Below are 72,089 nucleotides of genomic sequence, written 5' to 3' on the forward strand. Positions count from 1 at the left end.
AAAAAATAGAAAATGTTGAAAATGATTTTACCTGAGTCATCCCATTGCTCTCCTGGTGGAAGAGCCATGTCTGGGTCACCACGATAATCCATCCTAGCGTAAGGAAAATCCTGAATAGCAAAAACTTGGTTCTCCAACCAATGAAAATACTCAGGAGGAAATAGAACAACCTTTGAACCATCCTCACGATGACGGGCCATAACTGCAACCCAATGCATCAGCTTGGGCTCTCGGGGATGTCCAGCTTCAACGGAAAGATGCTGTGAGACCAACATTGGGACCCTCTCTAGACCAAAACTCACAACTAAGAAACCATATCCAAAGTTTTTCAGTTGTCCGTTCTTAGCTCTAGTCAGTTGGCCTTTTACATTAGCCAACACAGCTTCACACCAGTTGAAGACGGTGCCTCAAAAACAGTCTACTGCCATCCGCATTTGGGATGCAGTGGCCATATATAGTGCTGCACTTCTGCAGAGTCTGGTGACAGTAAATGCAATCACTTTGAGTTCGGGACGGGAGATGGTTTTGATATCAATACCTTTGTCCTTGGTTTGGTCGTTACAAAACTCTAGCTAGAGGCTATCGACAGACTGGCCACCTAGCGTAGTCCCGAATAGAGTCAATTGTTCACCTCTCTTGGGAAAACCAGCCAAAAATTAAATTTCCTTTGGCTCCATTTCGAGCTGGTGTCCACCAATAATGAAACACTGGTCTTGCACATTCCACCTGTCCACCAGCCACTGCAAAAAGTCCACCTGGGCCCTCATGCCAGGTATGGCCCAGAGTTTAAATAACCCACATGCCTTTAAGGCATCAATTGAAGGTTGATGATTGATTGTGGCAAGGTCCACATCATCGTGCTCCCGTTCCCACTAGCTAAGCATGATGTATACCCTATATTGAAAGAAAAGGTGGATTAGAACATTTAAAACGAAGTTTTTGGGAAAAATTTGGAAAATTTGGAATTTTAGAACATATGTCGCGGGGACCGCACCCTCTAAGTTAGAGATAGTGCATAGGTCCGCACTCTACCTAAACAGCGGGTGCAAGCCCCTGGCTTTTTTATGCATACAAAAAGGTAGGGGTCCGCAGGTTTCACATGTTGTGCCTCTAGACCCCCACGGGTGATCTTTAAAACAAAAATTATTCCTAAAAAATCAAAATAAAACCCTAAAAACCAATTTCAAACAGTTGAAATGCAAGAGTAAGATGATGTGGATTACCTGGAGGTGACAGTGCTCAATTCCAAGGAACGGATTTTCCGCAATCTTCACGGGAAGTTACTTACCCAAAAGCTCTCTTTCTCACTCTGAAGTCAAACTGTAAAAATGCATTTACAAAAGCCCTTTTTATAAGCTTTTTTGAATAAATGAATTTTTAATTTGTTTATTTTTCACTTCAAAGAGGTAACTTTTGAAACATTTTTATTTATTTTAAATAGGTATGAGTAATGTTTGAGTTTTTGTGCAGAATATCAGATTTTTCAGGCAAAATTGATTATTTTCTACACAAAACATTAGAGTAATCTTTTAAGCTCTTTTATGACTCTTAAAATATGAAAAGATTGCCGAGTTTTTCTTTTTTAGCTCGTTAAAATGGAATTAAAAATATGGTCCATTTACAGCTCTTTTCTGACTGTATAAACATGAAAAGATTGTCAAACTTTTGTTAGTTCAAATTCGATATTGGTTATAAAACGACGTGTCTTTGATCGCTTTTTTACTTTTTCGGATTAGTGACACTAACTATGAAAAGTACTCCTTGATCGTAATGGTCAAGCGATTCTCTCAAGTATTATTTTATAGTTTTTCGGGCTTGGGAGACACAAATTTACAAAAAAGCACAACCATGGAGTTTTCTTAAGTTTTTCTTCCAACTCCCTAAAATTGAAAAATGTCGAGTTTCTCCTATACTGGACTCATTAAAATTTAATAGTAAAGGACCTGTTCAATTACAAACAGGAACGGACCACTCCTTCTTAGGGTTCGAATTTAAACTAAGTTGGACTCATCCAAAGGATGAGCTTATAATCAAGAAAATGTTATCCTCCTCAAGCTTGTCAAAAATAAAGAGGTACTTGCCCGAAATGGTGGAGGAAAAGAGATAAAAATGAACCCGTTTGTCATACTTTATGTCTCAAAAAAACATTTAACCACTCTTGAACACAACACTTTTTGTTCACCTGGTTTGGGAAATCCTTTGCCTAATAGTTAATTAAACCATATTGAAAGTCTTCAGCCAGTTTCTGGGTATTAGCTTTGGGTCAATTGTTACCAAACCATCTGCTATGTCGTTATGTGTTCAAGAGGTCAGTGCAAACAAACCATTCATCTGCAAAATATCTGTCATCCATCTTGACCATCCCTGAGTCAGTCCTTGCAACTATATTTCTTCAAACTTGATCTATGATTTCCTGTTGTGGGCTTGCCTACAACGGATTGCCTTCTATCGACTTCAGCTTGTTATCTAGAAATATGATCTAGAAATCGTCAGTACCTTGGGATCTGCATGCCTCAATGGTAGGTTTCTCGCCTTCGATGATAGGTTACATCATTGACCTTCGATCAAAGGATTCTGTGACATGTTTGACATCAACACATCTATTCACATTTCATGGATTGTACTAAGTATTTTGAGAGCCATTGACATTAGTTTCTCTCACACTTGTTAACAGTTTACATCATTGACTGGTAATCAAGTGGTTTCTACCATGTTCGAATTCGACACATTCATTCACATGGATATAATCGTACTATTTCGGGAAGTGATGAGCCCCAAATTTGGTAACATTTTGGGCTCATTTGGCCTAACTACCCTTGATCAATCCTTCATTTTTCATAACTTATGCATCATTTTTTAGTATGTTTATGTCATTTGTATGAATAAGGGCAGTCACTATTCCTAGGTGGCTAACACGTGCTCATTTCAGCTTTTTTGACATGTGTTGGAGAAAAACCGAGCAGATAAGCACTAGGAGACAGCCAAGATGGGGTTGAGGATTCGTAGGAGGGTTTTCCATGGCATTAAATGGCCTTCCTCTCGATCTTCACCCCCAACTCCGAGCTCCAACAGCCACCACAACCGGATCTAGAAGGCAGCCAAACGGATTTTGAGGAAGCAGCTGTTCACTCCCAGTTTGGTCAGCCAAGTCCCATAGATTTAGGAGGCCAGCTTGGGGCCTCGTGATGTATAAATGATAAGGCTTTAGCCTTTGAAAATGACTTTTGGAAAACTGTTGCACATTCTGCACTACGAGCTGCCAGCTCTGTTTTTGCTCTTTTGTAGCCATCATTGGCAGACCCTTTGACTTATGATTATTATTTTTTAATGGGAAGCAGTCAGATTTGATCTCAATTCTGAGTTTTTAAAGGAGCCATAGCTCTCGGGGTTGGGCCCAACCTGAGAGCCTAAGGCCTCCTTCTTTTGTATTGATATCTTTTCTTTCAGCATTATGGTTTTCTTTACATGCATTTGAAACGCAGTTTGTTGAGTTAGATTTCGTGGTATGGTTAAGTAGGTCATTGTTAGAAGATAGAGTTTCTCCGGATGTTTAGAATAGAGTAAAGAGATTAGAATTGATAAAAGTTCCAGAAAAGGGTTGCCTACACTCTCATTTTCACCTCTTTCTAGGGGCTGGAATTGTAGACAGTGCTACCCACCAAAAAACATTAGTTTGCGTACTCATGCAATATTTGGTGCAATATTTTCATTTCTATAAGTTATCCATGTGCTCACACCTCTTGGAATGTTTCTTTGCTTCAGTACCATACATGATTCTCTTTAGAAATAACGTTGATGTTCATTGGTTTCATTAAACAGTTAGGATAGGTTAGTAATATTTTGGTTATGTGCAGGACGTGGATGATTTGGTTCAGTTTACACTGTGCAGTGCTACTCCCTCACTCTCTCTTCCTTATAAGCCTCGTCCAGACCAACTGCTCATCTCCAAATTAGACCCCCCGTCTCACAACTACTCTACTGCCCACGTCATCCTACCTTTTTGGCCTTCCATTCCCTCTGCCCTCTTTCAGACAAACTAGCTTTACACACCCCCTCATCATCTCATCTCTCTGTCACTAAGTCATTACAAATCCCTCTCCTACCTCCCTATCCATCCATGCAGCCTCTTCCACTCACCCATCATCCAAAACCCAATCGTAGAACATCCTGTAGGAATTGTTGAACATCCTGTAGAAATTCTGAAACATCCTGTAGAACCCCTGCAGACTTCCTGTAGAAGCTCATAAACGCGGTCTCTTGGCAGCCAAACTTTGTGAAACTCACTGGAAGGATGTTAGGAACTCCTTAGACCCTCTCTGAACCTTCCCTACCTCTTCCAAGCATTTCTCCCCCATGATCCGCCTCTGCACAGTAAGAAGCCAGTTAAAAGCACATGCATGATAATTATAAATAACTTATTCAAAAATAAAAAAAGATGTTTTCTTCAAGTAGAAGTAGTCTAGACACATGCATCTTACCTTCGTAGAAGTAATGGCATCTCTTTTAGTAGTTTGCATTCGCATCTCTGCATCAGTAGGACTAGCTGGTAGAATTAGGGTTTGTTAGGGTTTGCGTTTCTTGTTGGCTTTTAGTTCCTTTCTGCAAGTAGATTAGCTTCCTTTGAGTTAGCTTTCGTCCATCAGTTAAAAGGATTCTTCTAAGAGCTCATAGAAGTTGGCTCGAGCCCCTAGCAGGCTTGTGCCAGTTGACCAAATGACAGTTGCGGAAAGAGCTAGTACTTGTGCATACAGCACCGTCGCTTCCAAGTTTGTTACGAACTACCGTGTTGATAAAATTAAAGAAGGAAGCTACAGGAGTTGTAGCATTATTGCTACAATACTGGAGCCCACCATCTCTTTTTGGCGCCGTTGCCGGGGAAGCGTCATAGTATTAGTGATTGTTGCTTTTCTTCTATTTTCCTACTCCCGCCTTTTGCTAAGTAGTTTATTTCATTTCCATTCGGCAAAAGTAGCATAGGCATTTCCTGCTTTCATAGATTAACATTTCAATTCCGTAATTTCATTTTTGCAAGCGTAGATTAGCAATTCAATTCTGCAAGCGTAACCTAGCATTTCATTCCTGCAATTTCATTTGAGAAAAATAGATTAGTTCCTTCATGCTTTCATTTCAATTCCGCATTTCCATTTCAGCAAGATAGTTAGTTGCAGTTCAATTTGTTTCAGTTTTGCAGGTACCAGAAAAAAACAAAAGCAATTAAAAGTCTTTCCATTTCATGCCTTGTAGAAATCGAGATAAAACAAGCAAATTCTTACCCAACACCCCCACCACATCACTGAGTCACCCTTCTCTCTTCTTTGGTGACAGTGATCCAGAAGAACCTATAGGCGAACCTTCTGAGATATACGAAGATCCTATAGCAGAAGAAGAGTTAGAGAACACTCGATCTAAAGCTATGGCTGACAATAGGGGAGAAGATGAGAGAATTGAAGGTGCCTTCCCCATCCGAGAGACCAATGGAGACATGAAAATGAAGAACATAAGCCCCTCCGCTTTACCTCACATCCATGGACTAACTACTGAAGACCCTGATACCTTCCTGTTTGAGTTTTCCATCCTTTGTCGAACCTATGACTATACCGAAGATGAGCAAAAACTGAAACTCTTCCCCTCTACCCTTAAGGATGCAGCATTACGATGGTTCTTGGGTTTACCTGGGAACAGTATCACCACTTGGGCCCAGATGCAGCAAGCTTTCAATACCAAATACCGAGACTACTGTAGGTCCAAGGAAGCCAAGGGAGAAATCTTTTGGATGACCATGGGGAATGATGAATCCTTAGAATATTACGAGGAAAGGTTCCAACTTAGCTATAAACGGGCCAGGTGCACACTTGACCCTGAATCTCTCAAGTTGGTCCTGCTCCGAGGAGTCCCTGAAGACCTCTTAGATACCCTTCACATGCTAGCTAGAGGAGATATTTACCAACTACCTTATGAGAATATAAAGACTGTGTTTAGAAACCACTCTAGGGTAGCCCGGAAAAGAGGTAGAGGAAACCTCCTCTCAGCTGGTATTCCTTTCTCCAAACATGAGTTTGCAAATCAATTAGAGGACCTCAAGAGTGAGGTAAGGCAGACCATCGCCATGCAACTTGATACGTTCCGAATCCAGCAGAAGAAAGAGGAAGATGAGAGGGCTTTGGCTATCTTCTGCACTAGGTGTACAAGGAAACACCCTAAGAACGAGTGCCCATTACATTCAGTTGAGGTATGTTTTGTTTGTGAGGAGGACCACCCCACAAACCAATGTCCAACCTTACCTAGGTTTAAAGCCATGTATCAAGGGACAGAAGCACCCACTGAACCCCTCTATTTCCTCAACCAAAGGAGGCCACATGGACCTAGAACTTACCAACAGGGGATGCAAGGGACACCTTAAGCTTATTATAGCCCCAACCAATCTGCTCCTATGCCTTCCTGGGGTCCCCCTACTCATCATTCGCGGTCTGTGCCTCCTCCATGGTCTTACCCGCCTCAGTACCATACTCAGCCCACTACTCATTTGTTTCACTCACATGCCCAGCCACAGCCTCAGTGGAATGCACCTCAACCGGGGTGGAGGCCCCAGTACAATACTCCTCCTACCATTTTGCCTCCACCACCAGCTCAACCACAACCATTACCTCCTGCTCCTCCAAGGCAGCCCCAAATGCCTGCTCAACCGAACCCGAACCCCAATAACCGACATGCCCAGCAGGTATATACTGGGGAAACATCATGCCCTACCTATGCTGTGGAGATCCAGGAGATCAACTTGCGATCTGGAAAGACTCTTCCGGATCGCCAACCTCCTCCCCCAGAGGACGAGGAAGATAAACAGGAAAGTGAACCAAAAGCCATTCCACCCTTTCCTGAGAGACTAACGGCCACCACACAACCCAACCCAGAGGAGGATGAGCTTCTGGGAGAACTCAAACAGTTGTGTGTGAGAATACCACTTCTCCAAGCCATCAAAGATGTACCGATATACAACAAACTCGTTAAGGAAAAGTGTTTCAGACACCCAAGCAGGCGAAAAAGAGACGCTTCAACCATCAATGTCATAGGACAACTGTCTGATCTTATGTTGGGGCAAGTCATCTGCCCAAAGTATTTGGATCCTGGGAGTCCTGTAGTTGATGTCCACATCAAATGGCACCATCATACCACACACATTGATTGATCTGGGGGATGCCATTAATGTGATGACCAGGGATACCATGCTCAAACTCAACCTTCAGGGTTCCTTGAGAAAGACCTCGACAGTGTTGCAACTAGCAGATCGCTCCACTGTGACTCCCGAAGGGATTGTAGAGGATGTCTTGGTCTCTGTTGACTCTTAGGAGTACCCTGCAGACTTCTTGGTTCTGCAACCAAAGGAAAAGCTTACTGGATACCCCCTTATTTTGGGAAGGCCTTGGTTAGCCACTGCAGATGCTTACATAAGTTGCCGTGCAGGAAACATGACCATCAAAAATGGTCCTATGTCCAAGCAGCTAGTCCTGTACCCTCCTGCCCAACCCTTATTAGAGCATGACTTACCACTTTGGTTGGAGGAAGGAGAAGAGGATGAGGTGTACTTAGCACCTTTGTGCACCCTAGACACCACTAGGGGAGGCCCCCTAACCGAGGATGATTTGATTGAGACCTTGATCCAGAATCCACCTCCCAGTGCATTGTCCTTAGAGGAATTGGTGGAGGATGCCCAAGCCAGCACCTTAGTGGACCTTTGTGTGACCAACCCTGTCGCTCCCAGAGTCAAAAATGTGGAGTTCGGCCTTGAGAGAATGTTAAATATCAACTCCTCCCTATCCCCTTCCGAGGAAAAGGGGCTGTGTAGTCTGTTGGCCAGTCATCTAGATGCTTTTGCTTGGAGCTATAAGAAGATGAAAGGAGTCCATCCTTCGGTCTATACCCATCACATCTACATCAAAGAAGATTGTAAACCGGTTAGGCAACCCCAAAGGAGAATGAATCCAGCCCTCAAGGACATCGTCAAGGAAGAATTGCAAAAACTGTTGGATGCCGGATTCATTTACCCCATCTCAGATAGCGAATGGGTGTCCCCTCTGGTGTTGGTTCCCAAGAAAAACGGGAAGTGGAGAATCTGTGTGGACTACCGAGAACTGAACAAAGACACCAAGAAAGACCATTTTCCTCTACCCTTCATAGATCAAGTGTTGGATGGACTGGCAGGAAAGAAGTTTTTCTTTCCTAGATGGGTTTAGCGGGTATAACCAGATCCAAATCAGCCCGGAAGACCAAGATAAGACCACCTTCACTTGTCCTTGGGGTACCTTTGCTTACCGAGTTCTTCCCTTTGGACTATGCAATGCTCCTGCCACCTTCCAGAGAGCCGTCTTGAGCATCTTTTATGAGCTGGTCCATGATTCGGTGGAAATGTATATGGATGAATTCACTCCTTATGGGTCCAACTTCCAGGAATCATTGTCCAATCTGGGAAAAGTCCTAACCAAGTGCATTGAGATGAACCTGTCCCTTAGTCCGGAAAAGTGTGAATTCTTGATGACTGAAGGGACCGTGCTAGGCCATACCATTTCTCGCCAAGGGTTACAGGTGGATCCTAACAAAATTGGTCTCATCAAGAAAGTTCCACCTCCTCAGAAGGTAAGAGATGTTCGAAGTTTCTTAGGTTTAGCAGGGTATTATAGGAGATTCATTAAAGACTTCAGCAAGCTAGCCTCGCCATTGTTTAGCCTCTTGGCAAAAGATGTTGAGTTTAAATGGACTGACGATTGTCAGAAGGCTCTGAATGAATTGAAGGATAAGTTGGTGTCTACCCCAATCTTGAGAGGTCCAAATTGGGCCCTACCTTTCCACGTCCACACTGATGCTTCGAATAAAGCCATAGGGGCAGCCTTAGGACAAGTCGAACAAAAAACTTCCATACACCATATACTTTGTCCGCAAAAACTTATCCAAGGCGGAACTGAATTACACTGTAACTGAGAAAGAATTTCTGGCCGTGGTCCATGCACTGAACAAGTTCCGACATTATATCACTGGCTATCAAACATTTGTACATACTGATCATGCTGCAATTAGATATTTAATGAATAAACCAGATGTGAATGCTCGTATTATTAGATGGTTACTTTTGTTGCAGCAGTCTGATTTGACTATCGTTGACAAACCGGGTAAAGAAAATGTTGTTGCTGACTTTTTGTCTAGATTGGATTTACCTGCAGGTGAGGATGGAACAGTGGATGACCAGATGCCAGATGAACATCTGTTTGCTATTTCAATACTCTCTCCATGGTTTGGTGATATAGCAAACTACCTTGTCTCAGCACAGTTCCCTCCGCACCTATCCTCAAGAGAGAAGAGCAGGATCGTAAGGAAGAGTGCCTCATTCACTTGGATCGGGGGCAACCTGTTCAAGCTCGGCCCCGATCAGATCTTAAGGCGTTGTGTAAGGGAGGAGAAGGTCTTTGATATCCTCCTAACTTGTCATGATGGGCCTTGTGGAGGACATTTTGCAGCCAAAAGAACTACCTTCAAAATCCTACAGGCATACTACTATTGTCCCACGCTTCATCAAGATGCCAGAAGGTATATCAGCCAATGTGACCGATACCAAAGGATGGGGAAACCGACTCCAAGGGAAGAAATGCCTCTCCAACCTCAAGTGACTCTTGAGCCATTTGAGAAGTGGGTTATGGATTTTGTGGGTCCAATCAATCCTCCTTCGAGGCAAAGGTCTTACATCATTGTGTGCACAGACTACCTAACAAAGTGGGCAGAAACCAAGGCAATCGAAGCAGCGATAGAAGAAAAGGTGGCCGAGTTCTTAAGAGAAAACATCTTCTACAAATTTGGCTACCCAAGAGAGCTAGTCACCGATCAAGGAAGCCAATTCACCTCCAACTTAATTGAAGACCTACTCGCTCATCACAAAATCAAGCATAGGACTTCCACCCCCTATCATCCTCAAGAAAATGGGCAGGTGGAAGTCACCAATAGAGCATTGGAAGGGATCTTGACTAAGGTGGTGAGCAGCAGTAGAAAAGATTGGGCAAATCGCCTGGTTGAGGCCACGTGGGCTTACAACACCACTTGGAAGACCACAACCGGCGTCACACCTTATGAGCTGGTCTATGGGAAGAGAGCTTTGCTGTCAATTGAGTTCGAGTACAACACCTTGAGGATGGAAGCTCAGCTGGACCTGGATCCCAGCCATGCCCAACAATAAAGGTTATTGCAGCTGAATGGATTGGACGAGCACCGAATGCAAGCCCTTCTCCACTCAGAAGTGGTTCAACTTCAGAGGAAGGTGTGGCATGACCAACACCTCAATGACAAGCAATTTCAGTTGGGAGATTGGGCGTTGTTGTATGATTCCAGGCATAAGGATTTCAAGGGGAAGCTGAGAAGCAGATGGCTGGGACCATATGCAGTGGAAAAATGTAATGACAATGGGTTTGTTCTTATTCAGACCATTGATGAGGAGGTCATCCCCATGCTTGTCAATGGGCATCGACTAAAGATCTACAGAAAACCTCTTTCAAGGCAAGAATTCATCAAAACTGTGGAAAAATCAGTGCTGGTCATAGAGAAGGGTTCTGCCTCTATTTTGGGCATACCCTGAACATCTCAAAAAGAAGAAAAAAGAAAAAGAAAAAAACATAAAAAAAAAATAAAAAATTAAAGATCCTTGGGTGAAAACCTTTCTAAGGCTCCCAAGGCAGATGGTAGGGGTGAAAACCTCATTGAGGCGTCCCTGCTGTCTTTCTGAAAATGTTTGAAAAAAGTCCCTTGGGTGGAAACCTCTCTGAGGTGCTCAAGGTAGATGGTAAGGGTGAAAACCTCACGAAGGCGCCCCTGCTGTCTTTCAAAAAAAAAAAAAATAGAGAAAAAACAAACAAAGAAACAGGGGAAAACAAGTTCAAGATTTGATAGTTCATGCAGGTTGCAGGTATTCCATGCAGGAAAAGAGGTCCCTCAACTGAAGGAAAATGGTCCCTACTATGCTACCAGAGGACCTCACCAGCACTCCCTCCAGAAGCACTCATCTCTTCCAAGGTCTGGGCATGATTTGGTCACAGTTTAGCCTTCTACAGGAAGCTACAGGACTTTCTACAGAAAGTTCTGTATTTTCCTGTAGAATTTTTGGACGGCCCAGGACCGACTGTGTGGGAAGATCTGAAGCCTGAGGTCTGACACCGAGTCATGCAAGCTAATTTTTTTCTCCATCACCCACTGCTGTCACCTCCTTCTACCACCCCTGTTGCCATGCAATGGAAATACCTGCACAGTCAAATCAGAACGTTGAATTCTTAGAGGAAGCAATTCACAAATGGAATAAAGGATGCAGAGGCCCCATGCGCTACTTATCAAAGCCATCCGAGGACCCTGCGACCATGACCGTGATGCCACCGTCTCCACCATTTTGGCATGCACCCGAGGAGGAGAAACTGCTACAGGACATCCTACAGGAATCGCGTAGCAGTTCATCCAGCTAGAGCATACACCATCAAGGCACCTGCAACACATAGAGCGGGCACATGCACCATTCGCAGCCAGGTAATAAGTTTCGTAACCAGCAACAGTCTGCAAGGAGGAACCCCCGTGCCTGTGCGTGAAGCAGCAGCAAGCGGATCCATCACCCTTGTCTTGAAACCTAAAAATAACGTCGCGGCCGCACAGGTAAGTGCCTCACTCTTTTTTCGTCAAATTACATGAACAATACTCTAAAATGTTTGCGAGTATGGAAATGAATGGGTTGAGCCAGTCGGGTAGCCATTCAACTGGCCACCAGGACCAGTCTGATGGTCTCGTCAGATTCAGAAAGTGTTGGTCGTGTCAAGTAAAATAGGAAATGGACACGTGGGAAGCATCTAGTCGGGGAGAAGCAGCGATCTAACAGAAATGGCAGTGGTAGATATGCAAGGAATGATGCGGCGGTCAGGCAGACTTGTAGTGAAATGAATAGGTGACGTCGTCCAATGGTCTGGCAGGGACAGCTCACCCCCGCGCCACGAGTTCCGCAGGGATTCAAATCCACCGGCTAGATCGTCACTCCACTCATTTATCATCAACCATTTTGCAGTCGAGTAAGCACCTGAAATTCTCTGAAGCCTGTTACTCCGAGTCCTCGGCTTGTTCAAACATCTGGTGGTTGCACAAAAGGCCCAAAACCACTGACGCACTCTCCAGAACCCATGCGCGACTTCTACAGGAAACTCGCCGCTACGGAGGAAATCAATCTATTCACGTCAAAGGTGGAGAATTGGGAAAGGTAAACCCGAACCTGTTCCTCCCATGCAATTGGTTTGAAGGGTGGCGAAGTCGACGTCCTAAAAAAAGTAAAACTACAGTCTGCACATAAATTTGCAAACGTCATCTTCCTTTTGCATCATTATTGTCATCGTAGTGTATGTAAGGGGTTTTCTACAGGATGTGGTTCGTAATTGAGCCCCTGTCAAGGCTCACTTGTAGATAGCCGAGAATTCACGAACTATGTGCTTGACAGAGGCGTAATTCTACGCTCTGTCTCAAGAAATCCGAAAGGCCCATCTTTTGATACGCACCAGCCACCTCTAGCTAACACAGCAAGCTTTCACCATGCTGAGTGGATTCATTAGGAAGGAACCGACATAGTCAAAGAAGCTACGGGAAAACCCTGAGGTGGTAGAACTGTTTTCTCGTGCACGATGGATGTCGTTCTGCGACAAGCTTCAAGGTTATGATGATGAGGTGGCAGAGGAATTCCTGCGAGCTTTGAAGCCAAAATCAAAAACACTGGCCGTTGTCAATTTCCAATGTTTGAATCTCAGACTCACCCCACAGTTCATCAGCAGAGTCACTGATCTCCCAATGGGGGTACCGTGGGATAAGGAGGAGAGGAAACTAGGCCAGAAGGCTAAAAAGGAGTTCTTTCTTCCGGAGGATCAATTCTCAGAGGATAAGAAAGGGGTTCGCAGAGCTATCCTACAGCCGCTCTGGAGTGAGGTCAGCCTCCAAATTATGAAATATATCACGTGCGAAGGACGATTCAGCATCGTATATGGGTACCATTTTCGGCTGCTCACAAAACTGAGGCACCAAATGGACCTACCTCCAGAAAACAAGCTAAGTATTCCTTACTTCCTCCTGCATTCCATGACTGAATGTGCCACCAAATTACGAGAGGGCACGCCAAACCAAGTAGCCCATCATGGGCTCATTAAGCTCCTCGTGGAGGATGCACTCCACACATACACCGTCCCTCTCTTGTGGGAAGCCTTTCGAAATTTGACTAAGGATGGCGATATCAAAATGTTGACCGAGGAGCTCACCTCCTCCAGCAGCGAGGAGAAGGAACCAATACACACAGAGAAGGAAGGGAAAGGCCAGGAAACCATGGTCAAAGCACTGAAGAAAGAACAAAAGGGGAAACAAGAGAAACACCAGGTTGCCGAAAAAGAGGATGACAAATCCACATTGACACCCAGGGAGAAAAGGTTACACAGTAGGGTGGAAAGGACTAAACAAGTCCACGTCAGTGAAGGCACCTCGAAAGTAGCCTCAGGAAAGTCAAAAGGCAAAGCACCCTCAGCCAAACAGGCTAAAACAGTGCCACCTGTTTCTACAGGAAAACCAAAAACGGCTTCTACAGGAAGCCAGAAATCAGCCGCTACAGGGCCTTCTACAGGAAGTCCTAAGAAAGGAAAACCAAAGGAGAAGACAGCTGAAATCCTTGCAAGGGAGGCAGCAGCCATATTGGCCACCCTTAGTACCCCTCCGAAGGCGAAGGAAAAACGAAAGAGGGAGATCCCTCTGTATTTCAAAGCGAGGAGAAGTGTGAGAATCAAAACAGGCAGGCCCCAACCTCCATCCAGCAGCCCAATTACTATAGAAGACACCCCTACCTCGCCAAGGGAGAGGTCCCCCTCAAAAATATCAGTCACTTATGAGTGGGCGAGCCCGAAGACAAGTGCTTGGCAGGAGAGAATAGACAGGTTGGCTTCAAAAACCTCGCTACAGGATGCTGAGGCCATTCTACAGGAAACATTGGCCCGGCTCAAGGAGACAGAGAGAATGGAGGGAGAGGCAGCCACATCACCACTTAGGGAAGACAGAGTAGAGCCACTGAGGGAAGAAGAGGAAGAGCATATTCCGGAACCGAGTCCCCAGCCAAGCTTGAGCTCGTATTATAACTTTCTGGAAGCTGGAAAAATTATTCCACAGAAATTCACAGTGCCGCTTTTCTTTGCGTTGGAGGAAGAGAGAGTGAGAACCCACACATGGATGAAGATAGCTAAATCAAAAGGAGTGGCAGATATAGGCCCCTTGGAGGAACAACTCAAGGAGGCACGAAGAGAGTTAGCTATGGCAAAACACGTGGCAAACTACCAGCGGGTATTCCTACAGGAAGAGAATGAGAAACTTAAACTGCAGCTACAGGAACTAAAGAAAGAAAAGGGCACATCATCAGGGGACACTACAGCAGAACCTCAAGGCAGAGAAGGACTGCAAGTTGGTCTTGGGGAGCTAACCTCGCATCTACAGGAAAGGGAACTGCAAGCACAAATCGAGATACAAGCTCTCAAACAGCAGTTGCAGCAAAAAGAGGCACAACTAGCCTGCATGGCCAGTTGGGCCATGGATGCTCTATAATGTAGACAACCCGCCAAATCTTATGGCTTATACCTACAGGACCAGTGGCTGCAATTTCAAATTAATGCATTGGCGCAGAGGGGCATCTCCCAAATCCAAGACCCCCAGCAGTTCACAGAGTTATGCAATAGCAGTTCATCAGAGGACAAGGCCAAACTATCGGAGTTCTAACTCCATAATTTGGCACTTCCTAATGTGACTTCATGGGATCCCAACACAGTTGTAGGAGATATGCAGTTGATGGCATTTGCCTCATGGTTGAACCATGAAGAAAAGGGAGCAGCATAGGTCAAAGAGGTCATGAACCGAGTTACATGAGCCACTGCTGATTAGAGCAGAGCCAGGGGATCCCACTGCATTGATATCGGCCCACCAACACTTAGCCACCAACCCTCAAACTTTATTGAAATACATGGATCAGCAGGCTCAGGCTATAGCACATTTCGAGGATATGGAGCGACTATTAGGGGACAACTGTGTTCATGCTTGCACCCGCCGATGGAACAAATTGTCCCACAGCCTCAAAATCAGAGAATATCACACTCCAACTCGAATGAGGGAAGCTCTAGCACGGGTTCCCCTCTACAAGAAGTCCATACAGAACCTCCAAGCCAGATGGATTGGCCTCAAGCTAAGCCCACCTTTGCTTTTAGGATTGATGGAAGGCAGCACAGAAAAAGAAGAGCATAAGCAGTGGGAAGAGGTGGAAAGGAAGGCTGGGTTCCATGCCAGTGAGGAGGATACTACTTCAAAAGCCTGGGATGTGAGAGTGGCGGTGAAAGCAATGAAGGACGAGGAGTTGGATTAGTTGCTCAGGGATGAGCAATCATTTTAGCTGGGGGGTGATGATGAGCCCCATATTTGGTAACATTTTGGGCTCATTTGGCCTAACTACCATTGCTCAACCCTTCATTTTTCATAACTTATGCATCATTTTTTAGTATGTTTATGTCATTTGTACGAATAAGGGCAGTCACTATTCCTAGGTGGCTAACACATGCTCATTTCAGGTTTTTTGACACATGTTGGAGCAAAACTGAGTAGATAAGGGCTAGGAGACAGCCAAGATGGGGTTGAGGATTCGTAGGAGGGTTGTCCACGACATTAAATGGCCTTCCTCAGGATCTTCACCCCCAACTCCAAGCTCCAGCAGCCACCACAACCGGATCTAGAAGGCAACCAAACGGATTTTGAGGAAGTAGCTGTTCACTCCCAGTTTGGTCAGCCAAGTCCCATAGATTTAGGAGGCCAGCTTGAGGCCTTGTGATGTATAAATGATAAGGCTTTAGCCTTCGGAAAGGACTTTTGGAAAACTGTTGCACATTCTGCACTACGAGCTGCCAACTCTGTTTTTTCTCTTTTGTAGCCATCATTGGCAGACCCTTTGACTTATGATTATTATTTTTTAATGGGAAGCAGTCAGATTTGATCTCAGTTCTGAGTTTTTAAAGGAGCCATAGCTCTCGGGGTTGGGCCCAACCTGAGTGCCTAAGGCCTCCTTCCTTTGTATTGATATCTTTTCTTTCAGCATTATGGTTTTCTTTACATGCATTTGAAACGCAGTTTGTTGAGTTAGATTTTGTGGTATGGTTAAGTAGGTCATTGTTAGAAGATAGAGTTTCTCCAGATGTTTAGAATAGAGTAAAGAAATTAAAATTGATAAAAGTTCCAGAAAAGGGTTGCCTGCACTCTCATTTTCACCTCTTTCTAGGGGTTGGAATTGCAGACAGTGCTACCCACCAAAAAACATTAGTTTGCATACTCATGCAATCTTTGGTGGAACATTTTCATTTGTAGAAGTTATCCATGCACTCAGACCTCTTGGAATGTTTCTTTGCTTCAGTACAATACATGATTCTCTTTAGAAATAACATTTTTGTTCATTGGTTTCATTAAACAGTTAGGATAGGTTAGTAATATTTTGGTTATGTGCAGGACGTGGATGATTTGGTTCAGTTTACACTGTGCAGTGCTACCCCCTCACTCTCTCATCCTTCTAAGCCTCATCCATACCAACTTCTCATCTCCAAATTAGACCCCTATTTCACAACTACTCTACTGCCCACGTCATCCTACCTTTTTGGCCTTCCATTCCCTCTGCCCTCTTTCAGAAAAACTAGCTTTACACACCCCCTCATCATCTCATCCCTCTGTCACTAAGTCATTACAAATCCCTCTCCTACCTCCCTATCCATCCATGCAGCCTCTTCCACTCACCCATCATCCAAAACCCAATCGTAGAACATCCTGTAGGAATTGCTGAACATGTTGTAGAAATTCTAAAACATCCTGTAGAACCCCTGCAGACTTCATGTAGAAGCTCATAAACGCGGTCTCTTGGCAGCCAAACTCTGTGAAACTCACTGGAAGGATGTTAGGAACTCCTTAGACCCTCTCTGAACCTTCCCTACCTCTTCCAAGCATTTCTCCCCCATGATCCGCCTTTGCACAGTAAGAAGCCAGTTAAAAGCACATGCATGATAATTATAAGTAACTTATTCAAAAATAAAAAAAGATGTTTTCTTCAGGTAGAAGTAGTCTAGACACATGCATCTTACCTTCGTAGAAGTAATGGCATCTCTTTTAGTAGTTTCCATTCGCATCTCTGCATCAGTAGGACTAGCTGGTAGAATTAGGGTTTGCTAGGGTTTGCGTTTCTTGTTGGCTTTTAGTTCCTTTCTGCAAGTAGATTAGATTCCTTTGAGTTAGCTTTCATCCATCAGTTAAAAAGCTTCTTCTAAGAGCTCATAGAAGTTGGCTCGAGCCCCTAGCGGACTTGTGCCAGCTGACCAAGTGATAGCTGCGGCAAGAGCTAGTACTTGTGCATACAACACCGTCGCTTCCAAGTTTGTTACGAACTACCTGGTTGATAAAATTAAAGAAGGAAGCTCGAGGATTTGTAGCATTATTGCTACAATACTGAAGCCCACCAGGAAGTAGAAGTCAAGACCCTGGATCTAGTTTCTACCATCCAGGCTACGAGGAATTTTTTATTCATTATACAGTGGACTATTCATAAACAGATGGTTGCGCCCATACTATGTCTACATTTGTCTATACGTGTGATGTATTTCAAGATCATTCCTATATCAGAGCAGTTTAGTTAGTTTTCTAGTCAGTTTTGATTTGAGTATGGGAATGCCTACCTTAGCGATGATATGATCTCATATATATATATATATTTTATATTGAATGTTTTTACAGGTTCCAACCAAGCTCTCCAAAAGATGATCCTTGAAATGATAAAGTACTTCACTCTTCTTAGATGATAAATGAAATCCTCATCTACTACAGACTTCGCACTTAAGGGGGTAATCTGTTACACAAAATATTGTCACCATGACTTTTTTAGTCAGTGTGAGTCTATCACTGTTATAGACATTTTTGTGCCTTACAACATAGAGCATGAAATGCCAATAATCTAAGGGATCCAAAGTCCCTAAACAAGTTGTTCTTACCCTTAGAGGAACAAGGTCAGCAAACCACAGCACTACAGTTCAGTTCTCCACTGAAAAACACTCAAAAGCAGGTCAGTTTTGGATCATTGCAGTTGCTCCACTAGGCATCTGCGCTGCATAGCAGGTACAACAAAGGCTACCTGCGTTGCATAGCAGGTAGAACAAAGGCTACCTGTGTTGGGCGTACTTGGACATGTGGAGGAATCTTTTTCTCAAAGTGCTAGTGTCCAGGAAGCTTCCAAAAAGACACTTGATCATAAGATTCGCCTAGTGATGAGTTAAGAGCTTCCAAAACTCCAAGTGGAAGGCAGAAACTCTGAGTGAAGGACTGAAGAACAACTAGAGTTGAAGAGGACAACAAGTCACACATAAAGCTGGCTTATCTTCACTCCAAAACTCTATATAAGGATCTCATCCCATGGGATCTGGAAGGAGGGAATTCAGTGCAAAGAATCGCTGTTGGTTTGCAGTTGAGAATATTGGGTGATTGCTTGAGGGAGGTGAAGAAGAGATTTCTCTCCGTTGGGAAGGTGATGCTGGATTGGACCTCGCATGGTTGTATCACCGCCTGAACCTTACTTCCATATATTAATAAAGCATTTGAGGTTCTTCTATTCGCATGTGTTTCAATGATGAATTGTCTTACTTGCGTCTTTGATTTATGCTAATCCTTGAATCATTTATGTATGCATGCCTCTTGTAGTTTCCTTTTCTTGTCTTATTTTCAGGATCTCGTGTAGCTAGGCCCGTGAAAAGACTTGGAGCTGGGAGGAAGTGGAAAACAAAGGAGATAGGATCGACCATTTGCGCAAGACATCGGTAAGTGGATCTCTCCCTTTTATCTCTTGCATGTCATAAAGAAGAAACTTTAGATAGCTTTGCTTTCAGCTGTTGCTAAGGAACTGTCACCCTTAGAGTGGGTTAGGGTCATTCCGAGTTGGATACTTTCCCCCACAACAGACTGGCAACTCCGCTGGGGATCGTGTCTTGTTGGTAGCTTGTGTTTCTTGCTATTCATTTCTTAAACAAAAGAGTACCGAATCGAACTGCATGCGAGTCCTTCGAATGCAAAGTAGAGGGCAGCTACTCTAGCCCAGTGCTGGGCATGTTTATGTTTTGAAGAGCTGATCCACATGGACTCTTTTTAGCTCTTTGTGATAGTGTTCATCTTCCTTTAATCATCCTCTAGAGTATACTTAACTGATAGCAACTGATTTGGCCAAAAACCGTTCATTTTTTAGCAAACTGTGAGCTGGAATCTAAGAGAGACGAGAGTTGTCTCATCAGTGCAGCTGCAACAAAGGCTACCTGCACTGACATCGCAGGTCCCGAAGGGGCTACCTGCGCTGCATCGCAGATTGACAGTGCAGCACCTGCGCTGATCCAGTTTTGCCTTGTGCAACTTGGATTCTCCACTGTCTGTTGCTCAGTTTTCAGTATTGTTTTTGCAGCCTGTTGTCAACCTGTATACCCAGCTGAAACCACTTCTCTTTGCCTTCATTCCCCCTCAGTGGTATGAAGAAACCGTGATTGTTCTTATTGTATTTCTTGCTGTCATTCACTATTTCCCATAGCGAAATTGAACTAGTCTTGCTATGACCTCTTGGATCTAGACCTATGAGAAAGTGTCGTTGTGATTCTAAGAGCTAGTTTATTGTTGTTCATAGCTGCTTGAGCATTTACTTTCGTTATATGGTTCAAATTTCAGTATTTCTTGTGTTGAAACGAGTGAATCTTAAGGTGTTCTTTTGATTATTGGACAAAACTTGTTTGCTTACGCTTGAAATCGAATTCGAAATCATACAACAACTTTCTTTTTGTATACATCAACATTAAGGAAGAAGAAAAGAAATACTTGCATTGTGCATGTGCATTTTGACAGTTTGCATGTCGATTTAGGAAAAGTGCATCAGTGTGTGCTCTATGATTTGTTTGAAAAGATGATGTCTTTCTTTTCCTTCAGTAGTTAAGGTTTTCATAAGTTGAAAGAATTGAAAAAGCTTGCTTATCATTCTTAGACTGCATTTAGGAGTTGTCTCATACATCACGTGGTGATCCATAAAGGCAAACTGCTAAGCAAGATCAACCTAAAAAGAACTGAATTTATCTAACAACGCTTTGAAACATAACGAAACAAAGTAGAGGTCTAGGTAGAGACGTGAACCGGCGTCGTTAAACATAGTGACTGTCGATCTCTACGAAGGTGGGTGATTCCTCCTGAGGGACGATAGCACTGATACCGACTTGTGCCCCCGCGTACTGTCACGTATATTGGGGGACCCCTATAGGAACAAAGCCTTTATCCATAGAAATCCGTGTCGGCCGCCCTACTGATCGCGATACAGTGAACACAGCATTCACGAAGATCGACCACTCGTACCGTAAAACGTATTTTGTGGTTTCGCGAAAAGTTTGGCACACCCTTGCCTAGAACTCCAGAGTAGTTTCTTTTGGCCTTTTTCGAACTCTATAACTGAAAAAGTCCATCCGAGCATTTGTCACTTCGGGCTCGTTAATACATCGAAGGAGACTAGAGTCATCTTTAGCTTTTTCTCGACTCTTAAAAAGTGAAAAAGCAAGTTGTGTCTTAAAAAAGCGTCGTCATATAAAATTCATCTTAAACGGAACGTAATTACCCCTGATTCCTACGTTGATCTTAAAGTTGAGAACATGGAACACACCAACAAAGGGATTCCACATGATGGGCCCCCTAGCCTTTTCTCCTCTTGGGGAGAAGTTGGTGCGCCCCACATGGCCGCATTGTCGCTTCCAGGACTGACGATTGGCCTGCCAGTTTGGCTATTCTCAACCGCTGTAGTTCAGACCACCACGGTTCCTGAACAGTCGAGTCAACAGTTAGACCCATCTAGAGCTACCCTCCAGCCTTCCACTTCTTATACGCCTTCCTCCGATCCTTCTTCTTCGAAAGGTCAAGTCGCCGAAAGCAGAGCTCCCATAGAAAAGAAGAAGGAAAAGAAGAAGAAAGAAAAGAAGCGAAAGGAGCCAAAGGCGCCTGGGGGCAAGTAGAAGGTATCTAACGAAAACCCACACACAGCACGGACCGGGCCGAAATCGCCATGTGTCATATGTAGAGGGAACCACTTCCATAGTGATTGTCCCAGTATTCCCCGGATACTAAGGGACTGGTCCCCTCGTTTGCACAGTTCGGAAGCGTCAACCTCTGACAACCAAGTTGAATGCTTACCGTCGACCAGCAAAAGTGAAGGTTCTAGACGACGAAGGGGAATGAGATCTCCCTGCGAACTGTGTGAAGGAAATCACACCCTTCGCCATTGTCCCTTTTTAGATGAAGCAAAGAGAGTTTCGGAAGATCAACTGGTGGCACCGGTGCTACTTCCTCCTGGATATCAAAAACTCGTGCCAAGTCCTTCGTTGGTCGAAAATACAGCTACCCCGCTCATAGGGCCAACTAAAGTGTCAGTCGCTGAAAGTGAACCTACTGAATCTGGATCGGACGAAAGTCCAAAGGTCGAAACGGCAGTTGACCCAGTTCTCCCTTTAGAAGTTTCACCTTCACACACCACAGTCACTGAGGATTCATCTTCAGTTGACGCCCTCACCGAAGAGAGTAAGGATGACACCGTCCATATTCTTTTCGTCAACACCGATCCTGATGAGCATCTGGACAATGCGCCCACTCCTTTATCGCGGGAAGGAGCATCGTCGGGATCATATCCGGCTGTATATTCGGTCCCACCACCAAGCAACCTAGTTGTGTCCTTTGATTGGAACCAACTAGGCAGACCCCGGTTACCAACCAGTATACCATTTAGAATTATAGTCCAAATATACCAAATGGTGATGGCTGGAACTATAATTGATGAAGAGGCATCTGTGAGTATTCTGTCCTCTATTGCTTGGAAAGCACTGGGTTTCCCGGCACTTTTGCCTGAGACAAGAAATCTCTCGGGTTTTGACAGAGGAACCAGTCGACCATTAGGGATTCTACCTAATGTGCCTATTACCTTGAAAGGGAAGGCCGTCAAGATAAATTTGATGGTCATCCAAGGACCCTTGGATTATAACCTACTCCTTGGACGGGACTACATATATTGCATGGAAGAAATAGTCTCCTCACTCTTTCGAATAATGTGTTTTCCATACGAAGGAAGAATGGTCAAGCTCGTAGACCAACTTTCACTTCCGGGATCACGCATCGCGAATAGCCACATACCTATCCTCAATGGTCTTTTCGATCAAGAAGGGTCTCTACCTCCGGTTCTTCTTCCTGATGAAGGCGAGTGATTTGGGAAAGGAAGGCTGGAACCCAAGGGGCATGCATCCTGGTCTGCTCTGGAGGCAGAAAAAACCTTGGGTGTAAAGTAGAATTTCCGCGGAAGAATATGACTAGTCCGTACCCCGTCCCCTCCTTCATCTTTGAGAATCTTCCTCTGAGCCATCTTCGTGGAGAAGAAGGACAAGAAGACAAAGAGAGACTGGGAATCTCAGAAGGGGCTGTTAGGAGTGGGGTTGTTCTAGAATAGGATTCTTCTATCAAGGTTACTTGTTTGACAAAAGTCATTCACCTTTGTCTAGATAGGTAGGCTCCATCAAAGAAGGGGATCCATTTGCGGCAGCAAGTAGGTACCGTCTTTGGGTAAAAGGCCAGCCTCACCCATTAAAACAAATGTTTTAAAGGATAAGTAGGGGCAGCCCCCAAAGAAAGAGATGCTATTTGCTGCAACAGATTGTAACGATCTTTGTGTAACCTAACGATAGACATCGCCAAAGAAAGAGTTTCATTTGCGGCAGCAAATAAAACCATTCTTTGGGTAACCAGAAAGAGGTAGGCCTCTCCCGGTAGAACATTTTGTTTTACCTACAAATTGAGCGGTAACCTTGAAATTAGACTTACACCTGGGGGCATGCAAACCTCTTGGAAGGCAAGCATAGGCGACTTTTAGTTTTAGGTAGAACTAACCCACTAACCCGTAGATAAGTCGATACCTTGCTTGCACAAAAAGAGGATATGGAGCAATGCATAGGGAGATGAAAGCTCTTTAAAAAATAGGAATCTTCCATGAGACCTTCCTACTTTATGACTGGTAAAAACGAGCAGTTTTGGCAAAGTTCATGCTCGTTAAAAAATAAACGCAAGATCCGAGCAGTTTTAATGCGGAAATTCATGCTCGTTAAAAAATAAACGTAAGCTTGTGAGCATGCTTCCCCCCAGTGTTCAAGCTCATTCAGAAAAAATGAACCGGTAAATAACCATTTGAGACCGTAAATTCATCAGCCATAAAAGCCTTGGTCGTGTTTGTGCACCGTCACCTCCACTTGTCATTTGGCCGATCATTCACATCCACTTGATTGTTTACCCATTTTGAGGAACAGCTACAAAGAGTGATTTCACCTAGCCATCCTTGTAATACTGTCGTGATTGGAAAATTCCAACCTGTACCTGGAATCTGCTGCTATACCTGTTTATCACTCGTTCCTCAAAAGACGAGTCTTCTTTGAGCTCTTTTCACTGACTCGTAAAATATGAAAAGTTTGCCGAGTTTTGGCCTTCCAGCTCGTTAAAAGGACCGGAAGAGCTATCCCTCCTCTAGATTTTAATCTTTTTGGACCTGAGGGATTATTGCACAAAAAGATCGAGCGCTTGTCTAGTTCGGCTCGATAAAGATATCGAACATTCATCCCTTCTGTATTGTTTTATACTTTTTCGGACTTAAGGGATTAGATGACGAAAAAGGACCCCTGGAGTCTACTTTATGTACACTTTTCAGACTCTCTAAAAATGAAAAGAACCGAGTTGTCTTTGTCGCTGGGCTCGTTAAAAATATTAGATAGCGACAAACTTGTCTTTAGACAAGAATGAGTTTCCCTATCGCTAGGCTCATTAAAAACATAGCGATGGGCTTGCCTGAAGGGCAGGTTATAGATCAAGCATATGTTATCCTCCTCAATCTTGACAAAAATAAAGAGGTACTGGTCAGAAATGACTGGGGAAAAATTGGGAAGAACCTCAAAGCTTAATGGTAGCAAGTCGCTCTTGAACATGACACTTTTGCCTCCGTAAATATCGGGTTGGGTTATTATCATTCACCGGTCCCTTCAACATGGTCTCACCATACCATCCATACATGGGGTAATGCTACCGATCCGTCTCATCAGTGTCGTTATATGTTCAAGAGATGTCATTCAGAAAGTGTCAACCGGGTCCCATCCACTACCGTACATCATCTTTCATCCTTCCATGACCGCCACCCTGAATCATATTTCACAGATCGTTTTCACCAATCATCACTAGCTCCGTTCCGTGTCACTGATGTGGGATTCATTAAGGCCCTCCTTTGACGGATCACTTCTTGTCGACATCAGCTCATTATCCAAGAAGTTGATCTAGGAACACCCCCTCAGTACTTTGAAGCTTTCATGCCTCAATGGCAAGTTTCTCACTCCCGGTGATAGGTATACATTAATGACCTTCGACCAGGAGACTTTGCGTGGTGTTCGACGTCAGATCCTATATTCACACCACGTGAATTGTGCTGCAGTACCTTGAGGGTCATCATCATTATAGGTGATTCCTCTCGCGCTTGTTAACAGTTTACATTATTGACTGGTAATCAAGCGATGTCTTTCCATGTTCGACTTCAAGAAATTCTCAGATGGATCGACTTGTACTAATGTGAAGATCAGACAAGTTTGAAGACCCCGGATCTAGTTTCATCCATCCGGGCTGCGATATATATTCAAGAGATAAAAACATAGGCATGTGCAGTAGATGATCATCCTACTAAAAGGATGATAATTAAAAGCAGAGAATTATCCGTCTCTTATCAGACGATCGTCTGTTTATGTACAGCAAATGTATTTATAAAGCTGAGCATGGGAAATGCCCGCCTCAGCTAGATCATGAAAAGAAAGTATGAAAAGAAAATGTATTGTATTGTATTTTGTTACAGGTCACCTCCCGACGATTGAATGAACTTCCGATCCTCCTAATAAAGCATTTCACCCGATAAACGACCTCATACTTTAGGGGGCAACTGTTATAGACATTTTTGTGCCTTACAACATAGAGCATGAAATGTCAATAATCTAAGGGATCCAAAGTCCCTAAACAAGTTGTTCTTACCCTTAGAGGAACAAGGTCAGCAAACCACAGCACTACAGTTCAGTTCTCCACTGAAAACACTCAAAAACGGGTCAGTTTTGGATCATTGCAGCTGCTCCACTAGGCATCTGCGCTACATAGCAGGTACAACAAAGGCTACCTGTGTTGCATAGCAGGTAGAACAAAGGCTACCTGCGTTGGGTGTACTTGGACATGTGGAGGAATATTTTTCTCAAAGTGCCAGTGTCCAGGAAGCTTCCGAAAAGACACTTGATCATAAGATTCGCCTAGTGATGAGTTAAGAGCTTCTAAAACTCCAAGTGGAAGGTAGAAACTCTGAGTGAAGGACTGAAGAACAACTGGAGTTGAAGAGGACAACAAGTCACACATCAAGCTGGCTTATCTTCACTCCAAAACTCTATATAAGGATCTCATCCCATGGGATCTGGAAGGAGGGAATTCAGTGCAAAGAATCGTTGTTGGTTTGCAGTTGAGAGTATTAGGTGATTGCTTGAGGGAGGTGAAGAAGAGATTTCTCTCCGTCGGGAAGGTGATGCTGGATTGGACCTCGCATGGTTGTATCACCGCCTGAACCTTACTTCCATATATTAATAAAGCATTTGAGGTTCTTCTATTCGCATGTGTTTCAATGATGAATTGTCTTACTTGCGTCTTTGATTTATGCTAATCCTTGAATCATTTATGTATGCATGCCTCTTGTAGTTTCCTTTTCTTGTCTTATTTGTAGGATCTCGTGTAGCTGGGCCCGTGAAAAGACTTGGAGCTGGGAGCAAGTGGCAAACAAAGGAGATAGGATCGACCATTTGCGCAAGACATCGGTAAGTGGATCTCTCCCTTTTATCTCTTGCATGTCATAAAGAAGAAACTTTAGATAGCTTTTCTTTCAGCTGTTGCTAAGGAACTGTCACCCTTAGAGTGGGTTAGGGTCATTCCGAGTTGGATACTTTCCCCCACAACAATCACCACTCATATTGTCCTCCTATGCAAGTCTCAAACCTCAGCTCTTCAAGTCAAAGCCTTAAAAAGGAGAGAAAACCCTTGAAAATCTATAAAACTCTGGTTGCACACTTTCTCTTACCATTACCTGCGGTCCCGCACCCCTTGGTCATGTTCCCTACGGACCTGTATGCTCTGTCTCTAAAGGAGTGGGTGTGGACCCCTGTAAATGTCAAAAAGGCGCAAGTTTATTATTAAAAACTCACTTTGGATTAATTCTGGATGCTTCTAGAAGGAATCTTGAGGTGGCAAGTTCGCTCCTAGGTGGTTCATGCATCCCATAACTAAAGGAGCTAACCCCTTGATGAGAGGAGCTTATCCCTTTGAAGGAGGACTCTATCCCTTTGAAGGTGGAGATGGTAACTTCCTTCCTCTGCACTATAAATTGAGGCATTAGGCTGGTTTCTAGGGAGGTTGGAAGCTGAATATTTTTGAGGGTAAATTCTGTTGGAATTTAGACTTCCTAATTGAACTTGAGAGGAGAGATTACATACCTTTTGGCTTCTTTGGGAAGAGAGCGAAACTTGTCAAAGTAGAGGAGATTCTTGCTAGACCCCGGGAGGAGCTTGTACAACATCAAGGCACCAAGGTTGTAAAGTTCTTCTTTGTTTAAATTTAATACAATCAGATTCATTTTTCTCAATAAATTGTCTTCTATGGTTTATTTCATGAATTCCTTGATCATCATGATAAATATGGTTTATTATATTGGCTATGCAGGTGTTATTTGATATGTGTGCCTATTTGTGTTTGTAAATTATTTAAAATGGAGCTCATTTGGACAAACGGAGAGTGGCTTCCACAAACTAGCACTGGACTTGAGGTAGGGCCTGAAACATCTCTTGGATTTTATTTATAAATTGCATATTTAGAGAAAGATAAAATTTGTTTGCTTTTCTTGTCACTAGATATCATTAGATACTAGGGAGATTGGTCTTGTCTGGAAGAACGATTTATCCACCTGACACTGGGCTTTCAGCCCCAAAACATGATGTGGGGTGATTCCATTCCGAACAAGCCCCTAATGAAAACATCATGACTCTCCCTTGAGTCACTCTGTCAGTGCAGCGATATTGGCTCAGAGTCCCTCCAACTATTCTCGTATGGTGTTGATGTCTGGAGCACATTAAGCTGCTACTTCCTGAAAGTGCTGCATCCTCTGTTTTAAGACCTCCATGGCTGATGTGATTTCTTGCATCTATGCGTGCATCCCTTGAATGTGCACAAGCTTCCCTTCAATATCCGTCGTGATTGTTAAGGCCTAGTCAATCCATGGTTGAACATGCACTTTGAGAACTGTTTCCTTATGGCGCACCGCATCCACCTGCTCCTTTAATTCCCTGGCTTGCTGCATCCTCACAAGCCATTGAGTGAGGACTACTGTCTACGTAGTTCCTCTGTTGTTGTCGTACTGCTGCTAGAGTTTGCGTGCCTTTGTCTTTAGCCACTGAATCTTGGGGTCCTCCTGCAAAGTCGTGACAGTCATGCACTACACCTCCAATTTCTTAGATCCCTAAGGCAATAGTGCTAGTGCACTATTCTTTGACTTCTAGGGTAGTGGAAGGTTGTGCCTTCAACCACAACTCAATGATCTAAAGATTCAACTCCGGCTGAACCTTTGTCATCTCCTCTCTCGCGTCATGGACTCCACTTGCCAAACTATGGATCTGCACTTCTACTAGTAGATCTACTGCAACGGCTAGCTTCAGGATGGGTTGGAAAGCATCATCTACCATGTGCACAAAATTTTGATTTTGTGAAACCAACTCATCGCACTACAAGTGGAGTTGTTCTATGTTTATTTTCTACTCGCTAAGAACTTGGATCGTGTGGCTCTCCCTGGCCTGCAGCTTTGCTGTTATCCCATCCTGTAAATGATATATCGTTTCCTTGGGAAGGGAAGCTAGGTTAAGGCCAGGGTCTTTCATCATGCTAACTGACATCCAAGCCATCGCATTGGACAATACTAGTGCTCCCTCTGGCAATACTATTGTGTTTACCATCCTTGCATGCAACATTTGTTCTACTGCTGAAGTTCCTGCTGCAAAGTGTGTGGACAGGGTGTCTTCTTGAGGGGGCCACACCTGTAACTCCTGTAGCTATGTCCTGAAGGCCCCCAACACAGTTTTATGCTCTTGCATGAATTCCAAAAGTGCTTCACTTGTGACATCGTGAACCTTATTGTTGATGTCATGGAGATCACCTTCGGTTAAGGTGATTGGGTCAATGGCCAACTTCAAAGCCTTCACCTTCTTCCTTAGGCCAAATCTCTCTGCAATGCAGGGCCACTTTAACTGTGTGGACGCGGCTCCTGGGTCCGTGCACCCTTCTATTGTTTCTATTTCTTCTACCTCCTACCTTGAGGATGTTGTTTGGCCCTCATCTACTTGTGATGTTGCTGCCTCTGCTACCTACATTGATGTTGGTGCTTATGTGGCCTTCTTATGCTCTGTGGCCTTCTGTGCTACTTTGCACATTTCCCTTACCTTAGCTACTACTTTTTTGTTTCGCCTTTTCTCTACCAACTGAGTGACACATAACTTAGCATCGTCCTTTTTCATCTGATTTTCCACCTTCTCCAGTTCTGCCAAGTCTGGAGCATGCTTTTCTAGAGGCCATGTTTCCAATACAATAAAAATCGGATCATTAGTGGCTACGAATGATAGCTTCGTCCACTACTTCATTGGATCCTTTCATGCCCTGATATAGATGTGCTGTGCATACCAGCTTTGAAGTCTGCAAAACTCTATAGACTATTGTGCACGATCAGTGATAGGCATGACCTCCTATTGATCCACATCTGGATGCTCGCCTCCATGAGCACCCAAGAAATTTTTGTGTCACGAATCCGTTTCATGTCCTTGGTGGCCCAGAGTGAAGCTTACTTTGTGGCCTTTGGTAACTGTCTTTGAATGTCGGGGAACTGACTGTCCTCTGATAGTTCTCCCGCTACCAGCAATATGAATAAGAGCAACCACACATAGTATAAGGTCTTACCCTACTCCTGGGCTTCATGACAATTTATTAAAAATTCCTCGCTGAGGAATTCAGCCTATTTGAACTGGACCCCCTACACACACTTCTCAGCTAGTGCGACCAGCGGCGGTGGTACCTCATCGGTACAACATTTTCTAATAATTTTACCAGCCAGGAGTTGAGTTGCTATGTGAACCCACTTCTCCTTGATGTTGGAGATAGCGTAGCCCCTCCCCTTCTTCTCCAGCTTATACTTTGCCCTCATGGCTTCTACAAGAGCCAAATCACTACGTTTTTCGGCTATTGTCGCGGGGTCCTTTCCCTTACAGGGGAGCCAAGAGACATGGTGAATGAGGTCTATCATGATGGGAATAGGATCTTCTAGCCATAGATACCAATCATGCACCAGGTAGAGTAGCTGCCTGATGACAAAAATAGTGATGGGCGCACAGTGGAAATGTGGTATCCATAACAAGTACAACAACTCAAACTTTCCCACACCGCGCAACCATTTTCACAACTCTAACATTATCATTGCCCCCTCAGTGTTCTACTTCATTAAGTTCCTAGTCTCTAGGTGTGGGAACTTCTCACTGTCAGCGAGGTCCCAATATTTGAATTTCATGGTTGGAATGCAGCCTAGGTGTGTGCCCTTAAATACAATGCCATCAAGGAGGAGCGGGGTCTCAAGTGAGATTTTTGTTTTTTCCAGGTGCTTCAGCACTTTGGTTTTCCCTTTCTATAGAGGGACATACGCTGAGAGTTTTGTTGTAGAGCGCAAAAGTTGGATATCCTCCTCCATGTCTTCTTCTTCCTCTACTACAACAAGCATGGCCTGCACATCTTCTTCTTCCTTGTTAGTTTCTATTGTGACTGCTTTCCCCTTCTCTTCCATGGATAGTTTGTTGTGTCGCGGATTCCTCGGAGACATGTGTACTGGAACCATTACATGTTTATCTTTCTTGGGCCGTGGTGCTTGTAGTGATTTGGGGATTTTTGTCAACACCCTGGCACCTTTTGGGACATCCCCCACCATTTGCGTCTGCGCGGCCTCGTCGACGGTTACTTCTTCAATTTCAAATCATCCTTAGTGGCCTTCATCATCTCTAGACTGTATTTTGACTCTTGCGAACTTAGGGGCTCAATTATCGCTCGACTCTGAACACTCTATTCTCTGCTCAAATGCTCAATTCTCAAATGACCAAGTGTTGTTTGATGGCTAGCCCTTTGAGTTTTATAGCATCTTTCAAATTTGAATTCAACTGTTCCCCCAATTTCAGACCATCAATGCTTTCTTGGTGGCATATTTTCCAAAATCTTGCCCCTAACTCCCGCCTTAAATGCCTACCGTCGGCTCCATTTACCCTCAAATTGGACATCCCATCATGAATAGTGACAACAATAGTCACTTCCCAGCCAACCCATGTGGCAACACAGCCCTCCATTTGTAGTCACAAGCCTTGTGACATTCTGATTCTGTGCTCATTTCCAATATCTTGCAGCTCCCAGGTAGAATATTTTATATTCCCGCGCTCCCTTTCAACTGCCTGGAGTGCTAAGACTATCCTTCCTATGGCTAGTCAGGTGGTCACACCACCCTTACGGGGCTCCATCTCATCCTCTAGCATGATTCATGGAGAATCCTTATCTTTCATTGTGGTGATCAGCATCCCACACTCTACTCTTTTCTATGCGCTATCCTGGTCATTCCATTTGGCGATATGTAGTCCCACCCACGGCAGCAAACTAACCAACTCTCGGCAATAGTCTACCAATTTGTTAGTATGATCGTATGGACCTTGCCTTGCCATCCTTGCTATATTTATGAGAAATGCTTCCTTTATTTCTTTTTCCAACTTCTTGACCCCTACGTCCATTAAAGAGCTTTCCTCCCTTAGCCATACCCGATCTTTTTCAAGTTCGCGAAGTCTAAAGATTCCCCATTGAATTTCTTCCTAAGGTCTTATATGTTATGCTTCATGTAGCTATGTGATTTCTTCATTCCGATCTACGCAAATCATCGTATCTATGGGTGTTGTTATGCACAGACTCAGTTTCACATGCTCCACAGGGATTTCAGCCCCCGTTTCATACTTTGGCTTCAAAACTACTCTCGCGGTCAGGGTTTTGCATGTGGTCCTATAGGCCCATTGAACCACTGGTACATAGAGGTCCCATTCAATGCGTTTCAGATGGTGGACCCTATTTAGCACTTCGCACACCTTACCAAAGGCTTCCCTGTGGATAATATTTGGCACGCTTCATCCCTGTTTCCTATTATGAGAGTGGTGTGCGTTCCTGCGGGCTGTCTACCATACGCTTGTACCCATCTAGAAAGGTGACCTCGTAGGCTGTTTCACCCATCATACCTGGTTTCCATCCTCATCTGAGTATTTTAAAATCATAGGCACATCATCCTTCTGTTAGTGCCAGTCTTTCCAGCCTTCCTCCAGTGATCAAATATGCTCTTACAGAGTAGTCTCAGAGTGTCAAGGTCAAATTTTGTCATTTCAAAGAGTCTTCAAGCAAAATTTGGTCACTAGGCATTAGGTCTAGGGTTTGTTTTCACTCTTTTCAAAGTTGCCCAAATGTCAGTCTATGTTACTATTCGGCTGAGCCTATCATCATTCATAGGGTTTTCATTATCATGTCAATGTCTAATGAGTCATTTTACACCTTGTTCATGCTTCAGTTGCGCCTAGGCAAGGTCATTTCCCTCTCCTAGGGTTTTGAAAGGTAATTTCTCTTGGATGGTCAAATCATTAGCAAAAATTGTATCCAGATGTTCATACACCTTCCCCTATCATTAATGTACCTTATTAAACACTTTCCATCACTGAGATTCCCCAAATTCCTCATTTTTCCACAAACCCTAGTTTCTAGCTACAACCTGGCAATTTTCTAGGTTGGGCCTATGTTTTTCCCCTTTGGACCCTTTCCCCTCACTCGATCTCCGAGATTCCACTTTCCCCTACTTCCTAACATCCCTACCTACTTTCCAAAATTTCCCCAAGAATTTACAAGCCCCTCATCCCCTTCATTTCCACAAAATTCCTTGTTTCACACATCGGGATAAGTTTCACTCAAAAGATGTTTCAGAGAAATAAAAGATGAATTTTGGAAAAATGAGTGGTGTTTTTGTCCAAAACATGCCAAGGAAGAAAAATGTCCTTCACTTTTTACACAGGTGTCATGGTTTTAGAGAAATGTCAAAAATACCGTTGCCTCAGGAGAATCGAATGCACCTATGTAGTGACCTTGGCAAAATCAAGTTGTCTCCTAGCTTGGTTAGCTAAATGACCTTCCTGATGAGTCAAGTGATTACTAGACACAATTATCTTTCCAATGAGCTATCATGAGCTCAATTTGGAGTTGCGGAAGGCATTCAAAAGTTGACTGCAACAGCACTCTACCTTGAGGCAGCCTCATTTGGCACATTTTGACCAATCTTGGGAGATTTGATTTTTGACAGGGAAAATGAACTCCAAATTGAAAAATTCCAGTTGGGTTGGAAGTAGAATCAAATCCCTTTCCAACGATCTATCTTGCGCCCAATTTGGACACCGGGAAGGCCTCCAAAAAGCATCTGAAATTTGGACTACGCGTAGGGCTCAGGCGCGTTACGCATCAGGGTTTTGGCTCAACGCGTAGTGCGCCGCGCACTACCCTTAAGTTGGGGAGGTCCATTTCACAAAAAATCTGCATTTTTGGATGTTTCATGATAAATTACACTTTCTCAGCCACTTCCAAGACATTTCATTGAGGTTTGGGCCTCCAAAAGGTCAAAAAACAAGCAAAAAATGACCTTCTGCCACTTTTTGGACACACAGGAAGAAGTCTTGGGATATTGCATTTTTGGAGGGGCAAATGGGCACCAAATTGAGAAATTCTACTTTGGATGGAGCGTAGACATCCAGAACTTTCCAACAAGCCCACTTGAGCCTCATTTGGATGCCGGGAAGTGCCCCAAAGGTGCGCTCAAAGGTGCACTACGCGTTGCGAAATGACGCGCTACGCATCAGGACATTTTCTCAATTTTTCATCTTCAGCTCAAGAAAATGCAGCATTTGACCAGTTTTGACTTTTGGTGGGATTTTTCACCCTCCTTGATGTAATTGATGTAATTTTATGTTGACATGACACTTTTTTACCTATTCTAGAAGATTCATTCATAAAATGGCAAAAAATTAATGAATGAATTGGTTTCCTAGCTTATAGAGGCAAGTTGTTTTGATTGCCTAGATTGTAGTGCTCAGTTTAGAATTGGTTGAAACAGCTCCTAGGATGATGAGCTCGACCACTAGAGGCAAGGGAAGAGGTTGGCTTACCTATATTATGTATTTTCTTAGTCATTTTCATGGTTGGACTCTTGAGGGATAAGCTTAGACTCTTTTATACTTTGTATCTCTGCAATTTTGGCAAAGGAAAGACCAAGGTTTTGCAGCACTATTTGGGATTCCTATGGTTACTTCTGTTGATGGTGTGTTTCTCTCATGTACTTGTAAGTTTGTTATGTGTATCATTTTCTTACTATTCTCTTCTGCAAATTAAGTAAATGAAGTGTTAAGGTAGAATTCATGGTTTCTATGCTCTGCCTTTAAGTTTGCTTAATATCAATGTTTTCATCTGTTTAAGGAGAACTCTCGATGGTTTCTTGCTCTCCTTAACTCCTCACCAGTCATATTCATCCATTAAATTATTTCAAAGGCATCAAGACAATCTCCTACCTTGCCCCAAAAAGACCTCTGCAAAAACTGTGTCTCATCCCCGCACGCAAAATTGTCGTGCTCAGATTTCCAACAAAACCCTAAAAATTTAAAATCAAACTTTCCCCATCAGTTTACTAGCCTAAAATCAGTGTTCTTTATTAGGTCATCTCAGCCCTTTGAAGACCTTTTGCCGAGATAGACCCGGAGAGAGCCTTCTCCTGTCCCCGTAGGGCTAGCTACGAGGCTAAGTGGTTTGATGTTGCCTTGGATTTTGTCTTTTTCAGCCTGAGGCCAAATTAAAGCGCTAACATATTGGCGACCATATTGGGGAGAACAAACTTGTTTGTGGGTTGATGTGTCTGTTTTATAAGCTCCAGACGGAGCCTGAAGTTATGCAAGGTAGCCTTCGAAACGCTTTCGCTTTGCATTAGCGGAAGTAGATAAACGCTGCTTCAGTCAATCTCCGGTCTAGCTTGTAAACGTGACATCTAACTTGTTAATTACCCTAGTACATGTATCAAGTTCAAATCTGATTGTTGATGGTGGACAACGATCAGACACTGACAAGGCTGAAATCATTCACTGGCGACTCCTTCACTGAAAAATCTAGAGATCAGTGTTTCATGGTGACTTCACTGCAGGAAGATTAGTAGCTTTGAGCTTTTCAAGATGGATCGGCTTGCAAGAAGATACACTCCCATGGGCCGAGATCACATCCTTGGTTTTCCAAATAAAATTTCGAAGGTAGATTGGTCAAGGAATTTGCCTACATTTAAAGATGATGGTAGGAAGGACGCTGCTCTACATCTGGTTAGATTTCATATGCATATTCGCAAGTTGAAGGTGGATTTTCCTGAATATTTCTTGATGAAGATATTCCTGGCCACTCGGGAAGGTGAAGCCCAATCCTGGTATGAAAATTTTCTGCTGGCCTGTATTTACTGTTTAAAGGATTTTCATGCTATGTTCATTGAAAGATATAAGGACTCTTATCCATCATTAAATTTAGTTCAAGACTGTTGCAAGCATGCTTATAATTTTATTGAAAGCCTTGAGAAGTTTTATGAAGATGATAATTTCATGGATGAAGAGATCATGGAAGCCCTGTATGAGAATCCATTTCAGCAGCATAAAGAAAACTTAGAGGATACTTGTCCAGATGATCAGGACATTTTGCAGCAGAATCAAGATCAGCAGGCTGAAGATGGTCATATGGCTGAAAATAATGAAAGAGAAAGTGTCGTTTCAGATCTGCCCACAGAAGAAGACAGCGTGCAGGGTAGTCAAGATTCAATTTCAGAATGTGATGCAGTCAAGTCAGCTATTTCAGGTCAACATTCAGATCATGATGACCAAGAATACCTTGTGCTGAATCCTGAAAAGGAGAATTTTGTTGTTGAGATCATAGACATAGTTTTGGATTCAGATGTTCATAAAAAATAGAATGATATCTTTGTGCAAGTAAGTGATAAATCTCCTTTCAATAACTCAGTAATAAATGATAGTTTGAATGCCCTGTCATATGAAGATAATTATTGTTTAAGCAGAAGAAGACAAAAAACATTGTCTCCTTTGTCTGAAGATGAGATAGATCTACTTTTGAGAGGTCTTGTTACAGCCCAAGCTACAGTAGATTTGCAATGCACACATAGTCAGGAAAGTGTTGGTGAAACTTCTTCCTCTTTTGAAAAAGATGACTATCTTATAATCAGTTTTGTAGACCAGCAAAACGATAATTTTTTCTTTCACAAAGATGATAAGGATGTCATGTTTGATAATCTTGAAGATTGTTTTTTGTTTAAGAATGACCTACAACACATTCGCACCACAGAAGATCAAAACATTCAGGATTTCCATTCAGATTCATCTTCATATGTTTCATGTGCTGAAATGTTTTTCCAAGAAGAGATCTATTCATCCATTTGTTCAGAGTTTTTTGAAGCTCATGAGCATATTTTTACCGAAGCACGTGATGAAGGTAGACCAGAATTTGAAATAACGGATACCTTGTTCTTTCAGGAGGATGTGGCAATGGCAAGACTTCATGTTTTTCAGGATCCAATGGCAGATCTGTTGCAATCAGCAGTGAAGGTGATCATTGCAATATTCAGTGGTGAAGGAGATTATGGTCAGCTATGTTTTTGGATGCCTAGTTACCAGTATTCATTGTTGACCAGAATATCTGATCAGGAGGATAAATCAAGAAGGCATCTGCTTGATTGGTTGCATTGGCATTTTGATATAGTCTGATGGTATATTGTCTTGTAAGAAACACAGGTGGTTGTCATCATGATTTCAAATCTTGATGGACTGCTGCCCTTCAATAAGCTTTGTAAGTTCTTGTTTTCGTTAAGTCAGTCATGAGTCATTTATGAGTCAGTTTTCAGTCATGTTGGTTTCATAATTGTGTCAGCTTGAGTCAGGTTTCAGTCAATAAATGAGTCAAAGTCTTGTGTCGTTTGCCAAAATAATGACTCCATCACCCAATGGTTGAAAGCACTGGTTTGCTCTCCCAGAGGTCTGAGGTTCTTGGCACCTCCAAGGAGCTACCATCCCCATTGGAGCCAATGTTAGTGTCAGTCTTTCCAGCCTTCCTCCAGTGATAAAATATGATCTTACAGAGTAGTCTCAGAGTGTGAAGGTCAAATTTTGTCATTTCAAAGAGTCTTCAAGCAAAATTTGGTCACTAGGCATTAGGTCTAGGGTTTGTTTTCACTCTTTTCAAAGTTTCCCAAATGTCAGTCTATGTCACTATTCAGTTGAGTCTATCATCATTCATAGGGTTTTCATTATCATGTCAATGTCTAATGAGTCATTTTACACCTTGTTCATGCTTCAGTTGCACCTAGGCAAGGTCATTTCCCTCTCCTAGGGTTTTAAAAGCTAATTTCTCTTGGATGGTCAAATCATTAGCAAACATTGTATCCAGATGTTCATACACCTTCCACTATCATTAATTTACCTTATTAAACACTTTCCATCACTGAGATTCCCCAAATTCCTCATTTTTCCACAAACCCTAGTTTCTAGCTACAACGTGGCAATTTTCTAGGTTGGGCCTGTGTTTTGCCCTTTTTGACCCTTTCCCCTCACTCGATCTCAAAGATTCCACTTTCTCCTACTTCCTAACATCCCTCCCTACTTCCAAAAATTTCCCAAAGAATTTAGAAGCCCCTCATCCCCTTCATTTCGCTTCATTTCCACAAAATTCCTTGTTCCACACATCGGGATAAGTTTCACTGAAAAGATGTTTCAGAGAAATAAAAGATGAATTTTGGAAAACTGAGAGAAATTTTTGTCAAAAACATGCCAAGGAAGAAACACCTCCTTCCCTTTTTACACAGGTGTCATGGTTTTAGAGAAATGTCAAAAATATCGTTGCCTCAGGAGAATTGAATGCACCTCTGAAATGACCTTGGGAAAATCAAGTTTTCTCCTAGCTTGGTTGGAAAAATGACTTTCTTGATGAGTGAAATGCTAACTAGACACAAATATCTTTCTAATGAGATATCATGAGCTCAATTTGGAATTGAGTAAGGCATTCAAAAGTTGACTGCAACAGCACTATGCCTTGAGGCAGCCTCATTTGGCACATTTTGACCAGTCATGGGATATTTAAATTTTGACAAGGAAACTTAACTCCAAATTTAAAAATTTTAGTTGGCTTGAAAACTAGACCTAAATACCTTTCCAACGAGCTATCTTGCGCCCAATTTGGACACCGGGAAGGCCTCCCAAAAGCATCTGAAAGTCGCGCTACGCGTAGGGCTCAGGCGCGCTACGCATCAAGGTTTTGGCTCAACGCGTAGCGCGCCGTGCGCTACCATTAAGTTGGGGAGGTCCATTTCACAAAAAATCTGCATTTTTGGATTTTTCATGACAAATTACACTTTCTTAGCCACTTCCAAGACATTTCATTGAGTTTTGGGCCCCCAAAAGGTCAAAAAAAAGCAAAAAATGACCTTCTGCCACTTTTTGGACACACAGGAAGCAGTCTTGGGAGATTACATTTTTGGAGGGGAAATGGGCACCAAATTGAGAAATTTTACTTGGGTGGGAGAGTAGACATCTATACCTTTCCAACAAGCCAACTTGAGCCTCATTTGGATGCCGGGAAGTGCCCCAAAAGTGGGCTCAAAGGCGCGCTACGCGTTGAGAAATGGCGCGCTATGCATCAGGACATTTTCTCAATTTTTCATCTTCAGCTCAAGAAAACGCAGCATTTGACTAGTTTTGACTTTTGGTGGGATTTTTCACCCTCCTTGATGTAATTGATGTAATTTTATGTTGACATGACACTTTTTTACCTATTCTAGAAGGTTCATTCATAAAATGGCAAAAAAATAATGAATGAATTGGTTTCCTAGCTTATAGAGGCAAGTTGTTTTGATTGCCTAGATTGTAGTGCTAAGTTTAGAATTGGTTGAAACAACTCCTAGGATGATGAGCTCGACCCCTAGAGTCAAGGGAAGAGGTTGACTTGCCTATATTCTGTATTTTCTTAGTCATTTTCATGGTTGGACTCTTGAGGGATAAGCTTAGACTGTTTTATACTTTGTATCTCTGCAATTTTGGCAAAGGAAAGACCAGGGTTTTGCAGCACTATTTGGGATTCCTGTGGTTACCTGTGTTGATGGTGTGTTTCTATCATGTACTTGTAATTTTCTTATGTGTATCATTTTCTTACTATTCTCTTCTTCAAATTAAGTAAATGAAGTGTTAAGGTAGAATTCATGGTTTCTATGCTCTGCCTTTAAGTTTTCTTAATATCAATGTTTTCATCTGTTTAAGGAGAACTCACGATGGTTTCTTGCTCTCCTTAACTCCTCATCGGTCATATCCATCCATTCAATTATTTCAAAGGCATCAAGAAAATCTCCTACCTTGCCCCAAAAAGACCTCTGCAAAAACTGTGTCTCATCCCGGAACCCAAAATTGTCGTGCTCAGATTTCCAACAAAACCCAAAAAATTTAAAATCAAACTTTACCCATCAGTTTACTAGCCTAAAATCAGTGTTCTTTATTAGGTCATCTCAGCCCTTTGAAGACCATTTGCCGAGATAGACCCGAAGAGAGTCCTCTCCTATCCCCGTAGGGCTAGCTACGAGGCTAAGTGGTTTGATGTTGCCTTGGATTTTGTCTTTTTCAGCCTGAGGCCAAATTCAAGCGCTAACACCTTCTACATTCGCACCAGTCCCTGAAGCTTCTCTGATGTGTACCCCACCATCTCACGGGTGTAGCGCACAATTCCCATTTTAGAGCATCAAACCATTGTTGTTCTGGCACTTGACTTTCAAATTTTTTTAGGAAGTAATCCACTCATGTCAACCTCTCATATATAGGTAGATCCCTTACCTCTGTTGTCACATAACACAGTCATCTTACCATCATGTTTCAATTGAGCATGGTTACCTCGTGTGACTGGTTCTACCATTGTTCTATTTCTTCGTCTGAATCTGAAGTGTAGGAGCTTTCACGCTCCGACGAAATCCTACCATCCACTGTTGGATTCACCTAATCCTGCTCTCACCCAGCTATCCTATAGATACAGTCGAGGTCATCATCACTATGATCATTGCGCACTAGTTCTGTGTAGTGCATTCCTTCCGTAGGGTCTAAAGATATCACTACGCAATCAAACTCATTTCCCTTCCTATTTGTGATTTGTGCTTTCTGAGCTTCCAGACTACGCACGGTTCTCCTAACCAAGCGCACCTAGTGATAAGTTCTTGTAGTCCTTTCATAGCCTTGCTGTCGCGTAGCAACTTCATACATGTCTCCAAAAAGGTAGTGAGCATTGAAGGGTCCATCCCCGGTTCTCGTTGATCTTTACTACTTGAAGTAGAGGCCTTTGTGAATCTCTTGTTAGCTTCCATGAATGTCTCCTTCACACGCTCCAAATCAAGTTTAGGCTCCTTTGTAGGAGACTTGAGAACCCATGCACTTTCTTCTGGATGCTTACCTTTTTCATCTACTGTTGTGATACCACTTCGAAGAACGATGTTTACATTTGGGTCCTCTTTGCGCGGCTCAGACCTCATCATTTGTAGGTTCTGAGTCGGGGAAGGGTGGAGTAATCCTTTATTGTGCAACCTTTCTATCAATGTAGGGCAGTCCTCCATCTCATGATCAAATTGGGTACAATATAAACATGATGCTCTCAGCGGGTTTGTACAATCGCGGGCATAATTCCTTGGCCCTCCGCAATTGTAACAAATCAGTTGTCTGTGGCCCCTTCCTGGTCCCATTCCACCTCAACCTCATCCGCGCCCCTAAACTCCAGCGTGGGCCATCCCTAAGTTTTGATCGAGGGCTCGTGTTTTGGTCTGCACCATGTAGGTAGGGGTTTGAACAAATTTGCGTGATTTTTTAGATAGGAGGACAAGATACTATGGATAATTTTCATCTATTATAGAAGTATATGCAGATGTCCCAACATTTTTTCTGTAATTTCTGGAGGTCGGTAGGCCATGATGAGCGCACCTGTTGATCTAATAATCACCCTGTGAGTGACCTCAGTTAAAGATTTATTAAATGAAGGTATTACAGACTCATGTAATGATGTGTGTGTCTATGTTATTTAAGCAAGGGATCAATCAGATTGCCAATACACAGACAATTGAATGGAAAGACAACAAAGAAATACAGTAAGGAAATAGAAGAACACAAGAAATTAATAAGGAGTTTACCTTATTCTCCAGGGCTACATCTCCAGTCTAGCTTTAGTGGTGGCCTTATTTTATTTTGTTTCAAGATGAGAATTACAATGTAGGAGCTCAATATGAGACACCTGAAATAGATTCGCTTGGTAGGGTGGTTCTTGGATTCCCCAAGCCACTGGAGTGCACAGACTCGTTCTCCTACTAGATTTGTGACCTTTTGGTCTGCAATGGAAAGAGACCAATGTGGTGCTCAGTCTAGACATATCCTATCTAATATGGCTTGAACCCCTCAAGCTCTCTGGTGCTCAATGCTGCCTTTGGTGAGCTCGGCCCTCTGTCCTCTTCTGCTTTTGCTTCACTGTCTTTTTCCTTGTGTTCCATCCCCCTCAAGGGATTCTGGTTCCTCTGTCTCTCTCCCGGACTAACTATATGTCTCTGTATTCTATCTCTGTTCATCGCTTTAAGCCATTCATTTCTGTGTTTGTTCAATCCCTTTTCCACCTCCATCGAATCGCCTTCCATAATTGAGCTTGGAGTTGCCTAGCTTGACATCATCATCAACTCACAGGGAGTGGCCGCATGTCCTCCTGTAACGCACCAGCCCGCTTCATTGGTTTAGTTCTTTGGTTACATTGTGGATGAAGTCTTCCTCCACCATGGCAGTCAAAACAAACTTCAAATCCTTCTAAATCACAGCTCATTTCTTTGTTGATTCTGCTTCCCCCATCAGGCACAATCTCAGTCGTTTGATCTGGGGCCTCCAGATCCGACGCCATATGCTCATCCCCCATGGTTGACTTGCTCGACCGTTAATGTGTGATCAACAATGGTTTTCTCTCTCCTCCACTTGCCACACATCTATTTTTGAGTGGGATCGATCCAATTTCTCCAAAAATGCTTACCGTTTGAGGGTGTTCCGATCAATACCGTTGGTTTTTTAGAGTGCGGGTCCCACCTTGCCCTTTAATGCTTATTTTGCTTTCCGCCCATGGTTCTCCATCTCCCCACACATCTGATTGCTCGAGGCTTCTCCATTTTGGCCCTTTTCACCCAGCGCTTAGCGCAAATTTCACATCAAAATCCACCTCTATTTCCCGATCTGGGGTTCCCAGGGGCTAATTCGGCCTCCTGCACAGTCTCCATGGGCCTCGGTCAATGCGCTTTCACCGAGATCGTCTTCATTCCACGCTAGCTGCCATTTCCACTGGTTCAGGGTGTTTTTGATCGCCATTTTGGAATTTTTAGAAGTTTGTCCCAACCTGGTACAACCATGGCTTTGTTTAACATTCTTTCCGAATCCAATTCGGATCACGGCCTTCCCATTGAAAAGCTTTTGGTCCACCAAAAGTTGGTTTTCTTTCAAGCATTGACTAAGTGAGGGTACTGCTGTCTCACTTGCCCAATCCCAATCCACTTTGCACTGCTTGGCTTCGAACCTTCAAGTTCAATTCGGAGGTACTCAACATCTCCTCTGCGCATCATCCTTACCTTCTTGTCCAAGACTGTGTCTTCTTGCAATTCATTAAGATATTCAAATAGCAGGTCATCAATAGAAGGCAATTGACTTTTCTCGTCAGGATCCTCAATCATTGAAGGTTCAAACAATCTCAAGCAATCTACATTTACGACTGAGTAGATGTGCATGTAAGCTGGTATATAAAGGCGAAAAGCATTCTCACCAATCTTCTCAATTATTTTGAAGGGTCCATACCTGATAGGCTTTAGCTTTTTACCTTCACCTTGCATCCTATCCTTACATATATACAGCCAGACCTAGTCTCTAACTTGAAAATTATGCTCCATTCGATGCTTGTCATGCCTAGCCTTGTATTTGGCTTGGCTCTTTTCCAGGTATTACTGTAGTGCCTGGTGGATATCTTGGATCTATTCAATGAACCTAGTTTCCTTGTCCACATCATTGTGTCCATCAACCGTGGTATCTTTACCATAGACAAAATCCAAGGGAGACCTTGGTATGAAACCAAAATAGGTCTCAAAAGGAGATCTCTATGTAGAAGATTGTTTTTCTCTATTGTAAGCATGTTGCACATAACAAAAATCTTCATCCCAAAGCTTAGGATTTTTGCCGCAATATCCCCCGAGTAACTAGATCACTGTCCTATTAACTATTTCTGTCCGACCATTAGTTTGTTGATGAAAAGTTGTGCTTTTCTTCATTTGGGTGTCCATCAGCTCCCACAGACTTGACCAAAACTTCCCTACAAATTGGGTGTCTCGATCAGATACAACAGAAGTGGGTAATCCAAAATGAACCCATACATGCTCAAAGAATTTGCAGTTTGTTCAGTTGTAATATGTTTATTACAAGGTATCAAAATACACATTTCGTTGAACCTATCCACAACCACATGTAGATAATCATGACCTTTCTTAGATTTAGGCAGTCCTCCAACAAAATCCATGGAAACACTTTCCCAAGGGTGAGAAGGAACTGGTAATGGAATGTACAAGCCTAGTTTTCTATTGTTGGGCTTGCTTTTAGCACACATAGTACACCCCCTTACATATCTAGAAACTGTCTCATTCATTTTCGGCCAATAACAAAATCTTTGCAGCTACGCAACTGTTCTACTTACCCCAAAGTGACCTGGTATTAGAGAAGTGTGTGCCTCTCTAATTATCTTTACTCTCTTTGTTTGTGGAATGTAGAGTTTCCCACAATGATATAAGAGTCGATCCTTGACATGATAGTCCAATTCTTCTACTTTTTGCCTTGTCTCAAAGTTGCATATACATCTTTAAAGTCTATATCTTGAGCATATTGTTCAACGTAGCTTTCATGTAGTACAAAATTATGCTTAAGTATAGTATATGCATTTATAATGGGTCTAGATAGCATGTCTGCAACTTTGTTATGTATGCCCTTTTTATATCTGATGACTAGATGAAATTGTTGTAGAAAACCCATCCATCTGTAATGTCTCGATTGTTGTAGCTTAGTCTAGGAGTGTAGATATTGAAGTGGTTGATGATCAGTATGTATTATTGTCTCTTCTCCCATTAATTAATGTTTCCACTTTTCCACACTCTGAACTAATGCATACAATTCTTTATCATATGTAGGATAGTTAACTATTGTAGGATTAAAAGTCTCTGAATGATAACATATGGGTTTACCGTGTTGTGTCAACACTGCTCCCATGGAATAGTCACTGGCATCTGTTTGGATCTCAAATGGTCTTTGTATATCAGGCAATGCTAATACAGGTGTTGTACTAATATTTTCTTTCAAGGAGTCGAAGGCTTTCTGATGTTTGCCTCCCCACTGAAACACCTTGTTCAATCCTGTCAAAGCATGTAAGGGAGATCCAATTGAGGAAAAGTTAGAAATGAACATCCTCCAATATTGTGCTGCTCCTAATAAGCTTCTCACTTTTGTAGCAGACTTGGGTTTAGGCCAGTTTACAATGACTGCCACTCTAGAGGGATCTATTTTCAATTCACCACCCCCTAATATATGACCCAAATAATTTAGATATGTCTTGCCAAATTCACATTTTGAGAGTTTAACATAAAGTTTTTATCTTTTCAAAAAATATAATGTTTGCTTAACATGCTTTAAGCATTATTTCCACATTTTACTAAAAATTAGAATGTCATCCAGATACACAATAACAAAATCATCAAGAAAAGGCATGAGTACATCATTCATTAATCTCATGAAAGTAGCAGGAGCATTGGTCAAGCGAAAAGGAATAACCAGCCACTCATAAAATCCCTGCTTTGTTTTGAAAGCAGTCTTCCATGCATCTTACTCTGCAACTCTAACCTGATGGTATCCACTGTGCAAATCCAGCTTGGTGAAATAAACATCTTCCTTCAATTGATCTAAAAGATAATCTATGTGAGGAAGGGGATATCGATTTTTTATTGTTATCTTATTCAGTGCTCAGTAGTCAATGCACATTCTCCACGAGCCATCTTTCTTTCTCAATAAAACGATTGGTGACTCACATGGTAATGTGCTAGGCCTAATGAACCCCTTCTTGAGCAACTCCTACACCTACTTCTTGATTTCAGCATTCTCTAAAGCAGACAACCTGTACATCCCAACGTTAGGCAGTGGAACATCTTGCTGCAAAATAATATCATGTACTATTTCCTTTTTGGGTGGTAGACCTTTAGGTTCTTGAAACAGGACATCATATTCTAAAATAATGTTTTCTATATTAGCTTGCTGCTGAGCATTACAACCCCCAAATACATTGGTTTTGTTAGGTTTCTTTTCCTTTACAACCATGAGTAAGAATTCTTTGCATGAATTTATCGTTCTTTTCATCTGCCCAAAATTTATGAGAGTATAATTATTCTTGAGCTTGTGAGCTCTTATAAAGTATTTGATTCCATCTTTAACAAGTAGATACTTGTTCTCATCTCTATAGAAAATATCCTTTATATCATACAAGTAAGGAATTCCTAAAACAATTCCACATATATCCAAAGGAATTATGTCTAACTCAACCTCATCTACAAATGCTGACCCAAAAGAAAACTTGAGTTTGCATTGTCTAGTCACTTGTAGTTGTGCTTTATCATTCAACCATCCTAATGGGTATGGTTTCTTGTGAGGTGTAGTTTCTAATCCCAATTTCTTTACAATTGCTTCAGAAATCAAATTTACTTGTGAGCCACTATCAAACAAAGTATCAACCTTTTGATGTTTGGAAATAACTTGAATATGGAAAATCTCATGTCTTCTTCTCTCATGTTCTTCATCAATAATAGTTTGAGAAAAATTACTAGTAGATGCTTCAGAATTCTTACCTTTTATACCTGTGGCTACAATGATTGTTTCATCTCCCGAGTCTGACCCCAAATCTATATGAATAGTTGCAACAATCTTCTTCTTCTTGCCCTCGGACTTCTTAGGTCTCATCTTTGGATGCAGAATCCAACAGTGCTCATCATCATGCCCCTCCTGTTATAGTGAGTGCACGAAGCTTTGCTTTTCTATGTAGTGTTAGCCTTCCTTGGTTTCCACTTCTGCTTTCTTTTCTTCTTGCTCTTGCTTGCAGTGGGTTGGGTTGGTCCCCCAAGTTCTAGATTTCCATTCTTTCCTCTAGCTTCGAGATGAGTAGCTTGTACAGATACGTCATCTATACCAATGGGATTAAACATGAGGATGGTATGCCTCATGTAGCTATGTAGACCACCAATGTACTTCAAAAGAGTCTTCGGTGAGTCTAATGAGATCCCTAGAATCAATGTTTTGTTTCTAAATTATTGAGTGTACCCTTGCACACTTTTCCCTTTCATTTGCCGAAGAGTTTACCAACTCATCATGGCTTGTTACATGTAGGCCAATGGATAGAACTGCTTCTTGATTGCAGAAACAAAGTCACTCTAGACAGAGATAGTCTTCCCATGTATTTTCATGTTAGCTTGGATTCTGCCTTCCCACCAAACCAAAGCAGTGCCTCCTAGGCGTAGGCTTGCCAGCTGAATTTTTCTATTGTCTAAGTCGATGTTTTGCACTCTGCAATACACATCAATTTGTCTAATCAAATTATCCAACTTTTCAACATTTAGTTCTCCATCATATATAAGAAAATCAAATTTAACATCTAGCTTAATCAAAGATGCTTTCTTATTATGCATAGGGCTATTAGGTGTAAGAAAGCTTTCCTCTTTCCCCTTTCTTTTTGAGTGGTCATGGGGATGAGACTCATCTTCTTCTTTGTCTTGTTTAGAACTTGATGAATCTTCATCCTTATGCTTTCTAAAGTCCCTATACATTTCTTCTACCATAGACTTTAAAGCTAGGAAACTCTCTATGAATTGAGGGTCTGACCCCATAGAATCTTCCTCTGACATTGTCTTCCAAGGATAGACTCTCCCAATTTTAGGATTAGTTTCGACCAACTCTCCTTCTCCTAATTTGAGCTTTGATCTAGTGAGCATTCAACAGCTAAACCAACACAAGCTTGTCCAAACTTACAACCTAGAGCTCTGATACCACTTGATTTGATAATCCCTGTGAGTGACCTCAGTTAAAGACTTATTAAATGAACGTATTACAGACGCATGTGCTAGTGTGTGTGTCTATGTTATTTAAGCAACGGATCGATCAGATTACCAATACACAGACAAGTTAATGGAAAGAAAGTAGGGAAATACAATAAGCAAAAACAGGAACACAAGAAATTAATAATGAGTTCACCCTATTATCCAGGGCTACATCTCTGGTCTAGCTTTAGTGGTGGCCTTATTTTATTGTGTTTCAAGCAGAGAATTACAATGTAGGAGCTCAATACAAGTCACCTGAAATAGATTTTCTTGGCAGGGTGGTTCTTAGATTCCCCAAGCCACTGGAGTGCACAGACTCATTCGCTTACCAGCTCTATGACCTTCTAGTCTACAATGGAAAGAGCCTAATGTTGTGCTCAGTCCGGATAGATCCTCTTTGTGATGGCTTGAATCCCTCAATCTCTCTGGTGCTCGACGGTGCCTTTGGTCAGCTCGGCCCTCTGTCCTCTTCTACTTTTTCTTCAATGTCGTTTTCCTTGTGTTCCATCCTCAACTTTGGATTCTGGTTCCTCTATCTCTCTCTCTGTCTGAATCTATGCCTCTATATTCTATCTCTATTCATGGCTTTAAGCCATTCGTTTCCATGTCGATTCAATCCCTCTTCCACTTTCTTCGAATCGCCTTCCACATCTGCACTTGGAGTTCCCTGGCTTGGCATCATCATCGGCTCACAAGGAGTGGCCACATGTTGTCTTGTAACGCGCCATCCTACATTGTTGGTTTAGTTCTTCAGTTACATCATGGATGAAGTCTTCCTCCACTGTGGTGATCAAAATGGACTTCAAATTGTTCTAAATCGTGGCTCATTCCTTCATCGATTCTACTTCCCCCATCGGGCACAATCTCAACCATCTGATCTGGGGCATCCAGATCCAACGTCATTCACTCATCCCCTGTGGTTGACTTTCTCGACTGTTAACGCACAATCAGCGGTAGTTTTCTCTCTCCTCCAATTTCCATGCATCAATCATTTAGTGGGATCACTCCAATTTCTCAAAAACTGCTTACTGTTTGAGGGCGTTCCGATCAATACCGCCGGTTTTTTGGAGCTCGGGTCCCACCTTGACCTTTAGCACTTTTTTTTTTCTTTTTGCCCGTGGTTCTACGGCTCGCCATGCGTTCGAGTGCTCGGGGCTTCTCTATTTCAACCCTTTTCGCTTAGCGATGCACGATTAAGCGCTAATCGCGCATCAAAATCCACCTCTAGTTCCCGATCCGGGGCTCCCAGGGGCTAATTTGGCCTCTCGTGCAGTCTCCATTGGCCTTGGTCAATGCACTTTGACCGAGGTCCTCATCGTTCCATGCTGGCTTCCATTGCCATTGGTTCAGGGTATTTTTGATCACCGTTTTGGAATTTTTAGAATTTTGTCCCGACCTAGTACAACCATGGCTCTGTTTAACATTCTTTATGGATCCAATTCGGATCACCTGTAGAAGCTATGAACTAATGATGGATCGGACCCCTACCTATAGGGTGTAGACCAAAACACAAGCCCTCGATCAAAATGCAGGGATGGCGAGCACTAGATTTTAGCGGCGTGGAGGAGGTCGAGGTGGAATGGGACTAGGAAGGGGTCACTGGCAATCGATTTGCTGCAATTGTGGAGGGTTAGGGCATTATGCCCGCGATTGTACAAATCCAACAAGAGCATCATGTTTATATTGTACCCAATTTTATCATGAGATGGAGGACTGCCCTACACTGATAGCAAGGTTACATGATAAATGAGTACACTAGCCTTCCCTAACTCAGAACCTACAAATGATGAGGTCTGAGCCACGCGAAGAGGACCCAAATGTAAAGATCATGCTCGAAGTGGTATCACAACAGGAGTTGAAAAAGTTAAGCAGGTAGAAGAAAGTGCAGGGGTTTGCAAGGCTCCTAGAAACGAACCTAAATTTGATTTGGAGCGCGCGAAGGAGACATTCATGGAAGCTAAGAAGAGCTTCACGGAGGCCTCTACTTCAAGTAGTAAGGATCAACTAGAACTGGGGATGGATCCTTCAATGTTCTCTACCTTTCTAGCGACATGTATGAAGCTGCTATGTGACAACAACATTGTGAAAGGACTGCAGGAACTTATCACTAGGTGTGCTAGGTTAGGAGAACCACATGTAGTTCGGAAGCTCAAAAAGCACACATCGTGAACTGGAAGGGAAATGAGATTGACTACGCAAATCAAAGAATATGAAATGGATCAAGTGATTCTAGATCTAGGAACAGATGCAAATTTAATGCCAAAGTAGACATGGGAATGCATGCACAGGCCCGCATTACAGTGGTCTCCTATTCAATTATTAATGGAAAACCAACAGAAGATCCTACCAATGGGGAGATTGTAGGGAATAACGATAAACATCGAACATGCGAGCATGCTAGTAGAATTTGAAGTGATAGAGATTATCGATGACAATAATCCCTATCTCGTGCTACTAGGAATCAATTGGGCCACTAATGTGAACGGAGTCATAAATCTGAAGAAGCGCAAAATGATTTTTGAGAAAAGGTCACTACGCATAGTGATACCTTTAGACCCTACGGAAGGAGCGCGCTACACACAACTGGTGCACGATGATGATAGTGATGACGATCTCAACTGTATCTATAAGATAGTTGGGTGAGAGTAGGATTGGGTGAATCCAACAGTAGATGGTAGGATTTTGTGGGAGCATGAAAGCTCCTACACTTCGGATTCAAACGAAGAAATAGAATGATGGCAGAACCGGTTACACGAGGTAACCACACTTAATTGAAACATGATGGTAAGATCACTGCACTTTGTGACAATAGAGGTAAGGGATCTGCCTATGTATGATAGGCTGACATTGGTGGATGAATTCCTGAACAAATTTGAAAGCCAAGTGCCAGAACAACAGCAGTTCGATGCTCTAAAATGGGCACGGTGCGCTACACCTGCGAGATGGCGAGGTACACATCAGAGAAGCTTCGGGGACTGGAACGAACGTAGAATGATGATGTACCTACGATTTGAAAAGCCTTAGATGAGGATGGAAGCCAGGCATGATTGGCGAAATAGCCTATGAGCCCACCTTTTCAAATGGGTATAGGCGTGTGGTACACAACCCGCACAAATGCACACCACTCTCATAATAGGAAACAGGGATGAAGCACGCCAAAGATTATCCACAGGGAAGCCTTTGATAAGGTGTGTGAAGTGTTGAACAGGGTCCACCATGTGAAACGCACTAAATGGGACTTGTGTGTACCAGCAGTTTGATGGGCCTATAGGACCACGTGCAAAACCTTGACCACGAGAGCAGTTTCGAACCCGAAGTATGAAACAGGGGCTGAAATCCCTGTGGAGCATGTAAAGCTGAGTCTGCGTGTAACAATACCCATATATATGATGATCTGCATAGATTGGAATGAATAAATCACACAGCTACATGAAGCATAACATATAAGACTTAAGGAAGAAATTCAATGGGGAAACTTTAGACTTCGCGAACTTGAAAAAGACCGAGTATGACTAAGGTAGAAAAGCACTTTAATTGATGTAGGGGCCAAGAGGCTGGAAAATGAAATAAGGAAGAATTTCTCATCAATAAAGCAAGGATGGCAAGGCAAGGTGCATACAATCATACTAACAAATTGGAGGACTATCGCCGAGAGCTGGTTAATTTGTTGCCGTGGGTGGGACCGCATATCGCCAAATGGAGTGACCAGGACAGTGCATAGGAAAGAGTAGAGTATGGGATGCTGATCACCACAATGAAAGATAAGAATTCTCTACGAACCATGCTAAAGGACGAGATGGAGCCCCGCATGGGTGGTGCGACCACCTAACTAGCCATAGGAAGGATAGTCTTAGCACTCCAGGCAGTTGAAAGGGAGCACGGGACTATAAAATATTCTACCTGGGAGCTACGAGATATTGAAAATGCGTATAGAATCAGAATGTCACAAGGTTCATGACCACACATGGAGGGCTATGTTTCCACGTGGGTTGGCTGGGAAGTGACCATTGATGTCACTATTCATGATGGGATGTCCGATTTGAGGCCAAATGGAGCCGACAGCGGGAATTTAAGATGTGAGTTATGGGAAAGATTTGGGAAAATCTTCCCCCAAGAAAGCATTAATGGTCCAAAATTTGGGGAATGGTTGAATTCGAATTTTAAAGATGCTATAAAACTCAAAGGGCTAGCCAGTAAACAATACTTGGTCATTTTAGAATTAAGCATTTGAGCAGAACAATGTTATTACCCAAGTCCTTACTAGTAGCCTAATATTAGTTGATTAACTTTGCCTATTTGTAAGCTTTCTGTTACACTTAACAATATTCACAATTCATATAAGTGCATGTAGTGAATAAATAGTATAATTTCAATTCAGATCAAACATGTAATAACTCAGAATAGATGCACAAAATTTTTAATAGAACATTTCTTTATTAACCTTTTCTCCAGTTACAAGCTCAACTCTATCCTACACACTCAGCTGCAGGGGTCCGCATAGTTAGCTGCGGACTCTACTAGGCCTCTGTGCATTCAGCTACAGAGCCTCTTCTACTAGTACGACCCAAGACGCACTTAGACTCTTCTTCTATACTTTTCTATCTCATTCTATTCTATGATAGTCTCCTTTACAACTTAGAGCCTTGCTCTATTTATAAAATCCCATGGTTCGTAGACCATGGGTAGGACGACATTACATTAAAACTTAGGGTGGATAGCCCTATGACTCTAACATACATTCCGCACCTGCAATTCACAGAGCTTTACAATAATATCACTCAAATCTTGGGCTTTGGGCCCCAAAACATGTTGTGCGGGGATTCTGTGCCCAACAGAAGGAGTACACTACACAGAACCGGTGTGCAACGATGATAGTGATGACGATCTCTACTTATTCTACAAGATAACTGCATGAGATTAGGATTGGGTGAATCCAACAAGAGATGGCAGGATTTTGTTGGAGTGCAAAAGCATATGCACTTTAGATTCAGATGAGGAAATAGAGCAATGGCAGAACTGATTACACGAGGTAACCATGCTAAACTGCAACATGATGATAGGGTTACTACAATGTGTAGCAACAAAGCCAAGAGATCTACCTGTGTATGATGGAATGACTAAGGTGGATGAATTCCTGAACAAATTTGAAAGAGAAGTGCCAGAACATCAGCGGTTCGATGCTATGAAATGGTCACTGCGCGCAATGCCCATGAGGTGGTAAGGTACGCATTAGCAGATTTTCGGAGACTGGCACGAATGCAGAAAGATGATGCGCCTATGATTTGGTAAGCCTTAGATGTGGATGGAAGCAGGGCATGATGGACGAAACAACCTGCACCCCCACCTTTCCAAATGGGTACAAGCATATGGTACACAACTCGCATAAACACACACTACTCTCATGATAGGAAACAGGAATAACAAGCAGAAGCAGGAAAGAAAAGTGCGCGAATGGTGAAGTATGATAAGAACTAGCATATAAAAAATCACAAACAAGGAAGCCTTTGACAAGGTGTTTGAAGTGTTGAACAGGGTCCACCATGTGAGACGCACTGACTGGGACCTGTGAGTACTAGCAATTCGATGGGCTTATAGGACCATGTGCAAAACCCTAACTACGAAAGCACTTTTTAAGCTAAAGTATGAAGTAGTGGTTGAAATCCTTGTGGAGCATGCGAAGCTGAGTCCATGTGTAACAACAACCACAAATATGATGGTTTGCGAAGCCCGGAACAAAGAAATCACATAGTTGCGAGACATAGAACATATAAGACTTGGGGAAGAGATCTGATGGGGAAACTTTAGACTCTACGAACTTGAAAAAAATCAGGCATGCCTAAGGGAGAAAATCCCTTTGATGGATGCGGAGGTCAAGAAGCTGGAAGATGAAATAAATGAATAATTTCTCATCAAAAGACTAGGAATGGTAAGGAAAGGTTCATATGATTGTACTAAAAAATTTGACGACTATCACCGTGAACTGGTTAGTCTACTGTCGTGGCATGGACCGCATATCACCAAACTTAGTGACGAGGGTAGCATGTTGCAAGTAGTAAACTGCGTGGTGTTGATCAAAATAATGGAAGGAAGGGATTCTCCATGAACCATGGTAGAGGATGAGATGGAACCCTGCACAGGTGGTACGACCACCTAACTAGCTATAAGAAGAACAATCTTAGCACTCCAGGAAGTTGAAAGGGAGCGTGGGACTATAAAATATTCTACCTAGGAGATGTGTGTAGAATTAGAACGTTGGAGGGTTCACGACCACGCATAGAGGGTTGTGCTGCCACGCGGGTTGGCTGGGAAGTGATCATTGAGGTCACTATTCATGATGGGAAGTGCAATATTAAGCCAAATGGAGTAGGCTTCAGTCATTTAAGATGCGAGTTATGGGTAAGATTTGGGAAAATCTGCCACCAAGAAAGCATTAATGGTCGGAAATTTGGGGGAACAGTCGAATTCAAATTCAAAAGGCGTTATAAAACATAGAGGGCTGACCAACGAAAAATAGTTGATCATTTGAGAATTGAGCGTCTCAATAGAGCACTGAGCATTGAGAGATGAGTGATAATTGAGCCCCTAAGTTTTTGAGTGATAGAATACAACCTAGAAATGATGATAGCCACTAAGGATGGTTTGGGAATGGAAGAGGTAACCGCCGGTGAGGCTGTGCAGACCCAAATGGTGGAGGATGTTCCAGAAGGCACCGGGGTTGTGACAAAAATCTCCAAATCACCACGAACACCAAGGTCCAATAACGAGAAGCAGGCAATGGGTCTAGTACGCATGTCCCCGAGGAATCCGCAACACATCAAACTAACCATGGCAGAGAAGGGGAAAGCAATCACAATAGAAGAGGATGAGGAAGAAGAAGAAGAAGAAAATGTGGAGGAGGATGTCCAACCATTATGCTCTACAACAAAACTGCCCGCATATGTCCCTCCATGGAAAGGAAAGGCTAAAGTTCCGAAGGATCTGGATGAACCCAAGAGTCCACTCTAGACCCCGCTCCTCCCAGACGACATTATGTTTGAAGGCACACACTTGGGCCGCATGGAAACCATGAAGTTCGAAGACTGGGACCTCACTGAGCATGATAATTTCCCTCATCTAGAGACTGTGAATCTGATGTAGCAAAACACTATGGGGGTAGTGACAACTATCGAGCCATAGAAGTAGTTGCATGGTGTGGAAAAGGCTGGATTACTGAACCTACCTTGGGTACCACATTTCCACCGCAAAAAAATCACCATTTTTGTCATCAGGTAGTTTCTCTTCCTAGTTCATGATGGGCACCTATAGCTGTATGAGCTCATCCCCATCATGGATGACCTAATTCACTGAATTTCTCAGCTCCATTGCAAAGGAAAGGACCCCATGACCATAGCGGAGGGAAAAGGTAGCGATTTGGCCCTTGTAGAAGCCATGAAGACCAAATATAAGCTGGAGAAGAAGAAGAGGGGCTACGCTGTCTCCAACATCAAGGACAAAGGGATCTATGTAGCCACCCAAGTCCTGGCCAACAAAGTTATGAGAAAGTGTCGTGCTGATGAGGTACCATCGCTAGTGATCACACTGGCTGAGCAGTGCATAGAGGGGGTCCAGTTCAATTGGTCTGAATTCCTCTCTGAAGAATTTTTTATGAAATGTCGCGAAGCCCAGGAGCAGGGTAAGACATTCCACTATTCGTGGTTGAAATTATCCATATTTCTTGTAGTGGGAGAACTACCAGAGGACAGGTAATTCCCCAACATTAACAGAGAATTACAAGAGGCTGCGAAGTATGCTTTGCTCTAGGACGCAAAGAACGTGAAATGGATGCACGACACCAAGATCTTCTGGGTACTCATGGACATGAACATCCGGATGTGGATCAACCAGAAGCTCTGCCTGTCACCCACAGTGTACAATAGTCTGCAGAGTTTTGCAGACTTCAAAGCTGATATGCACAACATTTATATCAGGGCGCAAAAGGATGCAGCAAAGAAGTGGATGAAGCTACCTTTTGTAGCCACTAACAACATGATTTTTATAGTCTTGGAAACATGGCCTCCCGAATGATGTGCCTTAGAGCTGGTAGAACTGGAGAAGGTGACAACACAAAAGAAAAAGGATGATGCCAAGCTACATGTCACTCAGTTAGCAGAGAAAATGTGGAAGGAAACTACGGCATCTAAGGAAAGGGTAGCATGGGAAGCGACACAGAACAGAAAAAGGCTACAGACGTATCAACAACATCACAAGTAGCACAGGCAGCAACAGCACAGACAAACGAGGGCCAAGCAATTCCTTGCAAGGGTAGGAGGTAGAGGAAACATAAATAGTATAAGCGAGCATAGACTGAGGGGCCGCGTCCACATAGTTAAAGTGCCGACACATCATAGAAAGAGTAGGACCAAGGCAAAAGGTCAAGGCCTCAAAGTTGTCCATTGACCCAATCACCTTGACCGAAGATGATCTCCATGACATTAGCAAGATGGTCTGTGATGTCACTAGTGAAGCACTTTAGGAGTTCATGCAAGAGCACCAGACTGTGTTGGGGGCTCTTAGGGCGCAGTGACAGGAGTTACAGGTGTGGCCCCCTCAAGTCGGTACTCTTCCTACCCACTTCATAGTAGGATCCTCTGTAGTAGAGCAAAAGCTGTGTGCATGGATGGACAATACGATAGTATTTCCAGAAGGAGCCATAATTGCAGAAAATGTGACCGATATATTTTCGGTTAGCATGTTGAAAGGACTTGGCCTTAATTTGGTTGCCCTTCTGCAAGAGATGTTGTATTAGCTACAGGATGGGATAATGGTAGAGTTGCATGCCAGGGAAAGCCGCTAGACCAATGTTTTTGGTGAGAAAAAGATAAACATATAAAAACTCATCTTGTAGCGCGAGGAATTGGTGTTGCAAAATCAAAATGTGGTGCAGATGGTAGATGACACTTGCCGACATGTCCCGGAGTTGGCCGTCGCAACAGATCTACCGGTAGAAGTGTGGATCCATATTTTGGCAAGCAGACTCTGCGAGACCAGGGAAGAGATGAAAAAGGTGCAGCTGGAGCTAAATATCTAGATCGTCGAGCTGTGGTTGAAGGCACAACCTCCCAATCCCCGAAAAATTAGAGAACAATGCACTAGTGCTATCGCAACAGGGTTGGAAGAAATTGGAGGTGTAGTGTGTGGCTATACCATTATGTTGGAACAAGAACTTGAGGTTGTCATGACTTTGCAAGAGGACCCCAACATCCAACGCCTCGAGACATAGGTGCGTGAACTCCAGCAATAGTATGACAGTGTTAGAGGAACTACACAGATAATAGTCCCCACTCAGCAGCCTATAAGGATGCAGTAAGCCAAGACATTAAAGGATCGGGTGGACGTGGTGCGCCATAAGGGAGCAGTTCTCAAAGCATGTGTTCAGCCATGGATTGATGAGGCCTTCATGATAACGATGAATATTTATGGAAATCTCGCACACATACAGGGGATGCATCCACAGAGGTAGGGAAGCATGCAGGACATATAGGTCTAAGAAGAATGGATCCAGTAGGTTCATCAAGCAGTAGCTCAATGCACTGCATACATTAGTATTGTTCGAGAACAATTGGAGGGACTCCACGCCAAGATCATTGTGCCGATAGAGTGACTCGAGGGCGAGTCACGATGTTTGTTTTGGGGACCTGTTGGGCATGGAATCCCCCCACAACATGCTTTGGGGCACAAATTCAAAGTTTTGAGTTGATATTGTTGTAAAGCTTAGCGAGTTGCATGTGTAAAATAAATGTTACAGTCATAAGGCTGTCTGCCCTAAGTTTTGAATGTAATGTTGACCTACCCAAGGTCCACAAACCATGGGATTGTATAAATAGACTGAGGCTCTAAGTTTTAAAGACATCAACATCTAATAGAGGATGGGTATGGAGAGTCTTAAATATAAAGAAAAAGTGCAAAGTGTGTCTTGGGTCATAGAGTAGGAAAAGGCTTTGCAGCTGAGTGCACAGAGGCCTAAAAGAGTCTGCACCTGAGTGTGCAGACCCCTGCAGCTAAGTCCGCAGGGAAGAATAGAGTCTATAACCCAAGGTAGAGAATAACAAAGAGATGTTTTATCTGAATTTTGTGTATCTGTTCTTGAGTTATTGTCTGTTGGATATGAATTGAAAATATATTGTTTATTTACTTCATGCACTTGTATGAATTGTGGATATTGTTAAGTATAACTAAAAGCATACAGATATGCTAAGTTAATTAACTAATATTGGATTACTAGTAAGGACTTGGGGAATAACATTGTTTGGCCCCTGAGTAGGATTGCGTAAAGGTAGCATCTTAGGCTGCGAGGTATGGGTAAGTGCGTGTAGCAACGTGTGTAACCACAGATGACTTGCACTCATTAGACATCTCTAGGGTGCGGAAACCTGGTTCTAGCACCCTCCCATACTACTTCAGGTGAGACCTCAGTCAAAACTCCACAGACTATTGCCGAAAGGGCCAGTAGTACCAGGATTTTTTTGGCTAAATCACCTCTGAACCTGGGTTAGGCCCCAACAAACCAACATAGTGTGGGATTGTTTTATTGGCTCATAATCCAGAAAACAAATGATATGTGGATAGTCATTGTTACAAAAGTATGATTGGGGGGAAACAACATTTTATGTCACTAAAAGAAGATGATAGAGGAAATAATGTCACCTTTGGAAACAATGCTCTAGCAAGAATCAATGGTAAAGGCATAATCATTCTTGACAAAAAATAAAAATAGAAGCACAAAATGTGATGTATGTAGAAGGTATCAAGTACGATCTTCTTAGTGTTAGAAAAATGTGATATAATGGCTATGATGTGACCCTTCAATCTAAATATTGTGAGATTCACAACATGAAGAATGGAAAACTAGTGGCAATGGAAATCAGAACCCACAATAATTTATATGTGTTTAACGATTCTAGGGTAAATTATTATTTAATCAAAATGAGTGAAGCAGGGTTGTGGCACAAGAGGCTTGGGCATATTTGACCAGGTTAAACAGTGATGGTTTTGGGGCAAATGGTATTGTGCACCCATAGTATTCTGCTCGTGGTATTATATGTAATGGAGCTTATAAAAAGTTGGAAGGACATCATTGTAATGCAAGACTTGGAGGTAAGCGATAAAGGCTCACTTGGTCAGATTGGCCAGGGTTTTAGCCAATGCTAATGAGATCTTATTAGGTTGGGTTTTTCCCTAGATTCGGGGTTTTCCTGTATAAACATTTGTGTTTATGGTTGTTGCTGGTTATTTTTATATTTGTTTCTCTCAGTAATTATCCGTAATTAATTTGTGTTCTCGGGTAAATTTCTTAACAACTGTTATCAGAGCGAGATATTGGTTTCAAAGGGATTCTTTGATGCTAGGGGTTTATAATGCCTGATGAGATCAACGTAGTCTTTTTTACAGTTCTGAGTTTGGAAAATAATGGTGAAACAATTGTCGAGGAAGAACCTCGAGGAGAATGTGTGGAAGATAGTGTTGTAACTTCCATGGATCGCAGTGCATTTGCAATATTTATCTGTTTGGAACATGCTCACGAATTGTTTGGGATTCATGCGGCTATTTAAAGAAAGGCAGCAAAAGAAAATTGTTCATGAGGCTTTGAAAATTGTTCATTTTCTGCTATGTGAGGCTGTCAGTGTTGGAATCTACGAGGTTCTCGTTGGGCTCACAGTTGGAGTGGTTTGATAGAAGTTTCTTGAGCAAATCAAATTAAGAGAGGATGGATCATAATCGTAGCAGCAATGAACAAAAAAAATAAAAATTAATGAAGTCAAAATTATTGGATGTAAATAGGCATACTATTGTAAGACCTGGTAAGGCATGTGTACCCCTCAGTGATCACCGGTAAAGTCTGGGTTAGGCCTAGGTGATAGTGGGGATGTCAGGTTAACAATACCCCGGGTAAAAACTCTAAGGGGGGTAAGAGCTAGAGTGAGTGAGATTGTCTCACTTAATAGGTTTGGCTGGAGTTAGTCAAGGGACCCCAAGTCAGGTTTAAAAGGGGAATTGTTAGGTAAACTTGACTCGCGATAGAGTCAAAGTTTACCAGGCTAAACAATGATGGTTTTGGGGAAAATGGTATTGTGCACCCATAGTATTCGGCCCATGGTATTATATGTAATGGAGCTTATAAAAGGCTGGAAGGACTTCATTGTAATGCAAGACCTGGAGGTGAGCGGTAAAGGCTCACTTGCTCAGATTGGCTAGGTTTTGGCCAATGCTAATGAGATCTTATTATGTTTGGTTTTTCCCCAGATTTGGGGTTTCCCTGGATAAACATTTTCTTTTATGTGTTTATGGTTGTTGCTAGTTATTTTATATTTATTCCTCTTAGTAATTTTTTATGTTATGCAGTAAATTTCTTAACACTTTGACAGTTTGCTCAAAGTTAGAAAGATGGGAGACATGAGAGGAATACCAAGATTGTCAAGGCTTGATAACTCAATCTACATGTCATGTCATTTTGGAAAGCATACTAGGACTCAATTCAAGACAAAATAATTCTCCTCATCCAGACCTATCGAGCTAATTCAAACAGATCTGTGTTGCCCAACTAGAGAAAAAACCTGAAAAGGAGAAAGGTATTTTATGCTACTCAGTGTGTTAGTGTCAGCCTTTGAAGCCTTCCTCCAGTGATCAAACATGCTCTTACAAAGTGGTCTTAGGGTGTCAAAGTCAAATTTTGTCATTTCAGTGAGTCTTCAAGTAAAATTTGGTATCTAGGTATTAGGTCTAAGGTTTGTTTTCACTCCCTTCAAAGTTGTCCAAATGTCAATCCATGTCACCATTCATCTGAGTGTACCATCATTCAGAGGGTTTTCATCATCATGTTAGGTTCCAATGGGTCATTTTACACCTTCTTCATGCTTCAGTTGTGCCTAGGTAAGGTTCATTTCCCTCTCCTAGGGTTTTAAAGGTAATTTCTCTTGGATGGTCAAATCATCAACAAAACTTGTGTCCTGATGTTCATACACCTTCTGCTATCCTCAATTTACATTATTAAACACTTCCCATCACTGATATCCCTCGAATTCCTCATTTTCCCACAAACCCTGGTTTCTTGCGACAATTTGACAATTTTCTAGGCTAAGCATGTGTTTTTCCATTTTGCACCCCTTCCCCTTACTCAATATTTGAAATTAATTTTTCCCTTATTTCCTAACATCCCTGCCTACTTTTGAAAATTTTCTCAAGAATGTAGAAGCCCCTTATCCCCTTTATTTCACTTCATTTCGACAAACCCCCTGTTCCACACATCAGGATAGGTTTTACTCAAATGATGGTTCTGAGCAAGAAAAAATTAATTTGTATAAAGTGAGAGATTTTTTCATCCATAATAGGCAAAGGAAGAAAAATCTCCTTCATGTTTTACACAGGTGTCATGGTTTTAGAGAAATGTCAAAAATACAGTTGCCTCAGGAGAATTGATGCACCTCTGAAGTGACCTTGGGAAAATCAAGATTTCTCCTAGCTTGGTTAGTAAAATGACTTTTTTGATGAGTCAAATGATAATTAGACACAAATAGCTTTCCAATGACCTATCATGAGCTCAATTTGGAGTTGAGGAAGACCTTCAAATGTTGACTGCAACAACACTTTGCCTTTAGGTAACCTCATTTTGCACATTTTGACCAGTCTTGGGAGATTTGACTTTTGGTAGGGAAAATGAACTCCAAATTGAAAAATTCAAGTTTTGTTGGAAATTATACTCAATAATATTTCCCGCTAGCTATTGTGCACCCAATTTTGACACCGCAAAAGCCTCCAAAACTTGATCTAAAAATGGCACAATCACAGAATCAGTGGCACCACACATAAAACTTTTTAACACAGGCTTTTCCAACAGATGTGGCGCTACACTTTTGATGGAGCCATATTATTGAAAAATGGCTTACATATTTGGAATCCGCATGAAAAATTATGCATGCTTAGAAATGAATGAGAATTTTGGACAAGTTTTAGGTCTCCAAAAGGGCAAAAAACACCCAAAAATGCCCTCTCTGCCACCTTTTTGCCACACACGAAGCAGTCTTGGAAGATTGCATTTTTGGAGGGGCAAATGGTCTCCAAACCAAAAAATTCAAGCTCTCCCAAAAAGTAGACTCACCAGGATTTCGAATGAGATATCCTGCACCTAATTTGGACTTCGGGAAGCCTTCCAAAATTGGCCTGGAAAAAGCATTATGCATAGAATCAGCGGCGCTATGCATAGGAGAAAATTTTGCCAATTTTGCTCAAAACTCAAAATTTTCGCCTAGTTTTCTATCAGTTTGAATTTTTCTCTCTCATGGTAAAATTCATGATGTAAACTGATGTACTTTGATGTAAAAATGATTAAAATTGACTTAAGGAGGTAGATACATCAGTTTTAGGTGGTTTTGAACTGAATGAATCAGTTTCCATAATTTTAGAGGCAAGTTGTTCCACTGCCTATTTTTTAGTTCCTAGATTAGATATTGTTGAAACAACCCATTGACTCATGGATTCGACCCATAATGGCCAGAATAGGTGGTTTTTTTCCTATATCTTGTACTTTCTGAGTCATTTGTCAAGGTTGGACTCTTTTGGATGCATTGAGCTACTTTGTAAATCACTTCTGTAGTTTGGCAAGGAAATGAACTAGGGTTTTGCAACATTTTGTGGGATTATTGTGGTAATGTAAATTAGCATTGTTTTCTCCATCATCTCTCTTTTTCTGCATGACTAAATAAATCAGGATTAAAGGGTGGAATCCATTGGTGTTTCAGTGCTCTACCTTGGGGTTTATTTAGTTTTAAATGTTTTCTGCTGATTGAAGAGGACTCATGAAATTTTCATGCCCTCTCCAACTCCTCACCAATATTTAGACTCACCATCACATTCATTTCAAAGTGATAAAACACTTGCCTACCTAGCCCCACAGAAACCTCTGCAAATCTGAGTTGGTTTCCCGAACCCAAAGCTGCCTTCCTCATCTGATCCAACAACCAACCATTAAAATAAATCAAATTCCTCTGAGCATATACCTAGACTAAAATTAGTATTCATACCAGTCATCTCAATCCTTAAGTGCCATATTTTATTTGAGATTGACAAGGAGAGAGACCTCTCCCGACTTGGTATGGCTAGCTACCAAGTTAAGTGTGGTTTATGTTACCCTAGACCTACCTTTCTCAGCCTGAGGTAGGTTTAGGCTATAACATAGTGGCGACCATAATGGGGAACGTAGTATTATGTTCTTCAACAAAATGTAATAAAGTTCATATCTGATTGTTTATGGTGGAAAAAAATCAGACACAACAAGGCTAAAATCATTCACTTGGCGACTCCAAATCAGTTTCGACATCAGATCCATGGACTCCATTGGAGGATGAACCTGACCAGCAGAAACATGAAAGGACAATATGGAAACATCAGGTATTCAAGTTGGAGTTTCATCCAAGACATTTTTTTCTTTGTTATAAATTATTTCTTCTTTTTTCCTGAGAATGTCAAGAAGGCTTTGCAAAGTATATTGTATTTGAGAAAAGATCCTTGGCCTGCATTTGATTCCTTCCCTTTGAAGATTTTGAATACCAAAGATTTGCATGCCTTTGAGCTTGATGAAGACACTTTTTCTAAAGCTTGTGATGATTGTCTTCAAACTGATGAGCCTCAAGAGATCAAGACTGATTCTACACCTTCTGTACATACTCCTATACCTTGTAAAATTCCTAATCTATACAAGCCTCTAATTTTACCTCCTATATCCCATGCTTTCCCTAAAAATCATGACCTATATCTACCAAGATTTGATGGTGAACGTGACAACATCACTGCTGAGGGACATGTATTGAATTCTGATTCTTTTCCTGATCTTTTTGAGGTTGATGAAGAATATGTTAGTATTAGGATTTTTTCTCTCTCTTTGCAAGGCAAAGTCAAGAGTTGGTTCAAAACCTTGCCTGATGTGAGCATCTCAGATTTCCAACAGTTCACCAAAGTTTTTCTCGATAGATGGATGATCAGATAGAACCCTTTCTTGATTATAGAAGATTATAACCAACTGAGAAGACTGCCAGGGGAGACAGTGCAACAGTTTTCTACCAGGGTTAACCAAGTCTATTTTTCAATGCTGGTTAATATAAGACCTCCTCCGAGATCCACTCTCTTGCACTACCTGGATGCCTTTGATCTGGAAATGGAGTTTCAGCTGAGGGAAAGGAATCTTGCAACACTTGAAGAGATGCAGAATAGTGCAATAGATGTAGAGGCTAATTTGCTGATGAGAAGGGCAAAGTTGAAGGAAGAAGAGAGGAAGAACATAGATATAAAGGAATCAACATCTTTAGAGGTAAAGCTCGACATTTTGGTAAGTGCAGTGGAAGAAATGATGCAAAAGATCACTACAAGGAATTAGTATGATGTTCAAGATCATGGCTCACTGATTGAAGAAGAACAAGTTGTTGATCCAAAACATTTTGTTTCTTATCCCAGTTGTCATAGACCTGATAATGATTGTTTTATAGATCATCTTAGAGAAGAGAGATCTGTTGATATGACATGTATGCTTGATGATGTGTTTTATACTAATGATTTGCCTCAATTTGATCAGTATGATGATGATTATATCCTCAAAACAGAAGCTATTTTTGCAGACAAATAAACAATTGGTTTGTGGAAGGAGGAAGTTGATTTTCAGTAGCTCGAATACAGTGATCAGCCATCACATATTAGCTATGGAAGTCAGGAGGAAAGTTCAGCAAATTTTGAAGTAAGTGAAGGATATTTTCCTTTATGTTTTGCTTCGTTTCAGATCATTAGAGACAACTTTCATATAATAAAAAATCAACTGTCGACAAGTTTTGATCTGGATCATCTTGAGGGCAAGGAAATCCTTGTTCAAGACTTTTCATATCCAGATTTGCAGCCCCTGAATGCCATTGATTGTCAAGTTGTAGATGAAGACTTGCAAGCTAGAACATATGATCAAATGATGCAAGAGGATTCTATACATTTCTATTTTGAATAATTTCAGTTTTTGAAGGAAAAATTCCATAGTATATCTTCAAATGAGCAGCCTATAGGAAATCATGTAATCTCATTGGAACCAACAGAAAATGGGTTGCAACAATATTTTCAAGTTTTTCACGATCCAATAGCTGATGTTTTGGATGATGTCTACAGTCAAATCCCTTCTCCATTAGCTACCTATGATCTTGAAACGTGTACTGATACAAACTTGATCTTGCAGCCGGTTTCTTTGTCATTATCAACAGGAGTCTCGTCACAAAGCTTAGATGAAAGTTTGCATTCATGGTACGAGGAGAACAAAAGTAATCCATTAGATGAGCTAAGTCTTAGTGCACATGAATTTCAAGATCCTTATGTAGTATTTTTGGAGTCAGATAGAGAATCCATATTATTCAATGGATCTATTTACAAGTTTTCTTGGGAGTTTCCTTTCAGTAGTTCTCGCTTGTTGTTCATAAGCAAGCACTTGTGGAGAATGCAAAAAATAGCCAGAAAGCTTACTTGGTTGCATTGGTTGTTTCATTTCACTTGATCAAGTGATGAATGGAACTGTTAGAGTAGGTTTTGATAAATAAGCTCTATTTTGAGCATCGTTTCCAGTTTTCTGATTGTGTTTAAGTATCGAGCCAGTTTTTAGTTGAGTGATAGTAAGTTTGTGTCGTCAAGTCATCAGTTTTCAGTCATGTAATTTCAGCTTGAGTTTTTGACTCCTTTGCCCAATGGATAAGGCACTGGTCTGCTTTCCCAAAGGTCTGCGGTTCTTGGCACCTCCAAGGAGCTACCATCCCCATTGGAGCCAATGTTAGTGTCAGCCTTTGAAGCCTTCCTCCAGTGATCAAACATGCTCTTACAAATTTGTCTTAGGGTGTCAAAGTCAAATTTTGTCATTTCAGTGAGTCTTCAAGTAAAATTTGGTCTCTAGGTATTAGGTCTAGGGTTTGTTTTTAGTCCTTTCAAAGTTGTCCAATTTTCAGTCCATGTCACCATTCAGCTGAGTGTACCATCATTCATAGTGCATTCATCATCATGTCAGGTTCCAATGGGTCATTTTACACCTTGTTCATGCTTCAGTTGTGCCTACGTAAGGTTCATTTCCCTCTCCTAGGGTTTTGAAGGTAATTTCTCTTGGATGGTCAAATCATCAACAAAACTTGTGTCCTGATGTTCATACACCTTCCCCTATCCTTAATGTATCTTATTAAACACTTCCCATCACTAATATCCCTCAAATTCCTCATTTTCCCACAAACCCTAGTTTCTTGCTACAATTTGACAATTTTCTAGGCTAAGCCTATGTTCTTCCCTTTTGGACCCCTTCCCCTCACTCAATATTTAAAATTCCACTTTCCCCTATTTCCTAACATCCATCCTTATTTCCCAAAATTTTCTCAAGAATTTAGGAGCCCCTTATCCCCTTTATTTCACTTCATTTCAACAAATCCCTCGTTCCACATGTCGACATAGTTTTACTCAATTGATGTTTCTTAGCAAGAAAAAATGAATTTGTAAAAAGTGAGAGATTTGTTTTTCCATAATAGGCCAAGGAAGAAAAAACTCCTTCACTTTTTACACAGGTGTCATGGTTTTATAGAAATGTCAAAAATATCGTTGCCTCAGGAGAATTGATGCACCTCTGAAGTGACCTTGGGAAAATCAAGATTTCTCCTAGCTTGGCTGGCCAAATGACTCACTGGATGAGTTAAATGATAACTAGACACAAGGATCTTTCCAATGAGCTATCATGAGCTCAATTTGGAGTTGTGGAAGACCTTCAAAAGTTGACTGCAATAGCACTCTACCTTTAGGCAGCCTCATTTTGCACATTTTCACTAGTCTTGGAAGTTTGACTTTTGACAGGGCAAATGAACTCCAAATTGAAAAATTCAAGTTGTGTTGGAAGGTAGACTCAATAATATTTCCAATGAGATATCTTGAACCCAATTTTGACACTACGAAGGCCTTCAAAAATTGATCTGAAAATGGCGCTATGCACAGAATCAGTGGCGCTATGCATAGAAATGTTTAACACAGGCTTTTCCAATAGGTGGCGCTACGCTTTTTATGGAGGAATATTAATGCAAAATGGCTTACATATCTAGAATTAGCATGAAAAATTATGCATTCTAAGAAATGGAGGAGAATTTTGGACAAGTTTTAGGTCTCCAAAAGGGCAAAAAACACCCAAAAAATGCCCTCTCTGGCACTTTTTTGCCACACAGGAAGCAGTCTTCGAAGATTGCATTTTTGGAGGGGAAAATGGACTCCAAATCAAAAAATTCATGTTGTCCCAGAAGGAAAACTCATGAATATTTCCAATGAGCTATCCTGCACCTGATTTGGACTTCGGAAAGCCTTACAAATATGGCCTAGAAAAATCCCTATGCATAGAATCAACAACGCTATGGATAGGAGAAAATTTTGCCAATTTTGCTCAAAACTAAAAATTTTCGCCTAGTTTTCTATCAGTTTGACTTTTTCTCTATCATGGTCAAATTCATGATTTAAATTTATGTAAATTGATGTAATTTTATGTAAAAATGATGAAAATTGACTTAACGAGGTAGATACATCAGCTTTAGGTGGTTTTGCATTGAATGAATCAGTTTCCATAGTTTTAGAGGCAAGTTGTTCCACTGCCTATTTTTCAGTTCGTAGTTTAGATATTGTTGAAACAACCCCTTGACTCATGGGTTCGACCCATAATGGCCAGCATAGGTGGTTTTTTTCCTATATCTTGTACTTTCTGAGTCATTTGTCAAGGTTGGACTCTTTTGGATGCATTGAGCTACTTTGTAAATCACTTCTGTAGTTTGGCAAGGAAATGAACCAGGGTTTTGCAACATTTTGTGGGATTCTTGTGGTAATGTGAATTAGCATTGTTTTCTCCTCTGTTATTCATTTTATCTTATGTTCATAAGTGTCATCATCTCTTTTTTTCTGCATGACTAAATGAATCAAGATTAAAGGGTGGAATCCATTGGTGTTTTAGTGCTCTACCTTTGGGTTTATTTAGTTTTAAATGTTTTCTATTGATTGAAGAGGACTCATGACATTTGCATGCCCCATCCAACTCCTCACCAGTCTTTAGACTCACAACCACATTCATTTGAAAGCTCTAAAACACTTTCCTACCTCGCCCCACAGAAACCTTTGCAAATCTGAGTTGATTTCCCGGACCCAAAGCTGCATTCCTCATTTGGTCTAGCAACCAACCATTAAAATCAATCAAATTCCTATGAGAATATATCTAGCCTAAAATTAGTATTCATATCAGTCATCTCAAGCCTTACTTGCCATATTTTCTCCAATATTGACAAGGAGAGAGCTTTTTCCCAACTTGGTAGGGTTAGCTACCAGGTTAAGTGTGGTTTGATATTACCCTAGACCTGCCTTTCTCAGACTGAGGTAGATTTAGGATATAACATAGTGATGACTTTACTATGGCCACTTACATTGTGTTCTTAAATTTAAATCTCGTAGCATTCAAGAACTTCAAGAAATTTAGAGCTCAAATAGAGAATGAGAAATACTTGAAGATAAAATGGATAATATCAGACATAGGAGGAGAGTACACCTCAAGAGAGTTCAAGGGATTATGTAAAGAGAAGGACATCAGGAGATAGTAATCACTAGCTAGAACTCCATAGTAGAATGGATTAGTGGAGAGGAAGAATAAAATAATACATGAAATGGCTAGATCAATGTTGGATGAAATAGGTGCGTCTCACATCTTTTGGGGAGAAGTAGCACAGGCAATAATATATCTATCAAGAAAAACTCAACTCAAGACTAATAGTAATAAAACTCCCTATGAGTTAAGGAAGGGAATATATACATCAGTTAAAAATATCAGGGTGTTTGGAATCAAGTGCTTCATCAAAAGGAATGATACGAATCCTAGAATGTTTGACTCTCGTGCTGATGAAGGAATATTGCTCAAGTACTCTACTCAAAGTAGAGGATATAAGTGTTACAAAAAGAGGAAGAATAAGATTGAGGATTGTATTGACGTGATAGTATATGAAATAGGTTCACAACTTGAGTCCTCTAAAACAAATATGAACTAAGATGATGAAGGAAGTTCAAATATGAGGTGCGTGGATCTGGAAGAAATAGATTCAAATAGTGAAGGTGTGGAAGCAGGCACAACTCCAAGGCCAAAGACACCTTTGAGGTACATACACAAAGAAAATCCTGAGAGTCAGATACTTGGATATCAAATACGTGTCCTAACCAAGAGAAAACTTGTTGGCAATACAAGTTGTGCAAGTCTAGCTCTGTAATTGTAGATAGAACCCAAGAATCTCAGCCAAGCAAGTGAAGGAAAGTTCTGGGTGAAAGTTTTGAATGAAGAACTTGACCAGATTGAAAAGAATGACACTTGGGAGCTTGTTCCAAGGCATAGAGAGAAAAATGATATTGGAACCGAATGGATTTTCAAAAACAAACTAAATGAGCAGGGTGAAGTAATCAAGAACAAACATTGATTAGTCTACAAAGGTTATGCCAAAATAGAAGGGGTAGATTTCAAATAAACCTTTGCACCAGTATAGCACGACTAGAAGCTATCAGGATCTTTCTTTCTCTTTCCACCCATAAAAACACCAAGATATATTATATGGATGTGAAGTTTGGAATTATCAATGGAGATTTAGAAGAATAAGTTTATATTGAGTAGCCAGAAGAATTTATACTTGCCACAAATGAAGATTTTGTATGAAATTTGAAGAAGGCTTTGTATGGATTGAAACAGGCTCCCAGATCTTGGTACAAAAGGATAGACAAATACCTTCAGAAACAAGGCTTTATGAAAGGCACAGTTGACAATAATTTATATGTACTGAAGGCGACCATATACTAATAGTACTTGTGTGCGTGGATGATATGATATTTGGAAGCGACATGGAATGATTGGGGAATCAATTTCCAAAATGTATGTAGATAGAGTTCAAAATGTCCATGATTGGATATTTTTCCTTCTTCCTGAGTTTGCAAATATCTCAGTCTCCATAATCACTTTTTATATACCAGTCCAAATATCTCAGGGAAACTCTAAAGAAATTTCGGCTAGAAGATTGCAAGCTAGTAAGCACACCTATGAGTACAGGCTACAAGTCATGCAAAGAAGATGGGACACTATTGGTAAATCAGACTACATATAGATCAATGATAGGAAGCTTGTTCTATATTAAATCTTCAAGGCTAGATATCATTCAAGCAACGGGTCTTGTGGCCAGATTTTAGGATTTCCCACATGAAAGCCATGTTGTTGTTGTCAAAATAAATTTCAAATATCTTCAAGGAACAACAAAATATCGACTGTGGTATGAAAAGATAAAAGAATTCAAGTTGAAGGCTTACCCCAATGTTGATTGGGCTGGAAGTATTTATGATAGGAAAAGTACATCTGGTGTAGCCTTCTTCCTGAGCAAATTCTTGGTGTCGTGGGTTAGCAAGAAACAAGCCTCCGTTTATTTATCAACTGTTGAAGGAGAGTATATTGTCGTTGTTACCTATTGTACACCAATTCTATGGATGATGTAGAACTTGAAAGATATTCAGGTACAACTGACTGATCCTATTCCAATAATGTGTGACAACACAAGTTCCATCAATATATCCAAAAATACAGTGATGCATTCAACGACTAAGAATATTCCTGTCAAGTTCTGTTTCTTGAGGGAACAAGTTGCAACCAATATTGTTAGACTTGAATATGTGGCCACTAAGGAGAAACTTACATATATCTTTACTAAGCCACCAACAAGAGAACCATTTGAATATCTCATGCAGTAGATAGTATTTGTAACTCCTCCTTCCAAATGGCTGCATTTTGGTCGGTGGTGGCAAGTACTCAATATGTGGGAGCCATGAAAGATTAGGCTGCAGTGGTTCAGTGGTATCATTCGAGAAGTATTTCTAGCCATTTATGCAAAGGGGGAGAAGATTACTGTGGCATCATAGAAGACCATGCCTATCCTTAGGGGGAGCTTATGGTGTTTCCATCAATTCTAAAGGGGGAGATTGTTAGATAATTGGTGATGGCTATGTTATTGTTGGAATTGATGTCAACCATATTGGCATGGATACTTGTCACAACAGATGCAGCTAGTCATGGTTCAGGAGGACTCCCATGGTTGCAGTAGTACTCTATAGAGAATCATCAAAGTAGAAGGATTATTGAAAAAACCATAAAGTGATGACTATTGTGATGGTCTAGATAGAATCCCCATGGTAGCTACAAGCTTTATGTAGAGAATCATCATAGTAGTAGGATTACTCAAGAATCCATAAAATGATGACTATCATGGTTGGGAGTTCAATATTCCATGCACAAAAGGAATAGTCAAGAAGCAATCAGTGGTAGAGATTTTGACACCATATAAGAGTTAGAAAATGGGCTCAAAGCCTAAATTGGATCCTCTCCATTGGAAATCACTCTCGAAGATCTTTCCAAATGGCATGTGAAAGTATAAAAATGGATTCCTCGATCAAATATGTGGTTTGCAGAAGTCGAGGGACTTGAAGTCGTAAGAAGGATGAAATATCGAAGATTAGAGCCCATCGGGACTGGAAATCAAATCTCCAAAGACCAAGATATCAGATAATGAAATATCAAATATTGGAATATCGAAGATCAGATCCCATCGAGACTTGACATTGGAACCCCGAAAACTAGAGTATTGGAGATTGAAATATCAAAGTAGGTGGCATATTATTGATTGGAATATCAGAAGTCGAGGACATCAGGATATCGAGACTTCTTAACAAAGGTATTTTAAATGTTATGATAGGCAACAAGTCCAATGTTGTTAATGGCGCAAAGGAATTTTGAGCAAGTTATCAAAGGAATTATTGCAAACTCAAGGGTTATATTGACCCCTCTCTCTCCTCTAGATGGACACATGGAGGAATGTCATATTTTCTAGAGAAAGTGAAGTGGCTAGTGACGTGAGTAGATTGGAGGATGAAATATCACAGGATTAGAACATTCTAACTCTTGTGAAAATAATGGTGAAAGAAATTTTTATGAAAGGGGCTCCAATGGTATTTTTTGACTTGTTTGTGATGAGGCCAAGGAACTAAGGGTGGAGAAGACTTAATAACGGAAGATAAACCCCCAAAAGGAACAAGAGGCCTTAGCACCTAGGGCTAAGCCCTTGGTCACGACCCTTTTATTGTATGTCTTCAAGTCATCATAAGTAAAGAAAAATACCTGAGATTAATTGGAGAGGAGATCAATATATTCTCCTTTTAACTCCTAGTGGTAGAATTTATGATAAATTAACTAGCTTGGTTTTTTCTCCATGGGCAACGCATACTTTTTCCATTTCTAAATTGAGAGATATAAGAGTTAGACACGTGACTGCATCATTGCGGTTAAAAATATTTTCTAAAGGGATAATCCCTGTAGGAATATAATTATTCTTCAGTTGAACAATGTCATGCCTTCCTATTTTAGTCCTAAACTGAGAGGTGTTAATATCTACTTAGTTTTCCTCAGATTCATCATTTATACATTGCTCGAAAAACTCACCCATAATTTTAGTAAACATTTTAATTTCCTAATAAACTTCAAACACCTTATAATGCCTAATGTTTTCGGGGATTGAAGGATGATGTAATATTTCAATTTCATATTTCAACTTTTGTTCGACGTGTGGGGTGAAAGTTCCGAAAATGACGACTAGAGAATCAACTAGATGATTTTTCTCTCTCGAGATTGTAATAAAATTGATGGCTGAAAAACAATTGTCAATTATATCCCATGCCTGATTTCAATAAGCCTTCCGCCCAAGATGCTTAATCTGGAATTTATTGGTTACTTGCTTGATCACTAGCTCAGATTTTCCAAAAATGGCTAAATTTTGAACGTTAAGCTTTTGTGTTGTCTCAATCCCTAGCAAAAGAGATTGATATTTAGTGATGTCATTTGTAGTTTCAAAATTTATCTTGAAAGGATAAGTTATATTTTTTTTGATTAGGCAATATTATAAAATTCGTACACTAGATATAGATTTAGAGGATGCACCATCAAAAAACATTTTCCAGACAACATTAATTCCATCAGTGATTGACACATTCAACAACCGTTTAAGGACGATGGAGAGATACGACAGAGAAATTACAGTTTTTCACCAGATGGTCATCTATTTCAGGTGGAGTATGCCTTAGAGTTCGTATGGAAGGGAAACATTGTTTTTGGAGTTTGAGGGACTGATAAAATCATGTTGGTTGTTGAGAGAAAGTCTATGGCTAAGATTGAAGATTCCATAGTAAGTGAGATTTCAAGAAAATAGGAGCAACATCAAGGAAAATAGTGGGTCAAAGAAGAAAAAATGGGAATCTACGTTATCATTAGCTTTTATCCTGCTAGCTCAAGGGAAATCAAGTGCATCATATTCAACAAGTGTTATATAGATTTCCCTCTTTTTGGAAATGAAAATGAGCAATGGATTATGTGTGAAGTTTTTGATAGCGGGGTATGTCAAAAGCACATCCCGAAGAAGGGGTTGAGAAT

Source organism: Pinus tabuliformis, chromosome 5_1, assembly GCF_031772625.1.
Source record: "Pinus tabuliformis cultivar Carrire ecotype Pingquan chromosome 5_1, CPIR1, whole genome shotgun sequence".
In the NCBI taxonomy this organism is placed as follows: domain Eukaryota; kingdom Viridiplantae; phylum Streptophyta; class Pinopsida; order Pinales; family Pinaceae; genus Pinus; species Pinus tabuliformis.